The sequence below is a fragment of the Calonectris borealis genome, chromosome 29 (genome assembly GCF_964195595.1).
Source record: "Calonectris borealis chromosome 29, bCalBor7.hap1.2, whole genome shotgun sequence".
Classification (NCBI taxonomy): Eukaryota; Metazoa; Chordata; class Aves; order Procellariiformes; family Procellariidae; genus Calonectris; species Calonectris borealis.
In genome coordinates, this window is record NC_134340.1 from 3,033,625 (window position 1) to 3,105,010 (window position 71,386).

Genomic DNA, 71,386 nt, shown 5'->3' on the forward strand with positions numbered 1-71,386 from the left:
TACGATGACTGAGCAGTTGTTAGTCCCTGCTGTGGAAACTGTTATTGTGAAGAATGTGTTACTCCCATGTTTGTTAATTCAAAACATCATATCTGATCTTCTGAAAGCAGAAATAGGAGATAACAAAGTTACTTTGTTACCGGTTCTATTTAATACTTAAGTATACCCTGAATAGGAAAGGACTCTTCTCCCATAAAGGAAAAAAAAAACGGAAAGCTTTTTTCCCATTTTATGTATCTAGTTAAATCCTCTTTACATGCGGAAGGACGAGTATGAGAAGAGTGCAGAATTGTGCAGGTGATTACAGTGTTGGATATTGAATGCATTTAGTTTGTCCACAGCCTTTTCTCTCATACAAAATTCTATAGCCAACTCTGGTGACTTACTGTGGTCTGCCACAAACGGATAGTTAGGCATTTAATCCACATTCTTCTCCACAGGAGAGTTGGTTAAAACCTTCAGAACTCAAGCCTACTAATGGTTTTGTGAGAAGCGTTTTATTCATTAACCTTGAGGTTGGTGACTTCTTACTGTACTAGACAGTGGAAAGAAGACTAGTCGAAACATCAAGACACAGCCTACTCTACATCTTCAAATGTTACAGTAGTGAAATATCAAAACTGTATAGTTATTTGCTGCATACTAGAAATTTTTTACACTATTGAACATTTATAGCTTCATGCTCTCCATTCCAGACCCTATTCACACATTAATCATATACATCTTTTTATAATTGATTAACACCCCAAAAATGTCCTTAGTTTGGCTAAAAACTATTTTGATTATTCTAATTATTCACAGGTATTAGAACAGCATTACTGGAATCTGAGGAATATACATGCCCAACGTGTCATCAGACAGATGTTTCTCCTGATGTGTTAGTTGCCAACAGTTGCTATGCCAGGTAACATGACGACTTTTATGTAAACTGTTTGTAAGAAAAGTCTATTTGTAAAAAGCTGAAAGAGAAGAAAACATTAATTTACATCTCCTTCAGCAAGGCTAAATTGAATAAGGCTAAATTTACTTTTCAATACATTATCTGTTGTTACAGAAGCTTACAACTCTTTAAAGACAATCTGGCAAATTCAGGTCACACTTTCATTTAACATGATTGCCTCACTTTCAAATTCGGCGTTAACACTGAAGTACTTTAAATACAGATAAACTCTGAGTTACCAGTCATTAATATCAGTGTTTCATGTGATGTGTTCATATATCTCCATAAGACGGTTCAGCAGCAACAGCAGCAGCAGCCACCGCCACCGCCACCAGCACTCACGGCTGTTATACCTCCTGCTTCTCGGGTGACTGCCGCCCAACTTTCTAAATCTTCTTCTCTGTCAATCTGCAGTTTGTTGGACGAGAAGGTATGTTGTATTTCAACATATGCAGGCTTTGTGCCTGTGCCTCCACCTCCCTGGTATCCTCCACCGCCCCAGGCACTTCCTCTTCCACCGCGGGTACCACCACCACAGTTTCCTCCTCAGTTTCCACCTGGTCAGCCTCCATCTGCTGGATGCACTGTCCTCCCTCCAGGATATCCCTCAGCTCCTGCAGACATGTCATCAGCTTGGGTACCAACAGCAGTACCAACGGCTCATTCAAATACCATCCCAACGACACAAGAGCCTCCTTTATAGAATCACAGAATCATAGAATCATTTATGTTGGAAAAGACCCTTCAGATTGTCGAGTCCGACCGAAAACCTAACACGGCAAAGTCCACCACTAAACCATGTCCCTAAGCGCCACATCTACACGTCTTTTAAATACCTCCAGGGATGGCGACTCCACCACTTCCCTGGGCAGCCTGTTCCAATGCTTGAGAACCCTTTCGGTGAAGACATTTTTCCTAATGTCCAATCTAAACCTCCCTTGGCACAACTTGAGGCCATTTCCTCTTGTCCTATCGCTTGTTACCTGGGAAAAGAGACCCACCCCCACCTCACCACAACTTCCTTTCAGGTAGTTGTAGAGAGCAACGAGGTCTCCCCTGAGCCTTCTTTTCTCCAGATTAAACCACCCCAGTTCCCTCAGCCGCTCCTCATCAGACTTGTTCTCCAGACCCTTCCCCAGCTTCATTGCCCTTCTCTGGACACGCTCCAGCACCTCCATGTCCTTCTTGTAGTGAGGGGCCCAAAACTGAACACAGGATTCGAGGTGTGGCCTCACCAGTGCCGAGCACAGGGGCACGGTCACTTTCCTACTGCTGCTGGCCACACCATTTCTGATACAGGCCAGGATGCCGATGGCCTCCCTTATCTAGGAAGGACTTTTACAGAGAACAACGGACACTTATAGAGGAGTAAGTATTTGGCTCAATGAAGTTGAGAGCCAGAGAAATCACAAGAAAAGATCTGCCCCCTAACAGTCAAATTAAGTAGAAACGCCAATAACTGCAAATGTGACTTCCAAGTAACTCAAGTGGGCTAACAGCGAGATGTTCGGATAAGCTTACTGCGCTGACTGAGACCAAAATCTTAATTGGAATGTATAGTTAAATGGGCAGCTTTCTCTCTAGATTTCTTATTTGGGGATTCATAAGCATCAATTATGTATTAATGTAATGGTTTGGTTGTAGTCCAACACTACTTATTAATTCTGATTTGGGGATTTGCTTTAATTAGATAGTACTTTGACAGTGCTGTTTAACTCTGGTTTGATTGAGTTTCTAACGGCTTTAATCTTAGTAATATACTCTGACCTACACCCTGGTGGGCATTCCAGCTCTTCTGACAACAGGATGTGCTGCAATACCGCTTCTGGGGTCAGGCAGCACCCGGAGCTGCAGCGAGGGCTGGGGACTGACAAGCAGAGCGGCACCGGCTGACGAGGCGGCAGACGTCGAGCCAGGTGTGCGGAACGGCTGCCTGGATGGGAAGCTCTGCTGCAGGAGCCTATGCTGACCCAGCCCTCCTCCTGCCGGGGTGGATGCCAGAGGCACAGTGGCACAGAGCTGCTGGCTCCCGCTGGGCTGCAGGCCCCTCACAACAGGGCTTTCGCAGCAGAAAATAAAAAGGTCATGCTGCTAATCTTCTGCACTTGCTGTTCTTTCTCAAACATACGGGCTAAGGCTGTGCAGCCTGCTGGGAGAGCTGATGGAGGATCAGGAGCAGGCAGTGAGCTCTCCCAGCCACAGGAGACGGGGCTCCTGCACACATCAGCTGGTGCTGAGACCGGTGCTCACGTTCATCAGGGGCTCGGCTCAGGCACGCTCGCCCGTGCAGGACCTTACAGGAGGGCTGGCTGGGCTGCACCCGTTTCATGGGGACAGCAGGCAAGCACTCCGAGACTTCGAACAAAAGCCACTTGTCAACATTCAATCTGGAGAAAACCCACAACTGAAAAAACTAACCAGCCTAAAAGGCTGGCTGTTAGGCAGCAGACCCTGGCTATGATTTCCTATAGGAAGCTGAAAACTACTGTTACAGCTTATTTGCTAGTGTTACACAGCCATCTATAAGCGTAAAGTCAGTCCTTTTCTCCTGCTCACCTTCCCCTATTGGATATATGCTACTTTGCTCTTCCTTTTCCTAGCGCTACAGCAGTTGCCACAGGATTTAACCACCTGCTAATCCCGGGCTCGTCCACTGTGCTCACTGCGGGCAGCAGGGATTTCCTCCTGGGAATACTCAGTGTGGCCAACGGCAGCTGCTTGGGGAAGCAGCAGGCAAGAACATGAACCCACCATACGTAACGAACCGTAATGCCCTTTCCTCTACATTTCTGGGCATATGCTCCCTGTGTTCTCACAAAGTTCCTTATTTTAAAGGGCCTGATCAAACAGAGCACACTTCAACATTATATACCTTAGCCCCTAGAGTATATAAGCTTGTTTCTTCTGTACCCTCTTTCTAGTCAGCTTGTGTTCTTAAAGGGTAACATCTAACAAAAGACATCCTGTGGTACAGTAAGAATAGAGAGAGCAATTCTGGGATGGAGGAGGATAAAGAAGAAAGGGTGCTCTACACCTGTTTAGCATGTGTCCTTGAGCACGAGGCACAAGTCCTTTTCTTTTGAAGAAAAAAGATTAAATTTGCCTCAACTCTAATTCAAACTTGCCGCTTACTCTCTAATCAAATAGTATTGCATGGGCAACACAAAGCAGGCTCGACACTTTGCAACGGACGCTGGGGACAGTGCAAGGCGCAGCGGCAGCGGCGGTGGGAAGCAGCGGCACGGGACACACGAGGCCTCCCCCAGGCCAAAGAGACGACGACAGAACACGGGGCAGTCCCCAAGCCACGGGGCCCGGACCGCTGGCTGGACGAGCCAGCAATGGGCGGAGCCAGCAACGGGCGGAGTCAGCAATGGGCGGAGTCAGCAACGGGCGGAGTCAGCAATGGGCGGAGCCAGCAACAGGCGGAGCCAGCAACAGGTGGAGCCAGCAACAGGCGGAGTCAGGAACGGGTGGAGCCAGCAACGGGTGGAGCCAGCAATGGGTGGAGCCAGCAACGGGTGGAGCCAGCAACGGGCGGAGCCAGCAATGGGTGGAGCCAGCAGTGTGCGGAGCCTGCACCCGGCCACATGGGAGAGTTAAGAAGGCCAAAACAATCAACATGGTCGATGCCAACGGTCACGGCAATGTGCAGGCACGCGGCAGTGGGCAGAAAGCTGCGTCCTCGGCTTCCCCAGCGCTCCCAGCGCCCGGCAGAGCCCCTGCAGCTGCACTGCCAGAGCGCCTGTCCCAGCAGGCGCCCGTGTGGTATTGTATGGTATGGTGTGTATTGTATCGTATATGTTGTATGGTATGTATTGTATGGTATGTTTTGTATGGTATGGTAGGCGTTGTATTGATTGTTTTGTATTGTATTGTATGGTACAGTATGAATTGTATGATATGTATTGTATTGTACAGTATGTATTGTATTGTATGTATATTTGTATTGTGTTCTATCATGTATCATAAATGTATTTTGTGTGGTATTGTTTATTGCATTTTCTATTGTATTATATATTTTATTTTGTGTTGTACTGTTTATTGTATTGTATAGTGTATTGTGTGTATTATATGGTATGGTACGTTTGGTGTGGGTATTGTGGGTATTACATTGTTTTGTACTGCATGTATCATAGGGTATTGTGTGTATTGTAGGGTATTGTAGGTATCATGTTTTATATATTGTGGTTTGTATTGTGTTTTCTATTTTGTAATGTGTTTTGTATTGCATTGTATGTATTGTATGGTATGCTACTGTACTGTATGTACTGTGTCTTGGTATTGTTTGTATTGTATTGTATTTTGTATTGTATTGTATTTTGTGTTGTATTTTAGGTATTGTACAGTTTGTACTCAATGTTTTGTATTGTATGTATGGTATGTACGGTATGGTTATGTATGGTATGGTTATGTATGGTATTGTATTTTATATTGTTGGTGTTTGGTATAGTATTTTTTGTGTTGTATTGTTTTGTATTGTGTATTGTTCATTGGGGTTTGGATTGTATTGTTTATTGGTTTTTGGATTGTATGTTGTTTTGTATTGTATGGTTTGGTATGTATGGTATTGTACGTAGTGTATTGTATGGTATTTATTGCATTCTGTATTGTATTGTACATATTGCATGTATGGTATGGTATGCATTGTATGTATTGTATTTTATATTGTGTAGTATGGTACATATGGTATGAATTGTATAGTATTGCATGGTATGGTATTTATTGTATGTGTTGTACATAATATGTTGTATTGTATTTTGTATTGCATTGTATTTCGTATTGTATTATATGTATTGTCTGTAGAATATAGTATGGTATGTAAAGGATGATATGTAATGTATGCTATGTAAAGTATTCTCTAATATATTGTATTGCATTGTTTGTATTTAGTTGTATTCTGTTTTGTCTGTTGTGTGTATTGTGTTGTATTTCATTCTATTTTATCTTGCACTGTATTGTTTGTATTGTATATTTTGTGTTCTATTCTATGATATGGCATTTATTTTATTGTATGTATTGTACTGTAGAGTATGGTATTTATTTTTGGTAAGTATTGTATGTATTATATGGTATGGGTTTTATTGTACTTTATTGTATTTTGTATTGTATGGTATCTGTTGTATGGTATGGTATGGTATTGTATGTTATGGTATTGTATTGTGTTTTGTTTTGTATTGTATTTTGTATTATATGTATTGTATTTAGCGCATGTAATGTATGGTACTGTGTGTATGGTATTTGGTATTTTGTATTTTGTATTGTTTTTATTCCATTGTAATTTATTTTGTATTGTATTTTACGTACTGTATTGTATGGTATTTATCATATTGTATGTATTGTAATGTATTTTGTATTGTAATATTTATGTATTGTATTTTATGGGTGGTATGGCTTGTATTGTACGGCTTGTATTGCATGGCTTGTATTGTACTTCAGTTTGTTTTGTATTGTACTGTGGTGTTGTAGACTATTTTGTAGAAGAATATATACAATATGTATTGTATCCTATTGTGTATTCATTGGTATTAGCGAGACTTGGTGGAATGAGTCTGGGAGTTCTGGGATGGAGGGCTATGGGCTGTATTGTATATATTGCATTTTGTATCGTACTGTATTTTTTGTATTGTAGTCTTTGAATTGCATTGTATAGATCGTATTTTGTACAGTATTTTGTATTGTTTGTATGGAATTGTCGTGGTTTAACCTGGCAGGCAGCCAAATACCACGCAGCCGCTCACTCACTCCCCCCACCCCCAGCGGGACGGGGAGAGAATCGGAAGGGTAAGAGTGAGAAAAACTCGTGGGTTGAGATAAAGACAGTTTAATAGAACTGAAAAAGGGAAAATAATAATGATAATGATAAAACATACAAAATGAGTGACGCACAACGCAATTGCTCACCACCCGCGCTGACCGATAACCAAGTAGCGATCGGTACTTCCTGGATCACGCCTACCCTTCATATACTGAGCATGACGTCACATGGTATGGAATACCCCATTGGCCAGCTGGGCTGGCTGTCCTGATTATGTTCCCTCCCATCTCGTGTACCTAGCTCAGTCAGTAGGCACAGGAGCTGTCCTTGGACTAGGAGGGCACTTAGCAACAACTGAAAACATCCGTGTGTTATCAACATTCTCCTCATACTAAATCCAAAACACAGCACTAGGAAGAAATTTAACCCTATCCCAGCCGAAACCAGGACAGGTAAGCTATTTATTGTATTGTATGTGTAGTGTTGCATTTGTGTTGTATTTTGTATTGTATTGTATTTTGTATTGTATGGTTTGGTATGACTGTATGGTATGGACTGTATGGTATGTATTGTTTCTATGGTATAGTTTGTATTGTATTGCATGTATTGCATGGTTTCTGTGGTATGGTTTGTTGGTATGGTAGAATCATAGAATCATTAAGGTTGGAAAAGACCTCTAAGATCATTGAGTCCAACGATCAACCCAACACCACCATAACCACTAAACCATGTCCCTAAGTGCCACATCTACACGTCTTTTAAATACCTCCAGGGATGGTGACTCCACTTCCCTGGGCAGCCGTTTCCAAGGCCTGACCGCTCTTTCAGTAAAGAAATTTTCCTAATGTCCAATCTAAACCTCCCTTGGCACAACTTGAGGCCATTTCCTCTTGTCCTATCGCTAGTTACTTGGGAGAAGAGACGAACACCCACCTCGCTACAACCTCCTTTCAGGTAGTTGTAGAGCGCGATGAGGTCTCCCCTCAGCCTCCTCTTCTCCAGACTAAACACCCCCAGTTCCCTCAGCCGCTCCCCATCAGACTTGTGCTCCAGGCCCTTCACCAGCTTCGTTGCCCTTCTCTGGACACGCTCCAGCACCTCCATGTCCTTCTTGTCGTGAGGGTTCCAAAACTGAACACAGGATTCGAGGTGCGGCCTCACCAGTGCCGAGTACAGGGGCACGATCACCTCCCTGCTCCTGCTGGCCACACCAGTTCTGATACAGGCCAGGATGCCGTTGGCCTTCTTGGCCACCTGGGCACACTGCCGGCTCGTGTTCAGCAGCTGTCAACCAGCACCCCCAGGTCCTTTTCCTCCGGGCACTTTCCAGCCACTCTTCCCCAAGCCTGCAGCGTTGCCTGGGGTTGTTGTGGCCGAAGTGCAGGACCCGGCACTTGGCCTTGTTGAACCTCATACATTGGCCTCGGTCCATTGATCCAGCCTGTCCAGGTCTCTCTGCAGAGCCCTCCTGCCCTCCAGCAGATCAACACTCCCGCCCAGCTTGGTGTCATCTGCAAACTGACTGAGGGAGCACTCGATCCCCTCATCCAGATCATTGATAAAGATATTGAACCGGACCAGCCTCAGTACTGAGCCCTGGGGAACACCGCTCATGACCGGCCGCCAACTGGATTTAACTCCGTTGACCACAACTCTCTGGGCTCGGCCGTCCAGCCAGTTTTTTACCCAGCGAAGAGTGTACCTGTCTAGGCCGTGAGCCGCCAGCTTCTCTAGGAGAATGCTGTGGGAGACAGCGTCAAAGGCTTTACTGAAATCCAGGTAGACCACATCCACGGGGAGGACAACTGGCCTGGCCGAATGGGGAGCTCTGGCTGGGACTCAGGAAAAAAAGGAGAGTTTATCAGGTGTGGAAGAAGGGGCAGGCAACTCAAGAAGAGTACAGGGATCTCGTAAGGTCATGCAGAGAGAAAATGAGAAAGGCAGAAGCCCAGCTAGAACTCAACCTGGCCACTGTCGTGAGAGACAACAAAAAATGTTTTTACAAATATATTAATGACAAAGAGAGAGCCAAGGAGAATTTCCATGCCTTATTGGATGCGGGGGCAAACATTGCCACCGAGGACGAGGAAAAGGCTGAGGTACTTAACGTCTTCTTTGCCTCAGTCTTTAATAGTCAGAGCAGTTATCCTCAGGGTATTCCCTCTCTCGTCACAGGGAACCGCTACGAACTCAAGAGCTTCAATCAGACAACAGCTCGTAATGGCTTACTTCTGCAAGTAAGAAACTCGTAGAATCTTTTCCTAAGCCACGTATTTACCTACCCCTTGCTTCTTCCTGCTGAAAAAGTGCAGTCCTGCAAAACGTCTTTTATTACAAAAAAGTTTAAAAATCACGGTCGCTAGGAGATGCTTCCAAATGCAAACAGAACCAATGCACCCCCATTTCCCGCAGCAAAACACAACACATTCCTGCCAAGGGCACAGGACAGGAACCCCGCGATGCTGCAGCCGTTCCTCTACAGGTTCAGAGGCTGACCCAGCTTCCCAGTCTCTGCTTCGGGATCAGCAGCCTTGGGCTCCCGGACCACAGCTGCTAAGGAGCAAGACAGCTCGTGGTGAAGGTCCGACAGCTCCTGCCTGGTCTTTGCACAGCAGTCTTGGGCCAGCTGCGTCCGCACAAGGGACACCTGAAAGAGGCAAAAGGCTGAGCTCAGACACGCCCGCACTGTGAGGACCATCCGTAGCTCCACGGTACCGGCTGCCGGGGAAGACGCACCCTCGAACTCCAGCCCTTGCAGACGCTTTGTCCCTGGGGAATGGGAAGGAACAGGTTCCCAGTCACCCCGACTGAACTTAGATTACCAACAATCCAGGCTTCTTTCTGGCGTACCGTTCGCACGTACAACACCGAGACATCGCCCGTATATTGAAGACAGAGGTTCCTACAGGATTTCGTAACCCCACTCTTTTTATCAAAAGAGAGATTTGGGCTACTGACACCTTAGTTCCACATGCTTTTTCCTCAGCAGGAGCACTACTGGCTACACAAGGTAGTGAAGAACCGTCCTGCTATGACCTAGGTGAAAGACTTGTCAGCTAGCGCATGACGAGGGAGCAAACTCTCATTTCTCCTAACGTCAGAGCATTTCACCACTGAGCAGAGCATAATGCGATGAACTAAGCCCAGGGGGGAAATGAGCCCTAAAGGACTGCTGAGGCCTTGCAAAGCCTCAAACTCTCCTCTTTCCTGGCAACACGGGGTTGTGCCTGCGGGGCTTCTTGGTGGGAGGGACCCAGCTGCTCTCACCTTCGGTGAGGTTTGCAGTGCAGAGCAGCCACAGGGGCTCTGGCATGTTGCCCTCTGCCTGCTTTGGAGCGGAGGAGATGCCAGCACTGGGAGCAGCGCTCGGTGCTCTGCCCTTTTGGGGAAAACAGCTCAGGTGAGAGGTCTTCCTCTCTTTTCAGAGTGACGCGTGCTTTGCCAAGGGCTGTGGTGCACACGGGAATGCGATCCCCAACCTCAAGCCAGCAATATGAAAATATTCCTTCTCGGCAAGTGAACTCAAATAACGGAAGCAATTCCTCAAGGAGTTTTATGGCTTATGGAACCTGCTACGTTTGAATCACAATACCGAGGTCTGTCCACATAAAGCCAAGCCAGATGAAAAGCGGGACCCTGATCTGCTAAGCATCTAGAGCAGACGAGGTGCGAAACGCAGGCAGCCAGCTCCAGAAGGGGAATGCGCGGTGCTGAATTAGAAGCCCGTAGTGCACACGGCAAGTAAGACGTCAGAGGGACTTCACGGCAAACAACATGCATAGGCCAGGGAACACCACCACCGAAGAGAGGGACAGATCTGACCTCCTCTCTGAAATCGTAAGGGCATCTTTGTGAAACTGGGCTTGGAAGCCTGAAAAACCCTCCCACGCTTTGGTAGGTAACAGTCCTGGTTCCGGCTGAGATAGACTTAATCTTCTTCCTAGTAGCTGGTACAGTGCTGTGTTTTGGATTTAGCATGAGAATAACGTGATAACACACTGAGGTTTTAGTTGTCGCTAAGCAGTGTTTACACTGAGTCAAGGACTTCTCAGCTTCCCATGCTCTGCCAGCAAGGAGGTGCACCAGAAGCTGGCAGGGAGTATAGCCAGGAAAGCTGACCCAAACTGGCCAAAGGGATATTCCATTCCATATGACGTCATGCTCGGTATTGAAGCTGGGGGGAGTTGGCCGGGGGGCAGCGACGGCTGCTTGGGGACTGGCTGGGTGTCAGTCGGCAGGTGGTAAGCGGTTGCATCACTTGTTTTTTTCCTGGGTTTTGTCCCCCTCTGTCTCCCTCTTGAGACTGTTCTTCTCTCAACCCACAACTTTTCTTACATTTGCTGTTCCGATTCTCTCCCTCATCCCACCGGGGCGGGGGGGAGGGTGAGCGAGCGGCTGTGTGGTGCTTAGTTGCCGACTGGGGCTAAACCACGACAGTAACCCAGAGGTATGAGTGGGAGAAGTGGCCATCTGCTGCTAAGAGCATCTCCCAGGAAGCGGGAGATCAAGTTCCAGTTTGCGCTGTTCCCCAGACGCAGCGGAGTGCCCTAACTAGCCAGCGGAGGACTATTCTTTGAGCAGAGCCCCTTCATTCTCCTGCTGAACTGCTGAAGTAGGTCCACAGTGCAGGCAGACACAACAGTCACAAGGGGAAGGGGGTCCAGTGAGTTATCTGTAGCAACAGAACTTCAGACACGGAGGCTTCCTGGTGAAAACGTCCTTAAGATACAACTTGACGGCTTCAGCAGTATTCTCGGCTCACTTGCCAGAGCTGAGCGTCATGCACTTCACTCACATAAATCCTACGTGCATTTTGCCCTCAACACCTGTGAAGATTCACCTCCTCAGGGAGCCCGGGTGTACCAGACCCATAGAAGTACCCAGAGGAGAAGGCTGGCGACTGCTGCTACTGCCAATACCACTGTCCAAGGATGCAGCAGGGTTCAGGAGCTGGGATGTACATTCTTACGCTGATAAAACAAATGGCCATGGAGCGTTTAGGTCTCTGACTCAGTCCGATATTGGGATCGTGATTGGCACAGAATAGCAACACGAGACTAACGACTGCCGGAAGGCTGTAAGCTCTGGCGCTGCCTCAGGTCCCTGGAGGCGAGGCGAGAGGAGGAGCAGTACCTCCACGGGCCACAGCAATGGCTGTGCGAGATGTTTGACTCTACCAGGGGGTGGAGTGTGACTGTTCACTCAACTCCTGCTCGACTTTGGCCAACCCAGCTCATGCTAAGGCCTGATGTGTGCTGGGAGCAGCGCCGTTAGGTTGAAGCGAGAGCTACTTACCTACCAGGTAGGCAGCACAGGTGGCCAGGAAGAGCTGAGGGGCCATGATGCAGCCATTATCACGTGCAGCTGGCTGTCTCCTGCAGCTATCATCTTTGTCTGGCAGTATTGTCAGAATCTGCTGACTTTTGGGAATGGTATAGACCAGACTTCCAAGCTGGAAGGTGTGAAACAGCAGCTTACCCAAAAAGCCTTTGAAGCAGGTCCAACAGCAGCTGGACCACTGCAGCTTTCGTGCTTCCCAGGGTGATACAGGGGATGCCCGCACCGTCGCAGAGGAGGAAGGATGAGCACTCTCGCTAGAGAACTAATTCTTTTTTTTTTTTTTTTTTTTTGCTTGTAAGTGCATGAATTGAGTATTACGGGTTGTAAGTTATGAAACCTCGTGACTTGAGTGGTGAATTCACGTAATAGACTAGTCTGGGCAAAGGGGACTGAGCCCCGTTTGTCGTGTTTGTTGTATTTCTTCATGAGCTCATGAAAGAAAAGCCTAATTCACAGGGTACGTTGCCCTACAAATTTGAAGTTTTCTCTCCCCGCTTGCAGTCTGTCCCGTTCATGCTGCAAAACAGGGAGAAAAAGATTCACTAATTCCGTCTGTGTATGTTTGGTTTTCGTACTGGATGGGAACCCCTGCTCCAGCGGCAGTCGCGGGCTGAAGTTGGAGCTTTTAGTGGAAAGCCGTAGCTGTTCAGTTGGCTTCCCTGTGCGACGGACCTTTTCTGCTGTCACTGCGGTCCCACCCTTCTTGCCCCCAGAGTCCCCGTACCCCCCCATCCGCCACTCTGGTGTCAGGCACCGGTTCCTCCGCTCCTTCTCTCCCAGACTGTACAGGGAGCGCTTTTTGCCCCCAACGTTCCGGGGCCGTTAACCCGGGCGCGTCCATCGCTTTCTGCTCTGTTCTCCGAGCAGAACTCGCCGGCGCGAACCGCTGCCGGGGACCGTTAACCGCCTCTGCGCAGAACTCGCCGGCGCGAACCGCTGCCGGGCGGCCTCTCCCCCGCGGCAGCACCGCAGCCCGGCGCGGCACCGTCAGCGAGGAGCGAGAAGGGAACCGCTGCCACAGCGCGGCCCCGAGCGAGCCCGGCTCTCCCGCCCCGCGGCCCGGCTGGCTCTCAGGGCGGCGGGCCCGGCTGGCGAGCGGGGCCATGGCGGCGCGGAGCCAGGCCTCCCTGCGGCGCCGGCTGCAGAGCTCGCAGGAGGCGCAGCACCGCCAAGCGGTGCTGGTGCGGAAGCTGCAGGCGAAGGTGAGGAGCGGGGGCGCCCGCCCGGGGGGAGCTGCCCGGGGCCGGGCCGCCGTGGCGGGGCCGGGCTGCCCGGGCCGCCCGCGCCGCGCGGAGAGGGGACCGGGCGGCGGAGATGGCGGGGGGCGAACGCGCGGCCCCAGCGGGGCCCTCCCCGGCGCTGCCGCGGGCGGGACGGCGCCGAGCCCGGAGCTCGGGGGGGGCCCCGGAGCCGCCCTGCTCCGCCCGGCCCGGCCCGGCCCGCCCAGGCGCGCTGGGCGCCGGGCGCTGCCGCTGTCGCCCTGCCGCGCCTCTCGCTGGGTCGTTTCCGTACTCGGAGAAAGAGGCCTGGCGTGCGAACCCTTTCTCCGGCCCCGCTAGCAGGGGGCTGTCCCGCGGCAGGGGTCGAGCCGGCGGGGCCGCTTTTGGGCGGCCCCGGGCGGAGGCGGGCGGCTCTGGCCGGGTTCGCCCGGGCCGCGGGAGCGGCGGCAGCGAGGAGGGTGCCAGAGCCGGGCGGGGGTCGGGGCAGGCCGCGCCCTGCCCGGCCCGGTGCCCGACGGCGGGCGCGGCGCTGCTGTCGGGTCCTCCTGCTTTCTGGCCCGTGCTCGCCTTCTGCAGCTGAACGGAAATCCGCGTTCTGCAGTGGCTGAGCAGGACTGGGGTCGGAACTGGCTTTGCTTGCCGCAGACTGAAAAGCGATTTTGATCCTTTCCCTAACTGCAAGCACCCGCTGGACTTCTAGCCCGCTGGAAATACTGATTTGGGGTACATAGTGGCCATAGGGCAGGCATGGCTGGCTAAGCCCGTCTCATCACTCTGCTCGCCATCGCTGTCTTAGGATGAGCAGGTAGCACTACGTGTAAAAGAAACCCTGTCTCAGTTTCTCTAAAGTTAGATAAAGTGAAGCTTCCCTATGTCGTAACGACTTCTTGTTGACTGTATCAGCAGCACTGTGAAAGGTACTGTGCTTGGGCTGTGAAGACCTGGAGAAAAGCTAATGCGGGAGGAGCCGAGGCTGCCACAAGCTGCATTCGCTCATCTTCATCCTATGTATCCGTCTAGGTACTGCAGTACCGGACCTGGTGTCGAGAGTTGGAGCAGCAACTGGAGGCAGGAGGGGTGAGTGTGCAGGCTGCTATCTAAAGATAGTGTGCGTAGCATTCGTTAGCGCAGACAAAAAGTTCCCCAAAGCAATGACAGAGGAAAAACAAGATTTTGCTACCTGAGGATTGAAGGAAGCACTCTAAGTTTGCCCGTCAGTGTTTCGTCCAGTTGCCATTCTTAGAGCAGCCAGTAGTCCCAGCAATGCCAGTGCAGAAAACCCTATCAAGAAGGATTTTAATTTTGTGAAAGAGTGCAATAGCTGGAGTAACATTTGTCCTCGGTCTGAGGAGAGGGTGTACTGCCTGTGACACTGTACGGCTGTCTCTGAAAAAGAATGGGTTGAAACATAGCATTTGGCGTTCAACGTAGAGAGCTGGCTCTGTGCTTTTCTTTCTGCTTCACGGCCAAAGTAACCCTAGGAAACGAAGGGTAGGAGACTAGTCCCAGGCTTCAAGTCGAAGTGAGCGCTCACGGTCGTGAGCTGAGGATACCTAGCTGGGAGAGTGCAGGAGTGGGAGACTGAGGAGAGCTACTCACACTGAGTAACACCCTTCCCCTCCCTTCCTCCCTGTAGTCATGACACTGTTATGTGGCCTGGAAGAAGCCACGAGCTCCTGCGATACCAAGCAAATGGAAGGGAAAGCGATGGATGCGAACAGTAGTGGAGGGAACACAAGAATTTGACTAAACATTTCCTTTCTTCTTAAGGGATCCCTTCCAGGCAGGTGGGAAGCCACAGAAGACCACAGCCTGAAGAAAGCGCTGCTTCAGTTGGAAGAGGAGCATCAAAGGTAAAAGGAAGAAGCGTTACCTCATCCTTGGTGTTCTGGACGCTCATGGAAGTGAGGGAAAACCTGTCAGTGCTGCCTGGTCTCCCCAAGGGAAGCAGTTGGGCAAGCCGTTTTGAAAGGAGAAAGGTCCACAGTTGTTCTGTGGTGCAGTAATAGCGTTGGGTGCTGAATGGCTCCGTTTGGAGCGGGGGGTTGCCGCGGGTGACCTCCAAAGGTCCCTTTCCAGCCTAAATTACTCTATGATTCAGTAGGTGAGCTACTCAGCAGAGCCCGGTTTTAGGTTGAGAATCAAGCCCTGACGTCCTGAACATTTCATGGCGCAGGAGTTTCCCTGTGTGTTTTTACCTGAATAGCATATCCTGTGCTTGTGTCGGAGTCTTCCCGTAGAGCACTTGGCACCACAGGCGTCTTCTGCCAGATTTCTTTCTCTGCTTTCCTTTTTGCCTCTGCCCACGAGATAAATTGTGTGTGGTGTAAAAGGCATCTGCGTGCTGCGTTTCGTATGTTGCAAGCTAAGGTGGGAGAAGCACAACTCCCGTTTCGATCCAGAAACTGAGTTTTGTGCTTGTTCGCAGGGCAGCAGTTCTTGACATTCTGTTCATGAAATGTTTCCTGGGTGGGATATTAGTCTGTGGCCCCAAAGTCATTAAGCTGCAGTGCTTGACCTTCCAGTTTTCAGCTGAAAGTTTCATATAAAGCTGTTTCCCCTATGTATATGGTGCTGTCTTCGTGGTGTGCAGTTTACTGGATCAACAGGGTGGGGTCTTTGCTACAGGTCTTACACAGCGTATATAGGACAAGGACAGGGAGAGGCTTGACAAGAAGGTGAGGGCAGTGGTGGGTACAACATTGCAAGGGAAAAGGCCATGGAAACTTGGAGAGAGGTGTGGAGGAAGAGGCTATCAGGACAACGATAGAGAAAGGCGATGCATGCGGTGACCAGACAGCATGGAGGGGAGGCAAGACGTTAACTGTGGGCATCATCAAAGTTGAAGAGGAAGGGGGGACCGAAATCGTAGGTGGAAATTGAAGGCTCAGAGCAAGGAGAAGCAAGTGAGTTTGCCATAACAGAGAGATCTTAATCCTAGGAAGCACTTTTACTACCTCTCAGTTTGACAAGAAGGTCAGTGTTGAAGGAGTTGGAAAATCACGGGGATGCTGCTTGTGAATAGCAGTTGTTCGGTGACCTCATTGCTGTTTCTCCCTTTCCAAGGTGTGAGAAGCTGGCAGAAGTGACCACTCTCCTGCAGGAGCACCTAGATAAAGCGAATGAGGTTAATGTAGCCCTCAAAGAAGATGTTGGAAAACTGACGGCGGATTGGACGAGGGCCCGGGAGGAGCTGGAATTGAAGGAGAGAGAATGGCGCAATGAACGTGAGGTAAGGATAGGCTACGGGCATGTCAGACGTGATGCCAGAGTGAAATGAGAATGCATTTTATTTCTGGCACAGAGAACTTGCTGTGTGAAAGTTGTGGCGACGTTGAGGATGTATTGGTGTTGACTAGCGGAAGACGGGGGTGTGAGGTGGAGGAGTGTCAGCAAATTGTGGTGACGGGAGATGCCCGCCTGCTGTGACCATGCTGCTCGGTCTTACAGGCAAATGCTTGCTGTTGCTGGGCACTGTAGGGCAGTCACGCATGAACGCTCGTCTTTTTAATAGTTCCTAAATCTCCACTGTCTACAAGCAGTGGAGAGCGGAGAGGTCTGCGTGTTTTCAGATTCAGAGTGGCCAACAGAAGAACAAGACAGGCCTCCCTTACCAATAGCCTGTTGTAAGCAAATCTGACGCTGGTCTTGGAGGGGCTTGCTTTGGTCTTCCTCCACCTCTGCAAGGCGAGATGATGAATCCTGATCAGTTTGCTCTGCTGGTACCCACTCCTGCAGGAGAAGCGTGGATGTTCCCTTCCTGGAAGTCAGGTGGCAGGTCTACTGAGGATGCTTATGTGGTGCTATTCAGTCCTCGATGCCCCTGTTGGAACTGCTATTAAAGGAGATCTGGTGATGATGGTCGTACTCTCTCCTACCCGAAAGACCTGTACAGTGACAGGGAAGGCTGAGTTGGCATTTCTTTTTGTCTTTGCATGTTTAGCTTTATGACAGCTACTCAAGGGGTGAACATAACCGCCTACTCAGCCTATGGCGTCAGGTGGTAACCTTCCGCCGTCATTTCCTGGAAATGAAGACTGCCACTGACCGGTGAGTAGAAGTTGAGGCTAGATGTCTTGCAGAAAAAATGTAGCTTCCCTTCACACCTGCTTTTTGAGCCTTGATGTTACTTTACTTGCGGCTAAAGATATGATTTCTCCTTCGGTAGTCTGAAGCAATGCCATTAAGCATGCTTGAGGCTATTTTCGGAATCATTTTGTTTGATGCTGGTTTTCAGATAAAACTGAGGGGCTTGGGCTATAAGCAATGCAGAGGCCCCGAACAGATGAACTTGACTGTGTTGATTTTGGGGCATATTAACACAGACACAGGCATATGTGGACACACTGGAAGAGACTCACCAAAGCTATGCATGCAGCATGTAGAGCGGTCCCTTTTATAGAGTGATTAAAATCTGCCTTAAATCTCACTGGCTTTCTTTTCCCACTGCTCCTGATGGAAAGATCATTCATGAATACATAGGGTTTTTCCCCTTCTCATTTCCAGCTTACATTTATTCTGGTCAGTTTGCATCCGCTTATTCCTGTACCAACATTGTTGAGAGAAAGAATAGCTTCTCTACCATCTTACTGCATTTATCCAGTTTATTTTGCTTAGTTTGATTAGTACTCCTTTTTGTGATTGTTTGCTTGTTCTTGCGCGCTCTGAAGTTCCTTTCTCACAGTTGCCTTCTGTGAAACAAAAATAGTGTAGCCGTAATGGTACATTCTTCCGGTGTCAGCGTGCGGTTCCAAACTCTGGGTTACCGTCAGCCATTTACCTTATTGTGCAGAGGATGCCTGACCTACTGGTTAATTCTTGAAGCCTTCTGGCTGTGCCATACATTTCTTCTTATCTCTGAGGAGAAGATCGACTCATTCCTCGACCGTCAAATAGACCCATGGCTCAACTATCCAGATGTGTCCTGATCCCAAAGTGCCAGACGAATGATTCGCCCCCAACGAAGATGTCGTCTTTCCTGCCAGCTTTTACTGTTGCGCAATTACGTGCTTCAGAGGTGAGTCAGCGGATAAAGATGGTGGTGTGAACATTCTCTCTTTCTTTATTCTTCTCCAGAGATTTGTCAGAGCTGAAGGCAGAGCAAATGAGGCTTTCTGGGTCTATACTTGTAAACTGCTCCCACCTAAACTCTGGCATACAGCTCTGGGAGTCCGTCACTCTGGGTAGACCCGTCCTAGAAGATCAGGCACAGCAGCAAGCGGAACAGGAAATAAGCCAGAAGACTTGGGAAGCGATGTGCTTACAAGTCAAGGGGGACCTGGAGAAGAAGGAGCTTCAGGACAGGTAAATGTGTTTTAACCTTTGCCGTTACCAACGTTATCTTTTGTGGCTGCTTCTTGGATTCATAGATGGGCTGTGTTCACGTTTAAAACACGCCCATTCTGTACAGCCTTGTTTCTGTCCCTAGTCAATCTATTGCCTTCAACAGAATGGATAGGAAAAAACGTCTGACTGACAGAAGCTCTTCTGAGTAAGACAAGACTGGAAAAGAGATTGCATATTACAATGGTTTTGCCGCTAACTGATTGTTGGTGAGAAATTGAGACCGGCATAAAGAGAGCTCTGTCTCTCGTACAGCCCTTTTGCTACCCAGGGCTGTGCTAAGGGAGTTGGGAGGAATTTGCACAGGACCATCATAAGCAATGTAGCACCTCTGTACTGACATTTCCTTGCAAGACTGAGCGCAGAAGGCCTTTGGGGCAAGAAGTGCCATTTTGCAACATTACTCATATTACCCTGAATCATCCTGCAATCCTATGATTATTGGATTGGAAATTCATAGACATCTCCCCGAATAGATTGCAAGCTCTTTCATCAATTCACTGCTGAAGGCAAAAGTAATTGTGGGAATAGTAATCTGGACTTTAAAAGTCTGTCTTAGCCAAAGAACAACTTTGGAAAGCCTTATATCCAACGTATGAAAGGGGAGAGAGAGAACTGACAGGCAGGAAGCTGTTAGCTACCTGAAAGGAGGTTGTAGCGAGGTGGATGTCGGTCTCTTCTGCCAAGTAACAAGCGATAGGACGAGAGGAAACGGCCTCAAGTTGCGCCAGGGGAGGTTTAGATTGGACATTAGGAAACATTTCTTCACCGAAAGGGTTCTCAAGCATTGGAACGGGCTGCCCAGGGAAGTGGTTGAGTCGCCGTCCCTGGAGGTATTTAAAAGACGTGTAGACGTGGTGCTTAGGGACATGGTTTAGTGGTGGACGTGGCAGTGTTAGGGTAACGGTTGGACTCGATGATCTTCAAGGTCTTTTCCAACCTAAGTGATTCTGTGATTCTATGATTCTATACTCTTGGTTTTGGAAATGAGGCTGTTCTTACATTAAAAACCTGTTTGTCTTTCCCCTTCTCATAGACTGAAGGACTTAGCTGCACTTGAAGGAGAACATTCATTATTACAGAGTGAGTTGGTAGTCGCAAGAGAGACACCGGAGGATTCGCACCTTCAGAGGGATCTGGTGAAGCAAGAGAAACATGAGCTTACGAGGGCACTGGAAAAGGTACGGTCACCTTATTCCTAGGCAGCACTTGTGGGAGAGGGAGTTGTCATAGCAAGACCACCACAGATGCTGTTCCTGGCAGTAGAAGACAGGGACGATGTTGTTCTCCTTCTTGGAAAATGGTGATCAGACCACACAGGCTCTTTGGTGTAGTTAGTCCCCACTAACTTCGGTGCTTATTGGGAACACCGAAGTGGGAGTATGGCAGAGACACAAAAGGGGATGTGGAGTTGCTGCTTAAAGTCGGGGATTTTCCTGTCTTTGTTTTCACGTTGTTCTTTTGTCTCTTCAGGCAGAGCAGTCGGTGGCAGAGTTGACAGGGGCTCTGGAAAAGCGGAGTGCTGAAGTAGCTGACCTACATGTTGCAACAGCGAAGATGAGCGGTATTAATGAAGCCCTTGCGTTGGATAAGGCGCAACTGCAGAAACTCGTGTTGCAGGTGAGCAGAGTCGCCAAAGATCTTGCCGGGTGTTCGTCTCCAGCTGCTGCTTCTTTTCAGACCTCTTGCCTTCCGACAGTATGACTGTCTGAATATGGAAACGTTCCTTTTTCTGTCCAAGCCAAAGCTTCTCCATAGTAAATCTTACTGTCTTTTATTCCCTCTGTGCTTCTGTGATCGTAGCTGGAGCAAGAGAATGACGTTCTGTCAGGTAAAGTGGGCGAGATGGAGAGAGCAAAGATCTCTGACCAGGAGAAGCTGAACTTGTGTGAAAGAAGAAACGAAGAGCTCTGCGCAGAGAAAGCCCACCTGGAGCAGCTGCTGAAGAAAGCAGAGGAGCAACAGGAAGGGCTGCAGGTAGAGCTGAGGATACTGGCAGAGGAGAAGGCAGAAACCCAAGAGAAACTCAATCAGGCGAGACCAAAAACCTGGGCTTTTGGCTGCTTGGCTCAGTGAAGCCGTATCTGTTGGATGCTGCAGTCAAGGTTTTGTCAAGGAGACACTTGGTAGTGCTGGAGGTCAGAAGGCTTTGTTTACTTCTTTTTGGAAATGCGTTGATACTTGCAGAGGTGTTCTGCAATTCTTTGAGTTGTCCTCTGCTTCTGCACGTTCCTTTAATCCACCTGTCTGCGCTGGCCTCCTTTTTGGCTTTTGATAAGCTGCAGAGAGATGATTTGTCTTGCCCATGAATCTGAGTGAGGCCACTACTCTCACATGTGGCAAAAGGAGCAAACAGCGTAGCTCTCCACCCTTTTTCTGAGGCAAGACAAACGGGGCTGCGTGTTTCAATTTATGCTTTTTCATGTGAAGTCTGCAACTTTCAAAACTCCATTTGTTCGAGCCTAGAGAGCGGGACAAAGCTGCAAGTCGATGTCTGCTGTCTGGTACTGCTAAGAATGGGCATGACATCTTGAAATTGTTGAAACTGTATTTGAAGACATACATGCAGCTTTGAATTGCTAGAGCCTCTGCAGGCTTTGAGGAAGAAGATGAGAAGCAGGTGATCACGCAAGACTGTTTACTCTGGACTGACTGATTTTGGTACAGTGGAAAAAGAGCTTGGGAGAATCATATCACTGGAGGAGACTAGGCAGTTTGCCATCATTCAAGTGTCAGTTTCATAACGTACAATCTGGGGTGTTACGGGATAACTTTGAGAGGAGAATTGTTTGTTTCTGATGGTCTGTTCTCTGTTAGACAGCCTTAGTTTTGGAGTACGTGGTATGTTTGGCAAATAGCCGGCAGAGGTGTTACACTGAAGGAAAAAAAGCTAAAAAATGCCGGTTAACCTTCAAGCTTGAATACCAGCAAGGTATATTAGACAACTTCTTTGTGTAAGACAAGTAAACAGTATTGTTGACATGAACTACTGTACAAATAGAGTCTACCATCTCTTTGGCCGCACCAGACAGGCTTTCATAAATCCCTAAAGGACACTGCTCACCACAGGGGCTGTTGCCCTGCCAAGCATCACCTCCTTGCATCCAACTGCTTTACGCGCTAAAGTAGGTGACACTTTGATCCTTTTTTTTTCCTAGAAGGAGAAACCATGTGTATTTCCACTTTCTTCAGCGAGCAAAGTTGCTTTTGCGCAAACTTTCCTGAAAATTTCCAGCACTGGAATAGATTCTGATAGAATTTTAGTTTGCAGGGTGGCAGTTCCGGAAAGTGCAGTACTTCTGCATGAGAACACGTAGTCTGGGGTATGTACGTTTGTCCTGAAGGAGCTGTCTGGTCCCAGGCTACCCAGCAGGGCCTTACACATCACTTCCAAGTTAACAGTCCCAGTGCCTTTTGGCAGCCCAGTGCGGTACAGAGCAGGTGCTCTTAAACTTTCAGCCCAGAAAGTGCAGGGGCTTTTTCTCCTCCAGGAGATTCAGCAGTGGCACTGGCTGGCTCTGGACAGAACTCCAGAGAAAGGACTCTGACTGTATTTTGTCCCACTTTCAGGTTTACCGCCAGCAAGAGTCAGCTAGCAGTGGTCTGGAGCAGTTGCGCCAGGAGTCCTCTCGCCAAGGGCGTGCACTGGCCAAGGTGTCCGAAGAGAAGGAATTGCTGGTGCGTGAGAAGGCTGCCCTAGAGGTGCGACTGGCAGCCACGGAGCGGAACAGACAAGGCCTTTCGGAGCAGCTGGCAGAGGCCAGGTAAAGGCAGGGAGGAGACCCTAGGCAATTATAAAGGTGGTAATCATTGCACGGGGGTTTATTGCATCCTCTCCGCTTTTCAGATGCTTTCACTGTCCGCCGACAGGAAACGGAATAATCTCGAGCAAAAAAAACCCAACACCATAGCATGATTTGAATGTTATTTTTCTGACAGCGAAAGCTAACAAAGCTCTCCTGAGCCTTGGGCTCACGTTTATGCCCCCTTGCACATTCCTGTGTGAAGTCCAAAGCAAGCCAATATAATTCCTCAGTATCTGGTACCTTGCCTCTGCATTGAGTAATACTTAAACCACGCAGATGTTTACGGAAACCTGAAGCTTCTCTCTGGTTTTGGTTTCTTGTTCTGTGCGTTTGAAGATAGGTCTTTCCTTAGCAAGTAGTTTGACATGGGATCTTCAGAATTCAAGGCTATTACATTCGGACATTGTGAGTAGGACACTGCCATTTAGGGTGAAGCTAGAGGCTCGTGCTGAAAATCTTGAGGGCCTTCTGTCTCTAAGCTAACTCTTGTTACCTATGGTGCAGGACCTAGGGTTGGTTACACAAGCAGCAGGGAAACCTCTTTTGAATTCTCGCCAGTCTTCGGGAGTTCTTGCCCCTCACTGATGTCTGGGTCCTTACTCCTTACCACTGTGCTGTTTAGAGACAGACGTCATGGAGAAGTTACACAGGGAAGGAACAAGATTCTGTCCTTCTGTTGTATCAGGTTTCTAAGATCAAATGCGACAAGTTTGCGTTTCCAAAAAAAAAAAAAACCACCCCCAAAACAACCCAAGGTATCGAGATGTTTGCCCTCCTCTTCGGTGTTTTTTAGAAGACTCCTGAACTTGCAGAGCTGTACAAATGATGTTTGTCATGCTTCTTGACTTTTACGCTTTACCACTCCAGAGTACGTTGTTAGCGAGGCTGATGAACACCCTTTTGACTCAGCCTGTTTCTTGAGAGCTGCTGCTTCTTCTGAGCTCCAGCTTCTCTTATTCGATCCAGCTGAATTATGTTTTGTCAATTATTGGGCTGTAGCAACTATTCTTGCCAGGTGTTGTTCTCAAGAGCCTTTTGTTGTCACAGTTTTGGACTCTATCTTTTCTGTTCTGTTTTAGAGGCTGACTTTGGCTTATCCTTAAAATGGAGCATAGTTACTTTGGACTGCCAGAGATTGGCGTAATCAGAAATATGTGCTTGTTCTCCTTCTTGAAGACACATCCTCCATTGTCCATCAAAGTTGGGGCGCTCAGGCGCCCCTGTACCCTGAAGGATGCTGTCCTGATTGCTTCCCTGTACTAGTGAGGCAGGGCTGTGTATTGTAGGAACCTGGCACACAGGACGCTGCGTTAGATCAGGGAGGTAACTTCAGCTCCTGGTTCCAAAATCCCGTGTGTCATACGCAGCCGTCGGTTGAAGTCTGTGGATGTAACGGTTTGCCTCTGCAGTACTACAACTTCCATTTTAAGGAGCGACGAGTCATTTGGGCTACTGCCTACTTCGTTAGCAATGCTTAAAGAAAAGTAGCAAGTTTTTCTCTTGAACTTCCAACAGTTTAAACTGAAGGATACCCGTCTCTCCTTTCAGGTAGTCCTTGTTCAGGTAAAATCTAGTTCAGATTTCTTCCAAATGCTGCTACGAGCATGAGGTTTTATTGTATCATCTGATGTATTTCTTTAGTCCCTTTTAAATATAGGGAGTCTGGAGAATTACCTACACTAGGAACAGCATTAAAAAGTCACGAGTCAGCCAGGGAAATGCTCCTATTCTGTGCCCCTGCAGACAACTTGGAAGTGCTGATGAGATGAGGGCTGTGAGCAGAGGCTGGGCTTTTGCTTGCTGGCACAGACCTTGTGGGCACGGCTACCCGTGTGTCATAGATCAGAGAACGGCAATTTAAGAGTTGGCTGTTGAGATCAAATTCGGCCGGGCTTTCTGCGTTACGCTAGGTCGTAAGTAAAGCCTGGGCATCCCCTCGGAGGGGCCTGCATTGCTATTTTAAATGGCAGAGGTATGCTTTCTGTATACAAGTTTCCACGCAACCCATTTTCCGTACTCACGGGTAGGGATCTTGAACGACTTCTCACTGCAGTAACTCCCTGTGGGTGTCAGGAGCAAGAAACTCATTTCTCCCCGTATTTGCAACTCGTAGGTCAGTGAAGGAGACCCTGGAATCCAGCCTGTTTGAGGCGCAGCAGCACTTATCTCAGCTGGAGATCGCCAGGAGTCAGCTCGAAATCCAACTTCACGCAGCCACGCAGGCCAAGGAGGTGATACGAGGTGAGAGCCTCGTGTGCTTTGTTTCTGGTGATCCCCCTGCCTAGGGAAGGTGGTATAAAAAGAGCTCTCTGTCCGCAGTGCTTCTGAGGAGTGAAGGAGCTGGAGACAGATCCCTCCTGCACTGAAATTGAAATGGCTTAAGGTCAGTGAAGTCAGAAGCCCTGTTGGTGTAGGCACTGAATCTTGCCGTTTGTGTGTTTGCAGGGGAAGTGAAGTGCCTTCAACGTGAGCTGGAAGCAGAGAGATCTCTAATGAGGCGGGAACGGGAAAACATGGCACAAGAGCTCTTGCAGGCAGAGCGGCAGTACGACAGCACCCTCAGGCTTCGGCAAACTGATCACGAGGTGGAAATAAACAAGCTCCTGCAAGACCTGGTAGGAAACAATGTGCTTTTGAATTCTTCAAGCAAGGTTTGTGGGCTGGCTTTAGAAGAGTAACAGCCTGAGAAAGGTGTGAAGTGGCAGCAATCATCTGTCATAGGCCACACGTGGCTAGGTCGGGCAGCAGAGCCAGTGGCTCGTACTTGAAGGCACGTGAAGACCCACAGGACTATGTTGGGACGGTAACTGCAGCCACAGATTCAGGGACGCGTTCAGCAGAAGGTTGGGCGGTCCCCACCCAAAGCATGGCAGCAAAGGGGTAGGATCTTACCAGGCTCCTGTCTACCATGAAGTAGACTCCTTACATTGCTGCCAGCTGCAGTCACGGGAACTTTGTTCCTTCCTTTCTGTCCTCTCACGGTTGACGGAGGTATTTGGGCTTAAAGCATACGGAACAGGCCCCTTGTTCCTGGTACTTCAGTTCGTGGCCTGTCTTGTGACTAGCGCATCGGGGTGCTGGCCCCTTTCTCACCCTGCAGTCCGTCTGCATCTTTTCGTTGATGAGAACGGAGTTGAGCTTTGAAAATAGAGACTCTGAGAACAGAGAGAAATCCCGAGGAGGGAGGTGCTAGGAGGCAGGCTGCCATCAGAGAGGGGAAGGTAACATCTCCTTTGAAGTTCCTTGACAGGACGTGATTTACGGAGGGCTCGAAGACACTACTGTGCACTGTTGAGGTGGGGGTTTGTGGGAGGGATGACGCTTCACATTTTCTTGAGGAGCTTGGCTGGGACTCCATCCTGACGTCTTTTCCTCCCCTCATCAGGCAAGCGAGCGGGAAGGGCACCGTTCAGAGCTACAGGAGATGCTGGAGCAATGGGAAAAGGAGAAGGCAGAGACAGAAAGGGAGCACGAGGAGACGCTCTTTGATATGAAGCAGAAAGTTGCCACCATGCAAGCTCAGCAAGAAGAGGAACGAACTAGAGTCGAAAATGCCAAGCAAGAGGTAAAGACTGTGAAAGGAGAATTTGTGTGGTTTTTTTACTCTTCTGGGCTCCTTATTGGCAGTGCTTCTCTGGACACTGTCCGTCTGGGTAGAAGTGTCTCTTGGATGCCCCTTTGTAAGCGTGAGAGGTGCTTTAGCAACGACGAGAGCTTTGTGCCATGAGGGAGAGGGCCTCTAAATCGAGAGGCTACCAGAGCGTAGGTTTTAAGAAAGGCAGGGAGCGCGTTGCAGGCCTGAAGAGAACATGAACACCATAACCGTGTCTCACAATGAGTGAGCTCGCAAAGGAAGCCGCCTGCACAGCAAGGAGAGAGCTGGCTGGTTATCGGGCTGCTAACTAGGTGCGAAAGTCGCTATTGAAAGACAAACAGGACACAGCAGAAGACGAGGGATGCCCTCAGCGGCAAGGCGAGACACTTGAGAAATGCCACACGTTTTCCTGATGGATGACTACGAGCTTGTTGAAGATTCAATCACGGGTGGACCCTGTTTGTACTGCCAGTCTCACTTAGGAATCTGTGCCTCCAAGCGGGCAGATAATGACCTAGGAGACCAGCAGCACAGTGCTTTGAGAACGTGTGAGCCCGTCGGTCTTTGAGTCTTACCTCTCAAATTTTGTATGGGAAGTTTAAATCCGTCTTCTCTCTATTTCTGTGCAGGTCCTGCTAGAAAAGGAGCGTGAGAGGGACGCTTTATTAGAGGCGCTACTCCAAACTCAGGGAGAGCTAAGAGAAGCCCGCCAGCAGCTAGAGCAGCTCAGGCAGGAGGTGGAAGAGCAGCGAGAGACTGGGCAGGTAAGCCTGACTGGTAGGGTAGGTTGAAGGAACAGGCCGTTGGCAATGGGACGTAAGCTGAGAGAGAGGCTGAGGGCGCCAGGTGACAGAGTGCAGGGCAGTAACGAGGAAATAAAACATAAGTGCTGCGCCTGAGGAGGCAAGGACTACAGCAGGCACTGAAAGCACGGAGCCTGGTAAGCTCCAGAGATCAGCAACGGGAAGGAAGGGTTACAAGGGAAGCCGAGCTGGGTAGAAAAGCAGAAAGAAGTGGCTGAATGAATGTGCTTTTGAGACAGAAAGAGGAAAAAGCTGGGCCCGATGGCAGCTCCCAGTAGCTTGCTCTCCCTTTGTGTTTACAGAACGTCAGAGAAAAGCTGCAAGGAGAGCTGCAGGAAACTCGCAGTAAGATCAAGGCAGTGGAGGAGCGGCACCAAACCATCAAAGAGGAAATGAATATCCTTCTTCAGCAGAGGGATGCTCTACAAAAACAGGTGACTGAAACAGCAGTAGCTACTGCAGTCACCAGACAGGTGGTCTCTCCCCTTCTTGCCTTTCCATCGCAGAGCAGCAGGCTGATGGGGTAATGCCTCTGACTGCCATCATGCTGTGGTCTCCATCTCAGCTGGTCTGAAGGAGACTTACCGGCCAGCTGAATCTCAGCTCCTCCCTGGACAGATGGGCTAGTCCTTTTGCCTGTTTGCCAGTAATCATCAGAATGGATTTCTGCTGGTCCTGTTTTTTTAAGGTGGTTTTTCAGATGAACGTGGTGACCCACCTAGATTTTTAAACAAGTCGGCTGTATCCGTTTGAATCTGGTACTCTCATGATAGGGTGAAATTCAAAGTTGTCCTTTCCCTTTCCTCACAGTACATGATATGGCTGACAGTGACAAGCTGTAGTCTCTGACTGCTTTGTTGTGTTTTACTTGAGGTGGAAGAGTTGACATCCCAGCTAGCAGCCTCCGAAGAGTGCCTAAAGAAGGAGGCTATGACTCTGCATCAAGAGGTGGCGTCTCTGGAAAGGAAACTCGAGAGCACTGAGAAGCAAAGAAAGGAGGTCCTGGTGAGGCTGTCAGATGCCGTAAAGGGCCATTTCTTACACATTTTTTGGCCTTCTGTTAATCCTTCTAAGGAGCAACTTTTTCCAGTGGAGAGCTGATTTTGGGCGGTCTTGTACAGGTTCAGTCCAAATCTGAGAAGATACAGAGTACGCAAATGCTGACCAAGTTTCCCTCATTTTCCCCTTCCTTCCACTCAGCATTCCTTGTTTCCCAGACTTTTGCCATGTAGCTGAATTAGCAGGGTCATCACCTTGGGTAAGAGAAGACAGGCCAGAAAGGAGGGATAGTTAAGATGACCTGTATCACAAACTATGTGGAGAGACCACTCAGCACCACAGGAGCAGAAGAGTGTTATTTATAGCAGTGGTTGTTTTTTGGTTTAACTTTTCCAATTGCATTCTTCTGATTGAGCAGGAAAAGATGCCGTAGTCATATAAAACTCAGTTCCGATTCAGGGTGTTTATTTTCCTCAATTCTGAAAATTGTGGCGGAAAAGGACCTGGGGGTATTGGTCGACAGCCGGCTGAACATGAGCCGGCAGTGTGCCCAGGTGGCCAAGGCGGCCAACGGCATCCTGGCCTGTATCAGAAACAGCGTGGCCAGCAGGAGCAGGGAATTGGTCGTGGCCCTGTGCTCGGCACTGGTGAGGCCGCACCTCGAATCCTGTGTTCGGTTTTGGGCCCCTCACTACAAGACAGACACGGAGGTGCTGGAGCACGTCCAGAGAAGGGCAATGAAGCTGGGGAAGGGTCTGGAGAACAAGTCTGATGGGGAGCGAACTGGGGTTGTTTAGTCTGGAGAAAAGGAGGCTTGCTACAACTCCCTGAAAGGAGGTTGTAGCGAGGTGGGTGTCGGTCTCTTCTCCCAAGTAACAAGCGATAGGACGAGAGGAAACGGCCTCAAGTTGCACCAGGGGAGGTTTAGATTGGATATTAGGAAACATTTCTTCACCGAAAGGGTTCTCAAGCATTGGAACGGGCTGCCCAGGGAAGTGGTTGAGTCGCCGTCCCTGGAGGGATTTAAAAGACGTGTAGACGTGGTGCTTAGGGACATGGTTTAGTGGTGGACGTGGCAGTGTTAGGGTAACGGTTGGACTCGATGATCTTCAAGGTCTTTTCCCACCTAAACGAGTCTACGATTCCATGATTTCTGCCCTCGAAGCTTTAGTCAAAGTAATTTTCAAACTTATCTCTATTTACATTGCATGGTTTGGGCAATTATTTGTGTCCACTTCCATATTTAGATTTCTAAATATCTGGATCTGGAAAAAGGGGTGAGAAGACAAAGTTTGCCAGTCACAGAAAGCTGTTCCACATTGCCCATCTGAGAGCAGACAGTGGGGAAAAAATAGAGCCATGTGAGAAACAAAAGTGCTGATCCAGATAAATATGTATGGCTGCGAGGGGAAAACTCGTCCTGATTTCAAACACAGAATGACAGACTGCGATCTGACCATTACTCCTTCAAGAGGGGACAGTGGGGTTCTAGAAGATGGTACCATGAAAACTCTACACAGAAGAGGTCCAAAAAAAAAAGACCCCCCAAAATCGGGAAATCAAATGTTGGGGTTGTTCTCTCTTCCCTTTCTTCCCTAATGGAGAGAACATCATCAAGCCACTGCCTAAATCGTGCCTAGTCTGGACTGTAAATCCTGGCTGCAGTTCTGGCGGCTCCTCCCCAAAAGAACACACTAGAGCTAGAAGAGGTTCAGAGAAGGGCAAAGAGGAAGATGGGACTGGCTGAGTAAGCTGGGAAAGACGCAACCTAAAGGGTGGCACAGGAAGGGTCTACAACATCCCGAGAGGCAGGGAGAGAGGGGGCAGCCCTTGACTGCCACTGAAGCCGGAGTTCAAATCTGGTACGACAAGCAAACCTATATGGATGGAATTATTGAATCTTTTTCTCACTGTTTTGCAGCATGAACGGGACAGACTGCAAGCAGTTAAAGAAAAACTGGTATGGGAGGTAAAACTTCTTCAGGAATCAGTCACAGCCTCTGAAACCCGAGCAAATACAGCCACAGATGTGACTCACTGCCTTGAACAAGAACTTCAAACGATGTTGTCCATCTTAAAAATGAAAAACGAGGAAGTGGAAATGCAGTGGGAGAAAATCCAGATGCTCCAGAAAGAGGCAGCACAGGGAAAAGCTTTGCAGGAGACTCTCACTCATATGACTGCCATCCTGTCAGAGAGGGAGGGAGAAATGAAGTTGTACCAGGAGCAGGTGAGAATGCTGGAAAAGCAGAAAGAAATGCATAAAACTACTCTCGCTCACGTTATTAAGGACATAACAGAGAAAAACGAGAAGATGGAAGCCCAGCAAGAACAGATACGGGACCTGGAGAAGCAGCAAGAAAAACAAAGGCTTGCTGTAAGCAAAATGAGCAGAGACCTGCAAGAGAGAGACCGGGAGATCAGATCCCAGCAAGAACAGATACGGGACCTGGAGAAGCAGCGAGAAATGCAGAGGGCTGCTGTGAGCAAGGTGAGCAAAGAGCTGGAGGAGAGAGACCAGGAGATCAAATCGCAGGAGGGGAAAAGAATGATTCTAGAACAACACGGTGCATCACAAGCGAGAAATCTGCAGGTGGATCTTGATCATATGAAAGGCAACTTGAAGGAGAAAAACTTAGAGCTTGTGCCTCTGACTCAGCAGATCCAAGAACTGGAAATGGAGAGAGCGCAGGTGCAATCTCTGCACGCGAGCCTTGAACTCCTGAGGGCAGTTCTTAAGGACAGAGAGAGCGAGTGTGATTCTCCAAGGGATCCGTTAAGACTCTGGCAGCAGTACAAGGAACAGCAAGAGGGGTACCTGCAAGAGCTTCATGGTAAAGTAGAGAAGATGACACTTTCTTTATCTGAAAAAGATCAAGAGCTTGAGTCACAACAAAAGCAAATCCAGGAAGCTGAAGAAGTCATGGAAATGCAGTTAAGGGCTGTCCGTGACCAGCTGGAGCAGACCTTAGAAACCTTAAAAGAGAAGGACAGACTCGTAGACATCCAAAAGCAACAAACAAGGAGCTATGAGGAGAAAACAGGAGAACAGATGAATGTCGTACGCAGAGACTTGGAATACACTGCGGCAATACTGAAAGAGAAGAATTTTGTGATTGAATCTCAGAAGGAGCTGATTGAGACCTTCCAAAACCAAGAACAAGACTCTGAACAGCAGAAGGAAATTCTGCAGCGTCTTCAAGTGGCACTAGAGGAAAAAGAGCAAGAAATTTTATCCCTTAGAAAGCGATGTGAGGCATGCGAGGAGAAGGAGGAAAAGCATGAAGCTGAGCAAACAAATCCTCAAGCAACCAAACTGACTCTGAAAGAAAGAGAAGAAAAGATAGGGCTTCTGGAGGAGGCTATCTCTAAGCTTCAACAGCAAAAGGAGGAGGCAGCGATGCAGACTAAAGCTATACTGCAAAAACTAGAATACGCTGAATCTTCCCTAGAAGCTAGAGATCGAGAGATAGCGTCTTTGCAAGAGCATGTCCAGGACCTTCGAGAGCAGAAGGAGTTAGAAGGCAAGCAGGATCTAGACAAAATGAGCCAAATATGGAAGGAGAACCGTTTGGAGTTCCTCAAGCAGACAGAGCAAATGAACGCGTTGCGGCTTCGTGGCGAAAGCACGAAAGCAGCACTAGCAGCATGCCAGAAGACGGTGACTCTGCTTGAGGAAGTGGTGAGGAAGAGAGACGAAGACAACGAAACTCTCATGCAAAAAGTCCAGCGCCAAGAAGAAGAACTGAAGACCTTGCAGAATCTCCAGTTTAGGCAAACGGAGGAGAACGAAGAGGTTAGACATCCCAGAGAGCAAGAGAAGCTCCTGGAAGAAGCCTTGCGTGAGAGGGAACGAGAGACCAAGGCTCAAGGTGAGCAAAAAGAAGAGGAAGTGAGAGCTCTTCGGGAAGATCTCCAGCACGTTCAGCTGACTCTGACAAAGAAGGATGAGGAGATCAAGTACCAGAGAGAGAGAGTCGGGTATTTAGAGGAGACTCTGACAGGGAGAGAACAAGAGCTTAGGAGGCTGAGTAAACTCCTGAAACAATTAACATCAGCTTTGCGATGGAAAGATGACGAGGAGACCCTAAAGAAACAGATCCAGAAACTCCAAAAATGGGAGGAAGAGGAAGCAGAGAAGAGGAGAGTTCTCCAGGAGAGAGACCGTTCCTTGCAAAGGCAGAAGGAGCTAACCCAACAACTGGAAGATGAGCGGAAAGCAAAGGGGGAAGAATTGGAGTGTGTGGTTGCTGTTTTGAAGCAGACTGAAAGCAGAGAAGTCAAATGGAAAGAGAAAGCACAAGCACTGACTCTTGCCCTTACCAAGAGTGAAATGGCCAATGGGACTTTGAGGGAAGAAGTAGCCGTCCTGCAGAGCATGGTTTCAGAGAGGGACACGGACCGGTTTCATCATCAGGTAGGCGGTGTGCTTGATCATCAGTCCACTAAAATGTCTATAAAGGATTCTAATGACTGTATATTCCCATAAATACGTGACCTGCTTGGCCAAAGAAACTATGATTGCAGCCAGCAGGCTTGCCTGTCTGTGTAGCTCCGGCCAGAGACCATTCACCGGCTAGAATGTTTTCTGTCAAGCCCAGAGCTACTGAAAGAACTACGGAGCTTGTTGTTAATTTTAACTCAAGCCCAAAAGTTGGGGATGGGTAATTGGTTCTCTCCTATCCAGGCAAGCTTAGCCAACATGTCGTGGTTAGGATTTGGCATGGAAAGGAAAGGGCACAGCTGACCAAACTAATGTACCAAACTCTGCAGAATTTTGTAACGATGGCTGAACGGCAGCTACACTGATGGTGCTTTCAGCGATTTAGATTTCTGAGGTACAGGTTTTCCAGTGTATTAAAAATAACGGAATTCGTACCATTGCCTGATCAGGCTTCATTGTGCCGCAGTCCAAAAAGCATGAAGGCAAATTTGTGTGCATTTCTCCAAGGTGACCTGGAGGAGGGCCCTGGGAAGAGAGTGTGTTGCTTTGGCCTGTGGACCAGGAGGAGAAGAAGGGACTTAGCACTGTCCGTTCCTGAGTCCGGTCACTCTCCCCGACTGGTTGATTCTGGCCCTTCTAACCTTTATGCGGCACCAGCTCACGTCATCTCCTCTCTGAATACCCAGCAGGCTGTTGCAGAGGGGGAGCAGCTATCATGGCTCTCGGAGAAGAGAATCCTGTCGCAGCGGCTGGAATGTCTGCAGCGAGCAGTTGCAAGGCAGGAACTTGAGAAGACTGAGCTGAAGCAACTCAACGCTGAGCTCAGGAGGACTCTTGAGCAGGTGAAACAGGCTTTCACTGCCTCTGCAAAGCCTCACGGTCCTCTGGAACACAACACGTTTCCACAGAGAGCACTTTGGAGTCCTCTGCTTGTTTCCTTCCCTCTCCCGCTTTTCCCTGTGGACACACACTTTCGTATTTTCTCTCTCTTCTGGCAGCCCATTGCCTTCACAAGTGCACATTCACTCCGGTGCCACCCTTCTTGCCCCCGTGTCCCCACAGACACACATTTGACACTCTTGTGTCAGGAGCTGTTTCCTCTTGCTCTTTCTCTTCCACGGTCTACTTCGAGTGTTTCTTGCCCCCGACGTTCTCTGGTGCCCTCAACAGTCTCTGAACAGAAATCTCCTTGCCATGATGTCCAGAGGTCCTTTTGCTCCTTGGTCGGCGGCAGGTTTCTGTGACCCTTTCTCCTGTCCAACGTGCAGGTGGAACGTGAACGGAGGAGTCTGAAGAGATGTTGTAGGGGTCCGTCGCTGGCAGATGCAGGCGGATTTTCTCTCTCTGACCAGCACAAGATGCCTGCTTCTAGACAGGTGAGAACAGAACCTTACTCGGTGGGAGGAGGGTCTGGCCATAGAGAGGAACAATGGCAGCAGCCCCCCAGCGTAGACCTAATAGAAGTCGGATACAGACCGTGGCCCTGGCCAAACTGGAGACGAAAAAGAAACCCTTGTGTTTTCTTCACAGGAGGAGTCTCACGCGCGCTGCAGTCGTCGATTAGCTGAGTTGCAGAACCAGGTGAGGAGTAGGAAAGCTCTCATCAAAAGCTGCTGTGGCTGTGCTGACGGGCACAACTTTGCACGATGCTAGAGCCCGAGTTTTGTTTGGCTGTCAGGAAGCGAGTACACCAGGCAGTGGAAATACCCCGTCAGACACATCTGTTGGCCATGGCCAAACAGCATCATTCACCTCGGTCTAGTCTCCGACTTGCCTAAAGGTCAGGCATGGTGGGAGAGGGATTGGAGGAAATTCAGAAAACTGGAACTCGCCGGAAAGTAGAGAATATTCTAGGGATGTTCCCCTTGAGTCTTACTCGTCTTGTTGACCCTTCCTATTCTCCCTTGGCTCAATTAACAGTGGAGCTTGCATCATATTAGAGCTCCAGGGATGTGAGGCAGCGCCAGAGCTTACAGCCTTCCGGCAGTCGTTAGTCTCGTGTTGCTATTCTGTGCTAATCGCGATCCCAATATCGGACTGAGTCAGAGACCTAAACGCTCCATGGCCATTTGTTTTATCAGCGTAAGAATGTACATCCCAGCTCCTGAACCCTGCTGCATCCTTGGACAGTGGTATTGGCAGTAGCAGCAGTCGCCAGCCTTCTCCTCTGGGTACTTCTATGGGTCTGGTACACCCGGGCTCCCTGAGGAGGTGAATCTTCACAGGTGTTGAGGGCAAAATGCACGTAGGATTTATGTGAGTGAAGTGCATGACGCTCAGCTCTGGCAAGTGAGCCGAGAATACTGCTGAAGCCGTCAAGTTGTATCTTAAGGACGTTTTCACCAGGAAGCCTCCGTGTCTGAAGTCCCTCTGACGTCTTACTTGCCGTGTGCACTACGGGCTTCTAATTCAGCACCGCGCATTCCCCTTCTGGAGCTGGCTGCCTGCGTTTCGCACCTAGTCTGCTCTAGATGCTTAGCAGATCAGGGTCCCGCTTTCCATCAGGTTTGGCTTTACGTGGACAGACCTCGGTATTGTGATTCAAACGTAGCAGGTTCCATAAGCCATAAAACTCCTTGAGGAATTGCTTCCGTTATTTGAGTTCACTTGCCGAGAAGGAATATTTTCATATTGCTGGCTTGAGGTTGGGGATCGCATTCCCGTGTGCACCACAGCCCTTGGCAAAGCACGCGTCACTCTGAAAAGAGAGGAAGACCTCTCACCTGAGCTGTTTTCCCCAAAAGGGCAGAGCACCGAGCGCTGCTCCCAGTGCTGGCATCTCCTCCGCTCCAAAGCAGGCAGAGGGCAACATGCCAGAGCCCCTGTGGCTGCTCTGCACTGCAGACCTCACTGGAGGTGAGAGCAGCTGGGTCCCTCCACCAAGAAGCCCCGCAGGCACAACCCCGTGTTGCCAGGAAAGAGGAGAGTTTGAGGCTTTGCAAGGCCTCAGCAGTCCTTTAGGGCTCATTTGCCCCCTGGGCTTAGTTCATCGCATTATGCTCTGCTCAGTGGTGAAATGCTCTGACGTTAGGAGAAATGAGAGTTTGCTCCCTCGTCATGCGCTAGCTGACAAGTCTTTCACCTAGGTCATAGCAGGATGGTTCTTCACTACCTTGTGTAGCCAGTAGTGCTCCTGCTGAGGAAAAAGCATGTGGAACTAAGGTGTCAGTAGCCCAAATCTCTCTTTTGATAAAAAGAGTGGGGTTACGAAATCCTGTAGGAACCTCTGTCTTCAATATACGGGCGATGTCTCGGTGTTGTACGTGCGAACGGTACGCCAGAAAGAAGCCTGGATTGTTGGTAATCTAAGTTCAGTCGGGGTGACTCTGGGAACCTGTTCCTTCCCGTTCCCCAGGGACAAAGCGTCTGCAAGGGCTGGAGTTCGAGGGTGCGTCTTCCCCGGCAGCCGGTACCGTGGAGCTACGGATGGTCCTCACAGCGCGGGCGTGTCTGAGCTCAGCCTTTTGCCTCTTTCAGGTGTCCCTTGTGCGGACGCAGCTGGCCCAAGACTGCTGTGCAAAGACCAGGCAGGAGCTGTCGGACCTTCACCATGAGCTGTCTTGCTCCTTAGCAGCTGTGGTCCGGGAGCCCAAGGCTGCTGTTCCCGAAGCAGAGACTGGGAAGCTGGGTCAGCCTCTGAACCTGTAGAGGAACGGCTGCAGCATCGCGTGTCGCCTTCATACGGCGTGGCGACCTGGTTCAGGAACGGCACGGCGACCCCCCTCCCCGGGGCGCTCGGGCCATCGACTCGCAGACACCAATGTGGTGGACGGCAAATGGCGTTTATTGGTAGATAACACGGTGTTATATACCTTGGGTCTACGACGTCATTTCCGCCTGCTTACTTCACACCTAAATGCTACTGGCTATTAGGGGAGGGGGTCCTATCTTTCCGTACAGCGCGATATCTTCCGGCCGCCTGATCCTAACTACCCACGTTTCCCCCCTCCCTATGCATAATGAAACTAGCTAAATGTAAAAATCTTAAAAAGATATATATCATAATCTTGGGTAAAAAACGTTGAAATATATACTATAAACTTGAATAGAAAATATAAGGCACGCTAATACAAGGCATAACTAGGGTGTAACAGGGAATAACAGGGCAATTAGAGGTAGAACTAGAGGTAGGTAAAAAATTCTAAGCAAGAATATTCTTAGAGCAATTGCCGGCGTTCTATCATCATGATGTTAACTTGTTCTAGCCGGCTCTTGGCAAACGACACGAGCTTATTCAATATACAGGGTCCGAAGATCAATGCTATTATGATTGTTACTACTGGCCCTACCAGGGTAGATATCAGGGTGGCAAGCCACGGTGAATGGTTAAACCATGATGCGAACCAATTTTGCTGCGCCTCTCGTTCCCTTTTTCGTTTTTCCAGTCCTTCTCGCAATTTGGCCGTGGTGTCTCTCACTATTCCAGTGTGGTCGGCATATACACAGCATTCTTCTCTCAGCGCAGCGCATACTCCTCCTTGTTGTAAGAACACTAGGTCTAACCCTCTCCGATTTTGTAGCACTACTTCAGATAGTGATCTAATTGAGCTTTCTAACGCACTTATTGATTGTTCGATTCTAGCTAAGTCCTCATCTACTGCCATTCTCAAGGCACTGAATTCTTTATTTTGTTGCACTAAGGATGCTACTCCTGTACCCACTCCCGTGCCTGCTATGATCATTAGAGTGGCTACTGTTAGTGCTGTAAAGAGTTCCCGTTTTGACAGATGGTGTGCTGGGGTAATCTGCGAGTCATAGACAAAGTCTTCGGAATGGTAAAAGATTTTAGGGATTATAGCTACCTGGATACAATATTCCGAGGATTCATCAAATTTGTCCAAGGACAAACAGGGTGTAACTCCCATAATAGAACAAACCCACTTGGTATTGTCGGCCGGTATTAACCACTTTGCAGGAGTTTTATCCTGTGTCTCATTAACACATAGTTGTTTTTTGTGGTTTGGGACTTTACCCACGCACACGCCGCTTCCTACTACTTCTGCTAATGTAATCCCTTGTTTTTCTATGTCCCATGTGCACTGGGCTGGATTTGAACCATTTACTCGCATGGGCTTGTTATTTACTCCTACAGCCTCGTAAAAGGGTGGCCGTATTCCGTAACACAACCAACAATGCTCCGTAAGATTGGGGTTAGTTTTGTTCAGCAGCTGATAGCTAGCTTGCATCATTTTCCAGAGAGAATGTCGGTCAGAAATTACGGCGGTCTGTGCAGTAAGTCTGGTGGTGTGTACAATATGTTCGGTACTACTTACAGTACTATGTGGCAATGGTGCAGGTATTGTCGGGTCAGGTATTTTTGGGTGAGGAACCGGGTTAGGCTTAATTACTCGGTTGGGGCCTGCTGGCAGTGGATCTTTCGGAACAATCTCCTTTTTTATGAGGACCCTGATTCTAGATACCTTACTCCCCACATTTTCCCAAGAAGCCAAGCGTCTTCTCGGGGGTTGGTAACATTTAGAAAGAGGAATGAGCAATCTCCCTTTTTTTGTGATGTCGCTCGTCCTGGCCCTTGTGATGGGGCACGCCCCCATTTTGCACGTCCTGACGCTGCTCGCGGTGGAGAACACTTATGCGGACCCCACTGGACTTTTAGGTATTTATCCTTACCGTCACCCGGTATCCAAGTAGGGGCTATGGTCTCACATCCCCAATGACCGCAAAAATATTGATCAGGGTAGTTACAATAACTTTTCCCAGGATTAGAGCTGGGGCACATATAAAATCCTGAGTATTCCCAGCATGGGTTTATTGGGACAAGCTGACACAGAATGGTAGTGAAGCTCGGTGCACTTGATGTAATCTGAGTAGCGATAACGTGCTGATCTTCAACTCGAATGAGGGACCATTTAAATGGACGATGAGGATGGTGTTCTGATGCTGCTTGTCCTATAGTGATGAGCCCTACAATGAAGATTATACATTGTGGGTGTAAACATTGTAGCCTCTGCTTATGGGGGTTGTGTCGCCGTTGTCCGGATTCTGCTGGTGCGGAACTCTCAGGTGTGGGCAGGACGTTTGCTGATTTGTCGTCTTCTCCTGCTACCGGAGCATTCGGATTACGAGGGCGTCCGATAATCCGGTTCTGTGGAGAAAAACTCACAATTTTTATTAGTTTTATTCTGGAGGTCTGGTTTGATGGACTTAAGCGGACACCACTTAACTGTTCCATCTCTTTTGACCGCGGCATACCCTCGCCCTGTAAGGACTAGCCTCCACCCTTGTTCCCATTCTCCTAGCTCATTTCTGACTATGACCAACGGGCCTTCTTCTAGCGCCCGAGTGGCCCAATGTTTTTGGGTGGGGCTATTTTTCTCTTCCCCCCTAGGAAATTGATTTAGTGCTAAAAGAGCAGTTGCTAACAGGCGTGCTTGGTCTCCCGGGGGAATGGCGCTGGTGAAACCTTCTGTTTTTGCCAGCACCTCTAATTTAGACTTTAGAGTGTGATTCGCTCGTTCGACTATGGCCTGTCCTGTGCTATTATACGGAATGCCGTGTGTCAGGGTAATACCCCATTTCAAAGCAAATGCCTGAACTGATTTGGAGACAAAATTCGGACCGTTGTCTGTTTTGATCTGATTAGGAATGCCAAGCCACGCCATAACCGTTAACCAATGTTGGATGGTTGCTTTGGAGTTGGTTCTAAGGTGTTGTGTGGCTACGATCATTCCGCTATATGTATCTACAGTTACTGCTAGCCACGCTCGGGGTTTTAGCAACTGACAGAGCGTGAAATCTGTTTGCCACAATTCGGAGGCTTTGAGACCTCTGGGGTTGACTCCACTGGACCACAGTGGTGTTTTCTGACAGTGGGGACATGTGGCTACTACATGTTTTGCGTCAGTGACCGAGATTCCGCATCTCTTCGCTAGCGCTTTAGCTCCGATGTGGAGGGACTCGTGTAGCTGACGGGCGTTCCTTAGCGTCCACAACCCTTTCGCTGCGGCGTCTGCTTTGTCGTTACCGGTTTGGAAAAACCCTTTGATTGGGTCGTGGCTGTTAACGTGGATGACCGATATGGTGCCCTTTCGAGAAAAAAGTGCTTCTTCCAGCATCAGGGCTGTTGTGGATGTTGACACGCCGGGCCCCGCCATGGCCAAGCAAAGTTTGGCCACGAACATCGAATCGGTCACGATATTGAGATGTTCCTCTGGGAATAGTCCACACGTCAGCACTACGGCCATCGCTTCTAGCTGCTGGGCTGAAAGCGCACAGTCGGTCATTTTAATGCAGTGCCATTTTTCTCCAGATTGCCATACTGCTGCTGCGGTTGAGGTTGTTGAGGATGCGTCTGTAAAGACCGTTGGTCCCTGTTGGGGCCGGTCCATGATCTTCTGTGGGAGGTCGATGTCGACAATGGCTAGCATTTGAGTCCAGGGGGGCTTTGTAGCATACCGGACTTCTCTGCCAAACCCAACAAGAGCTATAGCTAGATACTCTGACATCGCTACTGATTGCTTTGGGAGCTGTTTGCGGAAGGGTAGGTATATCTTGGCGGGTTTGATGCCTAGGTGTCTTAGGGCGAGTTTTCTGCCTTTCATGATGAGATTACAAAGGCACTCGACTCCTGGAGAGAATGCACGTGATGGTTTTCCCAGGACTATCCATTGTATTGGTCGAGCCTTTTCAGGGGGCCCCTGGGCTAGTGCTCCTACTCCCCCGCCCTCCCTGAAATGTACATACAGATCAAGCGGTACACCTGGGTTCCACCTGGCGAGCATGCTCGACGATACCTGTTGGTCGATAAAGTCGAGAGAGTTCATTGCGTCCATCGTCAGAGTTTTTTGTTCCCAGGGGTTTTTTCCTTTCAGAAGATCGTATGGGGGGGCCATGATTTCAGGAGGGATCAGGACAATGTTACGGAGCCACTGCAAGGATCCCACCAATTGCTGCATATCATGGAGTGTTTTGATGTTCCGACAGATTTTTATTTGGGGGGGGGTTACGTAAGAACTGGTGATCCCCACCCCCAGGAAAGTTACACATGGTCCCCTTTTAACTTTCGCGCCTGCAATTTCGAACCCGTTCGTTTTTAAAGTTTCCGAAACCGCTGTTACTAGCTGGTTCACCTGATTTTCTGTCGGTGCGGCGATTAGAATATCATCCATGTATTGAATGATAGTCGCAGTTGGATCATTGTGCCGAACCGGTGCTACTGCGCGGTCCACTATAATTTGGCAGATAGTAGGCGAGTTGATCATTCCTTGAGGCAGCACTTTCCACTGGAAACGTAGGTTGGGGCGTGAGCTGTTTGGGAACACTACAGAAAAAGCAAACCGCTCTTTGTCCTCCTTATGCAGTGGTATTGAAAAGAAACAGTCTTTAATATCAAGGACGGCACACGGTTGTCCTTCTGGTATCATAGAGTTCATGGGCAGCAGCGTTTGGACGGGACCCATTGGTTGAATTTTCTTGTTTACTTCGCGCAGGTCATGGAGGAGACGAAACCCCTCGCCAGTTCGTTTGGGTATTACAAAAACTGGGGTGTTCCATGGGCTAGTGGAAGGCTCTATATGACCTCGCTGTAACTCGCGGTCGACTAGCTTAAGAAGAGCGTCCATTCGAGGCTTTGACAGGGGCCACTGCTCGACCCACACTGGGTCGGACGATTTCCACGTCAGTTTAATAGGTGGAAGTGGGTGTGCGGCAGTGGCCCTCACAATAAATTTGTCACCCTGGCTTTCAAAAGGGCTAGAGCGTCCCTTCCCAGCAGGGGTGGGACTCCTGACATAACATATGGGAAGAGGGTAATGGTTTTCTCCGGCCCTTTTTCAGTGTGAAGCGTGATTGCTGTTAGTTGAGCACTTTTCCGAGCCCGGGTTAACCCCCCGACTCCACCCACCATGGGGGCATTTTCTAATTTCCAATGCGGGGGCCAGTTTGTCTCGGGAATAACTGTAACATCTGCTCCGGTGTCAATCAAAAAGGGGACACTAATGGTGGTGTCATCTAGGGTATTATAGAGGGAACAGATGCCCCACACTACTGGCGGGCTATCGCATTTTACTGCCAGGGCCACCCTGGGGTCTCACCCCCAGGAGATGGTTGTTGCTGCCCTTGAGGTGGGGACTGGTTCGGATGGATCGTCGGTTGAGCCATAAAGTTGGTCGTGTCTCGAGGGGGCAGCGGGTTCGGGGGTGTTGTGCCCCATCCGGGGTTGGCATAACTGGGCCGCATTATGTCCCAAGTGGGAGAGGGCTGTGCGCGGCCCGAGTGCCCTCTCCCCTTCCCATTTCCCTGCTTTTTAGATCTGCAGTCTTTGGCGAAATGCCCTTTCTTTCCACAGGCCCAACACGGTCCTCTCGGTCGATTTTGGCGTGGGGGGAGCGCTGTGGGCAGGTTCCCCAACCGAGGGCAGTTTGCCGCCACGTGGCCCACCTGACCACAATTAAAACATGCCATCACATTAGCTATCGCAGTGCGAACAGCTACCTGAATTGGGGCTAAGTGCTCTTCCTTTGCGACATGCTTGATCATGTCTGCGATACTTGACCCCACTGGCAGTGATCGTAGGATCTCTTTGGTTGCCGAATTACACTGCTGACGTAAGCAATCTGCAACAACCGGGCCTTTCGCCTCCGCGGGCAGGGTCGAGGAGTCGACCGCTGCCTGAAGGCGATCCACAAACTGCGTAAAGCTCTCGCTTTCATTTTGCTTAATTGTGGACCACGGCGACGGCTTGGCAATAACTCTAGAAGCGGTGCGAATAGCTTCTCTAGCCGCGCGGGTAGTTGTCATAATTTCATGGGCCCGCAGGCCCTGGGCCTGCGCCTGGGGGTAATCATGGTGGGGTCTGTACCCATCAGCCGCTGCAGGCTGGAACCGTGTAGCGGGTGATCCGCCCCGGCCACTTGGGCTAATTGTCTCGCACAGTTGTCCTCCCATTCTTGTTTAAAAACGATCATCCCTGCCCCATCAAAAATCAATCTACAAGTTTGTTTTATATCGAACGGGAGCATATCGTCTCCCCTAAAGACGCCATCTATGAGGGTGGAGACCATGGCAGAATTAAGGCCTTTATCTGCAATCGACTTAACGATCGCTTGTATATCTTTAGGGTTTACTGGCGAGTAAACCCTCTGCCCCCCATCCGTCACTCGGACCGGGAACGCTAGCCTGGCTGATGGAACCCACTCGGCACACGCAGTCTTTATTTTCCTCCAGTCGGTGAGGGGGAGGTTTTTGTTTTTATTTTGGATGAAAGTGTTTTGGCTTTTGACTGTGTGTACTCCCATTTCCTCCTCCTCTGAGCTTGGATCGGTCACGAGCCACTCGTCCCAGCTAGTGTCTGATCCGGAGCCGGAACTCGACTGACCGGCTGCTTCCGGTTTCTGATACCTTTTTGTCGGGCTCCAGCCCCGCCCGCTTCTCCTGCGGGCGAGCCATTCCCTCCCTCTTGGCCCGCCCCTCCTTGCTGGTTCGCCCCGCCCTTTGCTCGGGGGGGAGCCTGCCCTCTGAGGGCATTCTTTCAGATGGTCGCTCTGATTGGCTTTCCGCCCTTCGCTCACGCTCCCCTCCTCCTCCTGGCCACTCCCGCCGCCTTTCTTCTTCTCGTTCTCCTCCCCTTTTTGTTCATGTGCGCTTGTTAATGCTAGCGCCTCCTCCCAGTTCCCGCCGCGGGCACCTTCGGCCCGCCCATCCCCTTTGTGCTCGGCGCCATCTTGGGGCGTATAGGGCGGTGGTTTAGCCCGGGCTTCCTCAGACTCCATCCTTTTCGTAACGCCCCTGGCTTCCTCAGCCAGCCCTCCCCAGAAGGATTTAGCTCTCTCTTGCGCCTCCGTAAGCGGGTCAGGGTTCGGGGATTGAGGGGACATGGCGCCCTCTTTCAGATCTTTAGGCTCGGCAGAATCATCACCATCTAAGGGGTGCAAAGTCTGCGTGGCTGCCCCGACTCCCAATTTCGGGATGGCCAGCAAACAGTTCTTTGCCGCCCTCCAAGTCTCCTGTTCTTGTATTGCCTTCTGCAGAGCCTGTACGACTTTCCCCCACGACTTAAGGGTTTTCCCACAACCCGAGGACATCGTCTCCTCGGCTAACGCTTTAGTACATTTATCCCACACTTCAGGGTGAAGGATATCGACCGGCTGGTCAATGGTCCCAATGTGTAAAAGCCTCGCAACGGCGAGGGTAAAATCTTTGGGCCTACAATCAATACCCCACTGCTTATGTATTTGCGATACGACCTTCACAAGAGCTTCCATCCTCCTTGTTGGTCCGGGAGCGTCCTCCCCGCCGGGCTGGTCCTGCCGCTCCGGCCACCGTTCACCCGATTCCAGGTGGGCTTTCCCGGGTTTCGGCACCACTTGTCGCCTTCGTGAGGCGAAGCGACCTGGTTCAGGAACGGCACGGCGACCCCCCTCCCCGGGGCGCTCGGGCCATCGACTCGCAGACACCAATGTGGTGGACGGCAAATGGCGTTTATTGGTAGATAACACGGTGTTATATACCTTGGGTTTACGACGTCATTTCCGCCTGCTTACTTCACACCTAAATGCTACTGGCTATTAGGGGAGGGGGTCCTATCTTTCCATACAGCGCGATATCTTCCGGCCGCCTGATCCTAACTACCCACATCGCGGGCTTCCTGTCCTGTGCCCTTGGCAGGAATGTGTTGTGTTTTGCTGCGGGAAATGGGGGTGCATTGGTTCTGTTTGCATTTGGAAGCATCTCCTAGCGACCGTGATTTTTAAACTTTTTTGTAATAAAAGACGTTTTGCAGGACTGCACTTTTTCAGCAGGAAGAAGCAAGGGGTAGGTGAATACGTGGCTTAGGAAAAGATTCTACGAGTTTCTTACTTGCAGAAGTAAGCCATTACGAGCTGTTGTCTGATTGAAGCTCTTGAGTTCGTAGCGGTTCCCTGTGACAAGAGAGGGAAATGGAGGTGTTACCAAAAGGAGGGGGTGAAGAGTACACGCCAGGGATGGCGTGGGGCAAGAGAGCGGGGTTTCCTTCCTTGCTTGCACGCTTCAGCACAAAAAGCGCTGGTGCTCTCCCGAGATGACTTGCTTTCAGCTTTGCTGCTGAGGGACAGCTCCTTGTTCTCCAAAGGGCATTAGTAACAAACTCCCGACCTTTCAAAGACGGAGGCAGTGGATGGGCCGGGGAGGATGCCAAACCGAGTGAGAAGCGGTCTCCAGCAGCAGCTTCGCCTTGGTACCAAGCCCTTTCCAGCCAACAGATGTCGGCATCGTCAGCGTCTCCCGGGTGTCCTTCGGAGGCCCGGGGGCCGTTGGCAGGGAGGGTCAGAAGAGGGCGAGGCGGCAGCGAGGACCTCCCCGCCGGGAGGAGACGGGGAGCCCCAGCCCGTGCCCGCCAGCCCCCTCGGCCAGCTTCGAGCCGCGCCGCCCGGCGGGGCCGGGGGCGGGGGCGGTGCCGGGGCGGGGGCGGTGCCGGGGCGGTGCCGGGTCTGGGGCGGTACCGAGACGGTGCCGGGGCGGTTCCGGGGCTGACGCGGGGGCGGTGCCGGGGCTGACGCGGGGGCGGGGCCGGGGGCGGGCCGGGTCTGGGGCGGGGCCGGGGGCGGTGCCGGGGCGGGGGCGGGTCTCGGGAGGGACCGAGGCGGTGCCAGGGCGGGGGCGGTGCCGGGGCGGTGCCGGGTCTGGGGCGGTACCGAGGCGGTGCCGGGGCGGGGGCGGTGCCGGTGCCGGGGGCGGTGCCGGGGCGGGGGCGGTGCCGGGGCGGGGGCTGTGCCGGGGCGGTGCCGGGGCGGGGGCTGTGCCGGGGCGGTGCCGGGGGCGGTGCCGGGGCGGGGGCGGTGCCGGGGCCGGGGACGGTGCCGGGGGCGGGGGCCGGGGCGGTGCCGGGGCGGGGGCGGTGCCGGGGCGGGGGCGGTGCCGGGGCGGTGCCGGGTCTGCGGCGGTGCCGGGGCAGGGGGCGGTGCCGGGGCGGGAGCGGTGCCGGGGGCGGTGCCGGGGCGGGGGCGGTGCCGGGGCGGGACCGGTGCCGGGGGCGGTGCCGGGGCAGGGGGCGGTGCCGGGGGCGGTGCCGGGGCAGGGGGCGGTGCCGGGGCGGGGGCGGTGCCGGGTCTGGGGCGGTGCCGGGGGAGGGGCAGGGGCGGTGCCGGAAGGCGGGCTCGGGGCCGGGCCGCGCGGCGCCAGGGACTCGCAGCGGCGGCTGAAGCGGCTCGATGCCTTCCCCAAGACCCTCGAAGACTTTCGGGTCAAGACGTGCGGGGGCGCGCCGGGTGAGCGGGCGGGGTGAGGGCGGCCGGGGGCTGGGCGCCGGCGGGCGGGCCCGGGCCGCGCCGTGGGGCGGCGGCCGGCCGGGGGGACCTTGCGGGCCGGCGCTCGGCGGCCGGAGGCAGCGGCTCGGGGCGGTGGCGGGCGGGCTGAGGCGGGGCCGCGGCGAGGCGGGGCCGCGGCCGGCGGGGCTGACGGCGGTTCTGGTCTCCGCGGCAGTGAGCGCTGTCAGCGGGCTCACGGCGGTGCTGCTTTTCTTCTCGCAGCTGCAGCACCGCCTCGCCAGGGAGGCGAGTGGCGGCGGCGGCGGCGGCGGCGGCGGCGGCGGCGGCGGGGCCCGGCCCCCGGTGCTGCCTCCTGCCCGCGCTGCCCCGGCGGAGAGGCGGCCCTGCGGCCCGGGGCGGCCTGCCGTGCCCCCGCCGAGCCGCCGCCGCCTCCTCCGGGCTGCCCAGGCAGCAGCTGCACCCGCCGCAGGTCTGCCTGGGGGATTTTCTCTCCCCCCGCTGGTCGCCTTGGCGGCGGGAGCGGGCTGCCCTCCCCCGAAAGCCGCTCGGCGCAAGGGCTGGCTGTGGCCTCCCGTGAGGCTGTGGCAGCAGAGCGTCTCCACATCTGCTCTCGCCGCCTGGGAGCAGGCGATGCAAAGGAAAGAGAGCGAGCGGGACCCCCCGTCCCCACCCCGAATGCCAGGAGTCCCGAATATCTGTCTTTTTCAAAAGTGTTACAAGCGGCAAGCGCTTGGCTGCCGTGGGAGGTGCGGGAGGCAGCAGCTCGGGGGTCTCGCAAATCGCACGTCTCAAAAACCAGCTCCTGAGCCAGAGCGGTGGAGGGAACGAGGCTCTGATTGGCTTCCAGGTGAGACAGGACTCTCTGTTTTTCCTTTGTTCCTAGGGTCACCTGGAATTGTGCGTGGGCAAATCGAGGGGAGATAAACCGAAGATCTAGATGCTCTTTTTCCACCTATGCCTTGTGCTCGTGAGTCAATTTTCGTACTTGCCGAGGGCCCGACAGGCTCAGTGTGCCGGGTGCTTCCGCGCGCTGCGCTGCTGCTCGGGCCACGGACAGGGAGGAATTGGTGATCCCTTGTGGGTAGGCGGTGATTCCAGCCAGGCCCGCTGGGCCCTTAAACCAGCGCTTCCAGTCAGGCAGTATTATTTTTCTAGATAATAAACGAGGCTGAGGTATAAACCCACTTACGTTCCTGTGTGGTGGTGTACTTTGTCAGAGAGCTCAGTAATACTGAAGAAGCTGGCACAGAGTTCGCTTGGGACTCCAGATTTGACTGTAGTGTTGTTGTTGTTGACAGAGTTTAGAGTCTCCTTTGGAAGTTACTTGATGAGGCACAACTTTTCCGTGATTTTTGTACCTAAATTCTGACTGTAATGCCACTGCCACGTGATAACCTTCCTGCGAAATTTTTAAAATCAGCACGAGCGTTAGTAATCTGATTACCTTTTAACGGAATTCAAAACAAATTTGCAACGGGAAATTTTGCAAGTCTTCCTGGGTGTTGCCGCTGTGCACGTTATCCGGCTGTCCGCTAATCTTCCCTGCCTCTCGTTCTGTTGTAGTAATTCCTTTGGGCAATGCACTGGCCTCTAGATGCACTGACTTCCTTCTGAGCACCCAAGGTATTATTGGTCTTTGCCTTCCTCACGTTTAAAAGGGCGTGGGAAGGCCAGAGAGACTGGAAGGCTCTCCTGTTTTGTGCAGAGCAGCTGTCAGTCTTAGAAGAGACTTGCTGTCGCCAGCCTGTAGCCAGCAAGTGCATCATGGTGCTTCGATACCAGGACGAGCCCACAGACCTTCTCCATCTTCTTTGGGAAAAGGGATCACAAGGAAGCGTGCTGACGTTGGAGGGGGCAGAGGTAGGAGGCAGCTTTCAACCCCTTGTAAGCTTTACTCCTGAACTCCTGAAAACGGTTACGGGCTTTGAGGGGTTTGGTTTGGGATTTTTGCCTTAAGTGTATTTACCTTTCAGGGTAACGCTTTCTGTGGCAGTTGGAAACAGTCCTCCTGGTACGCCAAACCAAACCCCGTGTTTGGAAGGGTCATTCAGGGCGCTGCGGCGTGCGTTTTATTCCCTATACGTCACTTGGCCCCAACCATACACATTCTTCCAGTTTGGCACATTCTTATCCCCCCTCGCTGAAAGTCTTTTCACCAGTTGAATGCTTCCTCAGCCTGCCACAGGCCATAACAAATGTGTGTTTATAGACCACTTTCCTTGCTTGCTGGTTTCAGATTGGAGCATCGATGCCATGGACGGAGCAGGAGAGCAGCAGCTGGATGTAGAGCACAATCTGTTTAAACAACGTTTGGATACAGCTGGCCATCGTGTGACTCCAGAGGCCGAGAGACACGGTAAGGTGCTCTTCTGCCTTTCTGGGATGGCTGCTCTCGTAGTCTTTGCGTCACTGTGTGCCTGTTTTGAGATGCCCGGGAACAAGTGACAGCTGAAGAGCATTTAAACACCATAAACTCTTGAAGAGTTTATAGCACGCAAATGTATTAAACTGGCGGATCAGACCAACTCCTATTACACTCGCTACTTTTGCGAGGCAAAGCTTTGCCTGGTCCCTCTGAAATTGCGACAAGGACTCATGGATGCATTTCAGGAACAAAGCTGCTGAGTTAATGGTCTTTTACGACTAGAAATCAAGCAGCTGCTCTGCCAAAACTTGACTTTGCTTGTTCCTTGAACTCACAGCGGGCTGACAAATGGGACGACCTGGTTAGAGGAAAGAGCCTCTGCCCAGGCAGGGCTCCAGTGACGCGACCCGTAAGCCTGAACTTGCACCTTACTACCTTTACTTTGCGTGTGTTAATGCATACCTGATAAATATGTTTTAGTTGAGTTTTTAAAAGAGTTGGATTACTAAATCTGCCTGTTTCTATTCCTCCTTTCCTCTGTTTTTCGGGCAAGACCGTCAACGCTGGAGGGAGGGTTAATGGCAAACTTCCTTCATTACTTTTCGACTTCTGGATAACATCTTGGTCACTGGAAAAAACATGTTTTGCTGGGCCAAAGAAAAAGTTGAAGGCTGGAATCACGAATCCCTCAAGATGGAAACTTCTCTGGGGAAGGACACAACCTGACAGATGGGACAGACCAAGTTACTTCAGAGACGAAAATAGCGAAGGGTAGTCCAGAACCTATGGACTATCACGGATCCGTTCTTACAGGAATTTGCAGGTAGGAGGAATGAGAAGCACCAAATGACACCCGTTGTCTGTGTGAGCGATAACTGCCTGGTCTTTGCCCCCCTCAGCATGCAAAGCCTGCAGCAGAAGTCAGAAGGCAAAGCCGTAACCAGGTTTTATTCCAAGACAGCTCACGTAACGAGGAAACAATTTACACAGCTCCCCTCTGGACACCACATAACCCCAGAGAAGATTCCGTTTGCTGAGATACAATCTTTGGGCTGCTGCAAAGGTAGTGCAATTTGCACTGCCCTTAAACAGGCGTGTAGACAAACTAGACAACCTAACTCTGCACGTTCTTAACAACTTCCAAAGGCATACCAAAAGCACAACAGTTCTCATCATTCTCTGAACATGTGCCCAGGAGGATTTCATTGCACAGACCTTCACAGGCATTTTGAAAAGAAAAAAACCTGCATGCAACACAACTGTTATTAATTCAAGTGCTAAGAAGATACGAAAAGGTGTAAAGGCTACCGAATGTCCTCTGACTCTGCCCCATAACAGCTCTCGCAGCGACTGGCAGCCAAAGAATTTGGATCCAGCACTTTGTCGTCTTCTTTCCCCAGCTCTAAGACAAGAGAGGATTCAAAGTGATGAGGCACATCTAGAAACGCTACCTTGTACTCTGCTTTTGTTCTACGCACCAGTGACTGTTCTACACACGAACGCAACGATTTCGTGTCGGAAGCTGCGCATCCTGCACCCAAAGCCCACCTGAAACGGTACGCATAGAGCCTGTTGAGGTGTGAAGTAAGGCCAAGAAGCAGAGGAGCATTTGCCATCTCAAGAACACCCTCCACAGAAAGAACTGGCTATCTGCAAGCCTTGCTGGAGCACTGATCAGATGTCACTTGCCTAAAGGCTTTGTTAAAACGTTGTCTAAAGTAGACCCAGTCAGTAAATTGCGACTGGTACAGGACCTGTTGCACAAACAAAATTTTAAATAGCAGTCAACCACAGTCAACAGTGCATAACGCATAATCCCGTCCCAACACGGTTATATATGGCTGTGAAACAAGATCGGAGTGGGAGTCTCCGAGTGGAAGATTGACACCCAGTCCTCCAGGATGACAATGCTGACACGGCACACAGGTTAATCACTGCTCGCTAGAAATCTCCAGGGAATTTCCACCTTCTTCGTGACTGAACAGTTCTGCCAATGTCTGTGCCACGCGCGTGCTGAGTGTGCAGCCGCAGTACGGCTGGGGCACGAACTCTTGGAGGTTTATGTTCTTATGTGCAGAAGGCTGAAGAGGGACTTGTAACAGAGGAGATGAGAGCTGGTGACAGCTGAAACCCGCCAAAGGGCAGGAGATGCCTACAGAAAACTCAAACAGGACTTTTGTTTTGTCAGGAACCAAAACAAGTATCAAAGGTCTGCAAATTTGGGGGTTAGGAATAAGTGAGCCAAGGAATTTTGTGCCTACAATTTTCAAAACCGTTGGCTCTTATAATAGGAGGACCCCTTAAAATCAGGCTGTTTCAACTCGCAAATCCCGAAGGACAGGACCAAGTCTCCTGGGTTACAAAAGCCCTCAAGGGCTCACTATCTAGGCGCTGCTGCACTACCCTCTATCAGCCTTGAAGAGGTGGCTCTTTGGATAACTAGTGCTGGGGAGGGTGATAAGGTACATAGTCAGACACTGCTGAGGGGATAAAACGTTATCAGGCCCTTGTTTGGTGAGATGGGGAGGTAGAACAGGCGGACGGAAGTGAGTATTAAAGATGTCTGTATTTTGTATTAGCCACAGAAAGAAGAGATTTTAATTAGAAAGTATGAAATATGCATAAAAATCAATCATTAACCTTACTTCCTTAAGCAAACACTTTATGGTAGTTACGATCAAGCAAATAAAACCTTACCCATTATTAAACAACTGTGCGAGACTTTCCAAAGCTTACAACATTCACAGTAGTTAAAAGTGCACTTAAGAGTTCGTTGTTTAAAAAGCGGTATGGCTTTTCATCTTGTAATTACACTAAAAGATAGCGTCGGGAAGAATACAGCTTAGTAATTGCTACGCTTTGTCAAAGCCATGATTCCCACCATTTGAACAAGTACACCTGTACAACACACGGAGTCTTTCAAGGTCCAGCAACCAGGAACAGCTTTTTAAATGTAATCAGCAGCTGCCTGTTGAGTTGTCTCAGAGACAGCATCCAGAGGTGACGCACACAGTTTAGATACTATAAAGCAACTGCAGTACGTAAAACTCCGCATGCAGGGTTTCTTGCTGTTAACACGGTCCTCAACTTGCATGCAGATACGATAGGTGAAATTGGAAAACTCTGTCCACGTTAAAAGGAAGGAAACGGTAAGAACCACCAGTAAAGAGTTCAGTCACTTATTGCCTTTCAGTGGAAATGAGTAAGACGACAGCCAAGCACAGAATGCAACTATCCTGGAAATCGTGAAGCTATTAACTCTTTTAATGTAACTACGATTAGGAAAAGCCTCCAGCTACTACTCCATAAAAGCTGGGTATGCTTTACTAAATTTAAGGTCAATACTGCTACAGTTGCCATTTAAATAACTGACTGAACGTCAGTGTTACTAACAGAACCTGATAATCACAGGGTTTAATGAAGACGGGTGGATACTTCTGATCTAACTTGCAACACGGGTGATGGAAACTGAACTAGCCGTGTGCTTTTTCCAGACAGCAGAAGAAATTGCTTGTTGCGTGCAACGCATCTGATCTCTTTTAGAACGCCCCTTCTAGGCGAGACGGTTTGCTCCCTACACATTTCTCTTCCTCTCCACTCACTGTATAAGGAGTCAGAGCAAGGGGTTCAGGCGGAGATTGGCAATGCAAGTAAGGCAGGAGGCCAGGTGTTAACAGAGAATGAGATAAGAAAAGCTGGCTTTGTCCCCAGACATTAAATCTGTAATGCCACAACCTCTGAATACAGAAAGGCTGCTAAGTGACACAACAGTAAGAACACTATCACCACATTCCCGTGACAACGGGAGAAACTCTCGTACCTACCGATTGTTCAGCTCTTGGCTTAGCTTAGCCTTTCAACTTCAAGAACAGAAAAGTTAAATCCGAGTGATACAAATCAACAAATTCAGTCCACGCTCATACGTAGAACTACACTATCTCCCAGAAAAGGTAATAAGGAGCTCGTGTTTTGGAGAGGAAAAGTCAGGACAGTATTACTGTTAGATTGCAACGCTTTGCCAGAATCGTTTCTGGTTTGTATCGAAGCACAACGATGAGTCATAACGTGTCAAAAACGTAGAGGAGAGGTTTGTGTAGCCAAGGACCACTTACTACAACTTGTAACCGATACATTTGGGGGCTCATCCGAGATGGTCTTGGTTCTCGAATTCTGACTTGATCTAGGAGAGGGTACCCCCACCGTTTTGGTGGCTCCTGATCGGATCGGGTCGGGACTAACGCCATCCTGAACCTGAATAGAGGCAAGCAAAGAATCTGGATTTGATTTTTTTATGAGCTCGCTCCCTTGCCGGCTGCAGCAGTGTGTTTTGCCCGTAATTCTGCGCGCGAAGATCCGAACGGGGATACCGTTCGGTTAGATCCCGAACGAAGACGACGGAGTCGTAAGTGTTGTGCATACGTCCGTTGTGCATTCGATCCCGGACACCGTTCGGTTGGGTGGGTATTCGGTTGCCTGTGTGTGTAAGAGTGTGAGTGACTGAGTGTAAGAGTGTGACTGAGACGGAACATAGTTCCGAAGCGAGTGCGGAGGTCTTCTAACCGCGGTTCAATCTCCCGCGAGGGACTTGGCCAGTGAAGGACCGAAGCGATTGGGGCGACTGGAGTGGTTGTACCGTTCGGTTCGATCCCGAACGAAGATAGAAATCGTGGGTGGGTGATAGGTCCTAAACCCCCTGCAAGACACTCTTACTAGGCAACCAAGGGCTGTAGGAATTGCCACAGTAAAATTCCTAGATGGGTCAGATAAAATCGAGGACCCAGGACCAGAAGAAAGGGAGCAAATTACCAGATATACCTCCGGAGAGTCCATTAGGAATAATGATTAAAAATTGGAATGAAAGGGGCCCCAGAAAAGGAAAAAATAAATCAAAATTAGTTCAATATTGTATGATAGAATGGCCAAAAGAACCTTTCAGACCGTATGTCTCTTGGTCTGTTTTTGGATCCTTTGACGACTGGGTTTGCCAAGTTTTAAATGAATATGTTAATTCAAAGGAACCTTTTAGACAGGAAGAAAGCGATTATGCGGAGTTATGGATCAGGACTTCACGTCCTTTTCCAGCCTCAATATTTACATTAAAAACAGATGAAAAAATTAAGGAGGAGGAAAAAAGCGAAAAAGAAAAAGAAAAAGATGATAAATGGGAGTCACTGGATAATTTACCTCCTCCGTACCGTAACAATCTAGCTTCGGCTCCCCCTCCGGTGGCTGCGCTACCTTTTTCACAGTCACCGCAGCCCCTGCCTCCAACATTAACAGCACCAGAATTAGATCAACCTCCTGCGGCATGTACGAGAAGTAAAACTGCCATATCAGAGGGGACTCCCCTATATCCCTTACGAGAAGTACCCCTCGGAGGTAATCAAGGAGGCATCGGGTTTGTGGCAGTCCCACTAAATACCACAGATGTGAGAAATTTTAAAAAGGAAATGGGTAATTTATTAGATGATCCCTTAGGAGTAGCAGAAAAACTGGACCAATTCCTAGGCCCTAATACTTATACCTGGGAAGAAATACAGTCCATTTTAGGGATTTTATTTACTGCTGAGGAAAGGGGAATGATAAGGCAAGTTGGAATGAGGATCTGGGAAAGACAGAATCAGGCAGGACCGCCGGGAGACCAGAAATGGCCAGGCGTGGATCCCCACCGGGACCATCAACAACCTCAAGGAAGGCAGAATATGAGAGATTTGAGAACATTAATCATACAGGGAATAAGAGAAGCGGTTCCCAGAGGACAAAATATTAATAAAGCATTTAATGAACAACAAGGAAAAGATGAATCTCTGACAGAATGGTTGGAGACATTAAGAAAAAGTTTACAAATGTATTCCGGAATAGATCCGAATACTGTGGCTGGAACCGCACTCCTTAAAACACAATTTGTGGCTAAATCTTGGGGGGACATAAGAAGGAAATTAGAAAAGTTGGAAGACTGGCAAGAGAGGGGATTAGCAGAGTTGCTTAGAGAGGCACAGAAAGTTTACGTTAGAAGAGATGAGGAAAAACAGAAGGCAAAAGCTAAGACTCTTATAGCAGCAGTAAAAGAAAGTCAGAAAAATAAGACCCCGTCTGAAGAGAAGGGAGAAAACGGAATAGAAGAAACAACACCCAGGGGGCAGCTTTATCGGAAAAGATTTACAGTCCCTGTCTGTTACTACTGTGATAAGAGGGGACATGTTCAGAAGAATTGCCGCAAGCAAAAACAAGATGAGAAAATATTAAAGGAGGAATAGAGGTGTCAGGGGCTATATCTTCTGGGGACTTCAACATCAACAGAGCCCTTGGTAAAATTATTAATAGGTCCCCATAAGGAGGAAGTTTCATTTTTAGTGGACACGGGGGCTGAGAAATCCACCATACAAAAACTTCCAAAAGGAATAGAAAAAGGGAAAAGTTATATATCAGTAGTAGGGGCAAAAGGAGAGCCTTTTAAAGTGCCCATTTTAAAAGATGTAGAAGTAGAAACAGAAAAGAAGATTTGTCTTAATGATTTACTTTTGCTCCCTGAAGCAGAGTATAATTTATTAGGAAGGGATTTGATTTTGAAGTTAAACTTGAGTATTCAGAGTCAAGGGGACAAATTGCAGATTAAGTTATACACTTTAACACAAAAAGATGAAGAAGCCATTAACCCCTCAGTGTGGTATAAGGAGGGGGAAACTGGAAAGATAGAAATGGACCCCATAAACGTTCAAATACTAGACCCGAATTGTCCAATTAGAGTCAAACAATACCCTATACCAATGGAGGGTCGAAAAGGATTAAAACCTGTAGTTGACAGACTTTTGAAAAGAGGGACTCTAGAACCATGTATGTCACCTCATAATACACCCATCCTCCCCGTAAAGAAATCGGATGGGTCATACAGGATGGTACAGGATCTAAGAGCTGTAAATCAGCGAACAATCACTAAATTCCCTGTGGTGGCAAATCCTTATACCTTACTGAGTCATAGATCTCCTAAACATACTTGGTATAGTGTAATAGATTTAAAGGATGCTTTCTGGGCCTGCTCTCTGGATGAAGGATCCAGAGATTATTTTGCTTTTGAATGGGAGGACCCCGAAACGGGACGAAAACAACAATTAAGATGGACTGTGCTACCGCAGGGGTTTACAGAGTCACCAAATCTATTTGGACAGACTTCAGAAAAAATCTTACAAGATTTCATATTACCCAAGGAGGTAAAATTATTACAATATGTGGATGATTTATTAATAGCAGGAGACACTGAAGAAGGAACCCAAGAAGCCACTATTAAATTATTAAATTTTCTGGGAGAAAAAGGACTAAAGGTGTCCCGATCAAAGTTACAGTTCGTAGAACAAGAAGTAAAATACTTAGGACACTGGCTAAGTAAAGGGAAAAAGAAGCTAGATCCTGACAGAATATCTGGAATACTATCCTTAAGACCCCCACAAACTAAAAAGGAGATTCGGCAATTATTGGGATTGTTGGGATATTGTAGACCATGGCTTGAAAGCTACAGTGAAAAGGTAAAATTTCTATATGAAAAATTAACTAATAACCAACTTAAGTGGTTCATAGAAGACGATCAGAAATTTGAGGAAATAAAAAAGGCATTAATCCAAGCACCTGTATTGAACCTCCCAGATCTAGAAAAACCTTTCTATCTCTTTGTGAATACATCAAACCAGACAGCATATGGAGTTCTTAGAAAATCGGGATATGCAATAATTAATAAGGACTTAGAACTTGTGGAATCAGGACCTCTGAGTCCATCATGGTCAGCTCAGGCTTGTGAGCTGTATGCCCTATGTAGGGCCCTGGAATTATTAAAAGGAAAAAGCGGGACTATATTTACGGATTCTAAATATGCGTATGGGGTGGTCCACACTTTTGGAAAAATTTGGGAAGAAAGAGGTTTGATTAATACTCAAGGGAGGAATCTAATACATCAAGAATTAATAGTAAAAATTTTAAAGGTATTAAGAGAACCAAAGGAGATAGCAGTGGTACATGTAAAGGGACACCAAAAGGGATTAGATTACCGAACCAGAGGAAATAATTTAGCAGATAAAGAAGCTCAGGGAGCAGCCCTGAGGATTCAGGTCGCTAAAATTAATGTAGTCCGAACAGAAGACGACACCAGCAAAGAAGAACAGGAGGAAGGGGAAAAGAAGTTTACCCCCGAGGAGTTAACAAAATTGGAGAAAATAAGGGCTAAATTAGAACAAGGAAAATGGACACTGCCCGATGGGCGAGAAATGTTGCCAAAAGCCTACGCCAGGCAAATATTGAAACGTTTACATGCACAAACACATTGGGGTACAAAGGCGTTAAGTGATCATTTCCTTAAACAATTTGGCTGTATTGGAATTTTTGAAATAGCAAAGCAAATTACACAAGGCTGTTTAACTTGTCAGAAGATAAATAAAAAGGTGTTTTGACAAGCGGCCATGGGAGGAAGAAAAACCGCTTATAGGCCTTTCGAAAAAGTACAAGTTGATTTCACTGAATTGCCCAAGGTGGGGAGGATAAAATATTTATTGGTAATAGTAGATCATTTAACACAATGGGTAGAAGCATACCCTGTAGCACGAGCTACGCACAAATGGTGGCAAAAATTCTATTAGAACATCTGATACCTAGATATGGGATAATCCAGTATATTGACTCTGATCAGGGCACACACTTTACCTCAAAAATAGTAAAATTATTATGTCAATCATTAGGTATTCAATGGAAATACCACACTCTGTGGCACCCACAAAGTTCGGGGAAAGTAGAAAGAATGAATCAAACAATGAAACAACAATTGGCTAAATTAATGATTGAGACACAAATGCCCTGGACTAAATGCTTACCATTGGCACTTTTAAACATAAGAACATAAGAACTAAGCCACATAGTGAGACTGGATTATCACCATATGAAATGTTATATGGCATGTCTTATTCTCAAGGGATGCCTCTGGGGAACAATGTAATTGAGGATCATAGTGTCCAAAAATATAGAATTACCATTGGGAAAAGATTAAAAGAGCTAAGAGAAATCGGGATGATGGCTCAGACACCACCTTTAGAATTTGCAATTCATCAGTTACAACCGGGGGATAAGGTTTTAATAAAGACATGGAAAGAAGAAAATTTATCTCCCCTCTGGGAAGGACCTTTTCTTGTTTTATTAACTACGGAAACTGCTGTGAGAACTGCTGAAAAAGGATGGACACGTGTCGCGAGTAAAAGGTCCAGTGAAGGAGTGGACAGTCACCTCTGAACCCGGAGAAACTATCCATCAGAAGGACTTGAAAAGGCGTGAATTAGAGAATATAAGCTACGTTGCTGTGGGAATTTTATTGTGACTACTCCTGTAGAATTGGGGAACGGAGAGACTCCTGAATGGATACCCATTAAGGGAGACAATTTATTAATAACAGGGATCAGTTAAGCATTACCCCTTAGGGATAACAATAGGCTATCCACAGTATACACCAGATTTTTGGGACATAGCATACAAATTGGAAGAGGCCACCCTTTAAGATTAAAGAAGAGGGCAAGACCGGATAGGGAACCGCTGTTGCGGCTTGAAAAGGTCTGCCAAGGGCTGCAACTCCTTCGGGCTGTGACCGCCGATCACTATGGCCCTTACCGGACCTCCTCTAATCCTACTTGGGGTGAGTTCCTTGACCCTGACTACGGCAAACAACTGCAGTCAGTGTGTGGTGACTACTAGAAGGGGACGGGTAAGTTCCCAGACCTTGGTGTATCACACTTTCTATGACTGTAAGGGCCAGAAAACAGGAATCTGCATTTATAACCAAACCCAGTATGCTCTATGCAGAGAAGGTAACAGGACCATATGCTATGATCCAAATGAACTCCCTTATCAATATTGGGTGGAAATGAAGACAAATTCAGGACAAGTAAGGTTATAGCCAATTTGAGTACATCGGTCATGAAATGGAAACAGGAGTGAAATATGAAATTCCCACAGTTGCTAAAAATCTATTTGTAAAATTTAATCTTAGTAATTGTTGTTTAGAAATTGATGAAGAGGGAAAAGCTGTAAATGAGCTTGTAAAAGAAATGAAGAAAATTGCACATGTCCCAGTTCAAACTTGGAATGGAATCAATCTAGGAGGATTTTGGAGAGATTTTATGAGTGGTGATTGGCTTACCAAAATCGGGATAGTTGTATTGGGAATATGTGGGGGATTGTTAATAATTCCATGTTTGATACCTTGTTTTACTAGATTGATCCACTCGATTATACAAGGAATGCAAATATCTGCAGTATCTATTGATCCCAAACCAGGGAAAACTCATTCCCTTATGATAATAAAAACAAAAGATGATCCAAAGTTAATACCAATTCGGCAAGCGTTGACTCGATTGGAAGCGAAAACAGGAATCAATACTATAAAAAAGAAGATGGGGGATTGTGAAATATGTTCATCTGATTCGTGTGATGAAGTGTGACCTTCTGTACTACATACCCTTGTATGACCACAAGCCTAAGTCTAGCAGCGTGGTTAATGTATATAGTATGTATATAGTTCCTGCTTCTTGCAAAAGCCACTTAGTGAACATTCTGGTATAGTAAATGAATTTACTATACTTTTTAGAGAAGGGGGGATTGATAGAGGGAACTAACACTTAAGGGTTAATAACAGAGCCATTGTCTAGCCTAAGCCATAAATTAACTAACAATTCCTGACTGAGATTTTACCATGGTACATCCTCCCACTTGATAAGAGCGGACAGGCCTTGAGCTGGCTCCTTAGGCCTCCTATGTAACAGCTGTAACGAGATAGTGTCCTATGTAAATCACTAACAATAAACAACTGTGAAGGGATAAGTGTTAAAGGACAAGATAACCCGATGCCCCGTTACATTCCAAGAGTCGAAGAAATTAAATGACCATATATAGACAAAGGAAGCCCAGAGTTCAACTAATGGACACAGTGAAGAAGACTATGAACGACCACCGGAGAGGAAAAAGACCCTAACCCTAATTTTACTGCGCATGCTTGGACTATGTAAATGACTTTTGGAACTCATTTTAATACGAAGCGGGGACAGGTCATGCATATGTATAGGCATATTACAAAATTATATGAATATGTAATGTTTTACTGTATATATTTATAATGAGTGCCGCGTTACGGTGTGTGTCCTGGTGGAGCGGAGACTCCCGGCACACCCAGCGCTGTTTGCTTGCCTCTATTCATTTAATAAATGAATGTTGGGGCAATTATTATTCATTTAATAAATCTTACACTGTGATCTATAGCTGGATAGCTGTTGTAATGTGAACAAAACTTTAATTTTTAATCATTTAAAGTTTTTCTTTTAACTTTAAAATGTGTGTATATTTTGATACTATCCTGTAAAGAGTAGCTGCCAGTTTGGGAAGATAGAAGGGGAGGACCTTATCAGCCTCAAAGTAATGTTGCAGTATTACTCATCTTCAAGACACAAAGAAGCAGCACTTCAGAAGCTGTCTACCGGTTTTCATACGTTTTGTTAATTTTGCGTTGGAAACTAACACAATTTTCACAGAAGAATTTAACTGGCTGTAAGTTATGGACATTTCAGGGCGGTGTGCAACAGCCAAGTGTTTCTGGAACATGGACAATTGCATGGCTATTTTTGAATTTCTAGTCATTATAGCTATAGATCCATTCTTTGAATGCTGCACAATTTCATAAATTGTAGTATATATACAGCGGACAATACAATGTAATTTGTTTGATCGCAGACTGTGTAAATTGTGGAAATGTACCTGATTGTTTACAGGAAAATACGTGTGGCGTATTAGCAGATGTGACCTTCTGAAACTGTTGTAATGCCATGTTTTGCTATGGAACTGCTTGCCTTTTTTGCTCAACAATGTGTAACTTTGTCTGGGAAAGCACTAGGGATTGCACTTTGTGAAAAGGCGTAGTGCTAGCCAGTTAAATTACTAGTGTTTAGAGTTACGAAGATTAGAGAAGGCAGGGCCTAATGCAGAGGAGCTAGTTCTTTCTTCCGAAAACAAAGGCTGGCATTCATTTCCCAAAAAGAGAAATCTCTTCTCACTGGTAACTTCTTCCCTCTCTCACTGCAGAAATTAAATTGTGTACATTTGGCAAAAAAAAAAAAAACAAAACTTTGGAAGGTGGCCACTAAAAGAAATCGGTCTCCATTAGTGCTGTCCCTAAACGTGTCCTTGGTTCTGTAAAATCCTGTGAAGTTTTACTCTAAAATGTGAAAAACTGTCCAAGTGGTGTACACATTTAAGCTTTTGAGAAAATTTAACTATTTCAGAACATAACATGAAGCAGCTCAAAACTGTTCCTTACTCTAACCTCTGTAGAGCAGACTGGCTTAGCATGGAGGCAATGTGTTGTAAAAAGTTTTCTGTTTTATTATGCATTAAATGCCATAGTTGAATTTTGGTCTATTCCTAGTAATGTTTTGGATTGTGTTTTGTTTTGGTTTTGGATGTGTTTTGTAAGCCGCTTGGGTTCAAACAAATTAGTCAAGTATCTGTAAAGTTCTCTGTAAATGTTAATGGAAATGATTTCATAGATGTCGATGTGGGTTATGTTACAGCTGAGAAAAAACAGTGTATATGAAACAACCATTTAATAAAATGCTGAAACAAGTTGGTTGCTTTTGTGAATGAATGCATCTAAAACCAAAACCATGAGTGGTTGATCTGAATGATAGGTGCTTGAGGGTCCAAATCATTTACAGTCACTCCCTTAGACCCTGCTTGTATCTGGACTAGTGTGTAATAAAAACACTTGAACAAATACTACTTCAAAAAAAAATCAGCTGGCTTCAAGAATTTGAAGATCCAGTTTTGCATAAGGTTTATACCACAATTTCTATGTTAAAAGGACACAGTCAAGTGGAAAAAACTGCAGGTTTTGCTTACTGTAGTTAAATCACTTAAAATGAAGATGTTAGTAGGGGGGAACATGTGGAGCCCAAGGTTTTGCGTGCACAAGAATGCCCTTTTCAAGTAGGTTACAGGCACATAAAACACCAAGTAATGGCATAAGGACTCCCCAGAACATCTTTTGGACAACTCTATTTTATATAAGCAGCTGTTTTCATGCAACCTCAGCTGGCGTTGTGCTGCTCTTTACAGGGTTGGGTGAGTGGTGTTCTCTTTGGCAGTGTGGGCTTAAATGTGTTTCTAATGTATGTGTCAAATAATTACCTGTTAAACAGACTGCCAATCTGGCTGAAGCCAATGCTTCCGAAGAAGATAAAATAAAGGCTATGGCGATACAGTCTTGCCAGGAATATGATCCAATCAAGTAAGTGTTGATAATGTCAAATCTGTTCTTTGAAGATTATGGAAAAATTGTAGAGAAGTTTGTTTTAACGAGAGAGACACGTGCATACCTTTTTCTTTTTTTCCTAAAAAACTTTTAGTTACATGAAGAAACCCTGGGGTCCACCTCCACCATCATATGCTTGCTTTCGTTGCAGAAAACCTGGCCACCACGTAAAGAACTGCCCAACAAAAGGGGTAAGACTGTGGGGGACTTCTGGTGTTACTTAGCTTTTCATTTTTTTACCTTGGCAGTTACATAACAAATCCATGAATACTCATATTAAGAATTGTTTCTCTTGGGGTGAAAGACAGAGGTTATTTGGCAATGTTGCAAAGCCCTTCAAAATTCAAGGGAAACCTAGAATTATAAACGTAAAATTTTCTTTTTTCTAGGTCAGAAACATTAAATATGTCCATAGATCTTTCTCTGTGAACTTTCATCCATATTTTTAAGTATTTCAATATTACTGGAAATTTTTCTGGTTTTAATTCTTTTTAATGAAGTTCACAGTTTTTAGTGTTTTGTATAAAAACAAGATGTTTCTGTTGACCCCATCTATTGAACATTTGCATGTTTTAATTACACAACTTGAGTATTCATGCCATTTAACGCTAGTCACTGAATGTACATGCACGAGGTATGGATTCAACCTTCATATATAGATGGTGCATATAAGTTTCCCCAGTGACTGATTCAAAGCACCGAATTAAGCTCTCGCTTTGAACTGCGCTTTGGAGGAGGAGGGGGTTTGTGTCTCTTCTCTGAATGGATGGGGAGCTAAGGGATATTTCACCCTTAAGGAACCTGAACTTAAGCCAAAGAATGTGGAATGAGTTCAAAACACTGCTCAAGCCTTTGGAACATCCTGGCTATATTCATTTAGGAAACTAAGTATTTTAGTCGAGCATCCCTTATGCTAGGTAAAAGGAGAGGATTAAAGGCTTTTGCTGCTTAAAATAATCATTGAAATGTCATTTTAAGTGTGGGTCTTAAGATGAGATATGTCTGCATTTCTTTTCTTAACAGGACAAAAATTTTGAGTCTGTTCCCAGAATCTAAAAGAGCACAGGAATTCCAAGGAGTTTCATGATGGAGGTGAAAGACCCCAATACAAAGGGTGCTATGCTGACAAACACTGGAAAATACGCAATACCAACTATTAATGCATAAGTATGGAATTCATTGGACTGACCAAAAAGTGAGCAAGAGACACCATGCGTGCATGTCTGAGTGGCTATGCAACCAAGTTGGCCAGCATCTGTACTTACGGGGCAGGAAGCACTGTCATTGTGCTTAACCACAGAATCTGTGATACTTTTGAATATTAAAATAGGGTGGTCCTACTGTTCATGCCCCTGGAAGTTGGTTAAACCTGTGCTATGCTAAGAGTCTGTATTTCTGCAAAACATTTCAGTAGTGTTTACAGTGGAGTCCTTTTCTCTGAAAGCTCATTTTGCTTTTGGTTTATGTTTCAAAGGCTTCTTGCAAAATTTAACAAGTAGCTGTTGGACTGACATTTCCTTCCCTTCTGACTTTTATCAAATCCCATCCCAGACTGAAGTTTTCCTGTTGCTATAAACTAAGAAAATACTACTGTGTGCTGACACGAGTGGCTGTTTTAAAATGCACTTGGTAGCACTTCTGTTTTTCTGTCATGGATCTCCTTTTGTAGAAGCTGTAACATAGATTTCTTCCATGTATAAAATGTAATTGCTCGGAGGCTAACTTCATCCTGAGCCTGCAATTTACATTTGCCCTCTGGCAAAGGAGAGGTGGGATTCATTCCACCTGATTTCTAGCTGTCAAAAAGTTATTTTTCTAGCCTGAGGTAATTTCTTAGTTGATCCAAAGAATGGGGGAGTGCTGCAGAAGGAAAATTGTTTCCCCCCTCCCTCTTCTAGTGTTGTGGCTATAGAAAAGTAGTTTAAACTAAATGCGTACGTTTTAAATGGCTAGTGTGGAGTGAGAATAATTCCATCTATTGTCTTCCTTTGATAAAATCCAAAGCTTGGAGAAATTTTCCTTTACCCATCTTTAACTTTTTTCTTTTTCCTTCCCCTCCAGGGAAGCTTATGTGAGAGGAAAGAAGGAAAAGCCTCCCTTTTCACCCGAGGAGCCCGAGTCCTCCTCCTCCTCCTCCTCAGATGATCCTCTTCCAGATGAGTTGTTATGTCTCATTTGTAGATACGATGACTGAGCAGTTGTTAGTCCCTGCTGTGGAAACTGTTATTGTGAAGAATGTGTTACTCCCATGTTTGTTAATTCAAAACATCATATCTGATCTTCTGAAAGCAGAAATAGGAGATAACAAAGTTACTTTGTTACCGGTTCTATTTAATACTTAAGTATACCCTGAATAGGAAAGGACTCTTCTCCCATAAAGGAAAAAAAAAACGGAAAGCTTTTTTCCCATTTTATGTATCTAGTTAAATCCTCTTTACATGCGGAAGGACGAGTATGAGAAGAGTGCAGAATTGTGCAGGTGATTACAGTGTTGGATATTGAATGCATTTAGTTTGTCCACAGCCTTTTCTCTCATACAAAATTCTATAGCCAACTCTGGTGACTTACTGTGGTCTGCCACAAACGGATAGTTAGGCATTTAATCCACATTCTTCTCCACAGGAGAGTTGGTTAAAACCTTCAGAACTCAAGCCTACTAATGGTTTTGTGAGAAGCGTTTTATTCATTAACCTTGAGGTTGGTGACTTCTTACTGTACTAGACAGTGGAAAGAAGACTAGTCGAAACATCAAGACACAGCCTACTCTACATCTTCAAATGTTACAGTAGTGAAATATCAAAACTGTATAGTTATTTGCTGCATACTAGAAATTTTTTACACTATTGAACATTTATAGCTTCATGCTCTCCATTCCAGACCCTATTCACACATTAATCATATACATCTTTTTATAATTGATTAACACCCCAAAAATGTCCTTAGTTTGGCTAAAAACTATTTTGATTATTCTAATTATTCACAGGTATTAGAACAGCATTACTGGAATCTGAGGAATATACATGCCCAACGTGTCATCAGACAGATGTTTCTCCTGATGTGTTAGTTGCCAACAGTTGCTATGCCAGGTAACATGACGACTTTTATGTAAACTGTTTGTAAGAAAAGTCTATTTGTAAAAAGCTGAAAGAGAAGAAAACATTAATTTACATCTCCTTCAGCAAGGCTAAATTGAATAAGGCTAAATTTACTTTTCAATACATTATCTGTTGTTACAGAAGCTTACAACTCTTTAAAGACAATCTGGCAAATTCAGGTCACACTTTCATTTAACATGATTGCCTCACTTTCAAATTCGGCGTTAACACTGAAGTACTTTAAATACAGATAAACTCTGAGTTACCAGTCATTAATATCAGTGTTTCATGTGATGTGTTCATATATCTCCATAAGAAGGTTCAGCAGCAACAGCAGCAGCAGCCACCGCCACCGCCACCAGCACTCACGGCTGTTATACCTCCTGCTTCTCGGGTGACTGCCGCCCAACTTTCTAAATCTTCTTCTCTGTCAATCTGCAGTTTGTTGGACGAGAAGGTATGTTGTATTTCAACATATGCAGGCTTTGTGCCTGTGCCTCCACCTCCCTGGTATCCTCCACCGCCCCAGGCACTTCCTCTTCCACCGCGGGTACCACCACCACAGTTTCCTCCTCAGTTTCCACCTGGTCAGCCTCCATCTGCTGGATGCACTGTCCTCCCTCCAGGATATCCCTCAGCTCCTGCAGACATGTCATCAGCTTGGGTACCAACAGCAGTACCAACGGCTCATTCAAATACCATCCCAACGACACAAGAGCCTCCTTTATAGAATCACAGAATCATAGAATCATTTATGTTGGAAAAGACCCTTCAGATTGTCGAGTCCGACCGAAAATCTAACACGGCAAAGTCCACCACTAAACCATGTCCCTAAGCGCCACATCTACACGTCTTTTAAATACCTCCAGGGATGGCGACTCCACCACTTCCCTGGGCAGCCTGTTCCAATGCTTGAGAACCCTTTCGGTGAAGACATTTTTCCTAATGTCCAATCTAAACCTCCCTTGGCACAACTTGAGGCCATTTCCTCTTGTCCTATCGCTTGTTACCTGGGAAAAGAGACCCACCCCCACCTCACCACAACTTCCTTTCAGGTAGTTGTGGAGAGCAACGAGGTCTCCCCTGAGCCTTCTTTTCTCCAGATTAAACCACCCCAGTTCCCTCAGCCGCTCCTCATCAGACTTGTTCTCCAGACCCTTCCCCAGCTTCATTGCCCTTCTCTGGACACGCTCCAGCACCTCCATGTCCTTCTTGTAGTGAGGGGCCCAAAACTGAACACAGGATTCGAGGTGCGGCCTCACCAGTGCCGAGCACAGGGGCACGGTCACTTTCCTACTGCTGCTGGCCACACCATTTCTGATACAGGCCAGGATGCCGATGGCCTCCCTTATCTAGGAAGGACTTTTACAGAGAACAACGGACACTTATAGAGGAGTAAGTATTTGGCTCAATGAAGTTGAGAGCCAGAGAAATCACAAGAAAAGATCTGCCCCCTAACAGTCAAATTAAGTAGAAACGCCAATAACTGCAAATGTGACTTCCAAGTAACTCAAGTGGGCTAACAGCGAGATGTTCAGATAAGCTTACTGCGCTGACTGAGACCAAAATCTTAATTGGAATGTATAGTTAAATGGGCAGCTTTCTCTCTAGATTTCTTATTTGGGGATTCATAAGCATCAATTATGTATTAATGTAATGGTTTGGTTGTAGTCCAACACTACTTATTAATTCTGATTTGGGGATTTGCTTTAATTAGATAGTACTTTGACAGTGCTGTTTAACTCTGGTTTGATTGAGTTTCTAACGGCTTTAATCTTAGTAATATACTCTGACCTACACCCTGGTGGGCATTCCAGCTCTTCTGACAACAGGATGTGCTGCAATACCGCTTCTGGGGTCAGGCAGCACCCGGAGCTGCAGCGAGGGCTGGGGACTGACAAGCAGAGCGGCACCGGCTGACGAGGCGGCAGACGTCGAGCCAGGTGTGCGGAACGGCTGCCTGGATGGGAAGCTCTGCTGCAGGAGCCTATGCTGACCCAGCCCTCCTCCTGCCGGGGTGGATGCCAGAGGCACAGTGGCACAGAGCTGCTGGCTCCCGCTGGGCTGCAGGCCCCTCACAACAGGGCTTTCGCAGCAGAAAATAAAAAGGTCATGCTGCTAATCTTCTGCACTTGCTGTTCTTTCTCAAACATACGGGCTAAGGCTGTGCAGCCTGCTGGGAGAGCTGATGGAGGATCAGGAGCAGGCAGTGAGCTCTCCCAGCCACAGGAGACGGGGCTCCTGCACACATCAGCTGGTGCTGAGACCGGTGCTCACGTTCATCAGGGGCTCGGCTCAGGCACGCTCGCCCGTGCAGGACCTTACAGGAGGGCTGGCTGGGCTGCACCCGTTTCATGGGGACAGCAGGCAAGCACTCCGAGACTTCGAACAAAAGCCACTTGTCAACATTCAATCTGGAGAAAACCCACAACTGAAAAAACTAACCAGCCTAAAAGGCTGGCTGTTAGGCAGCAGACCCTGGCTATGATTTCCTATAGGAAGCTGAAAACTACTGTTACAGCTTATTTGCTAGTGTTACACAGCCATCTATAAGCGTAAAGTCAGTCCTTTTCTCCTGCTCACCTTCCCCTATTGGATATATGCTACTTTGCTCTTCCTTTTCCTAGCGCTACAGCAGTTGCCACAGGATTTAACCACCTGCTAATCCCGGGCTCGTCCACTGTGCTCACTGCGGGCAGCAGGGATTTCCTCCTGGGAATACTCAGTGTGGCCAACGGCAGCTGCTTGGGGAAGCAGCAGGCAAGAACATGAACCCACCATACGTAACGAACCGTAATGCCCTTTCCTCTACATTTCTGGGCATATGCTCCCTGTGTTCTCACAAAGTTCCTTATTTTAAAGGGCCTGATCAAACAGAGCACACTTCAACATTATATACCTTAGCCCCTAGAGTATATAAGCTTGTTTCTTCTGTACCCTCTTTCTAGTCAGCTTGTGTTCTTAAAGGGTAACATCTAACAAAAGACATCCTGTGGTACAGTAAGAATAGAGAGAGCAATTCTGGGATGGAGGAGGATAAAGAAGAAAGGGTGCTCTACACCTGTTTAGCATGTGTCCTTGAGCACGAGGCACAAGTCCTTTTCTTTTGAAGAAAAAAGATTAAATTTGCCTCAACTCTAATTCAAACTTGCCGCTTACTCTCTAATCAAATAGTATTGCATGGGCAACACAAAGCAGGCTCGACACTTTGCAACGGACGCTGGGGACAGTGCAAGGCGCAGCGGCAGCGGCGGTGGGAAGCAGCGGCACGGGACACACGAGGCCTCCCCCAGGCCAAAGAGACGACGACAGAACACGGGGCAGTCCCCAAGCCACGGGGCCCGGACCGCTGGCTGGACGAGCCAGCAATGGGCGGAGCCAGCAACGGGCGGAGTCAGCAATGGGCGGAGTCAGCAACGGGCGGAGTCAGCAATGGGCGGAGCCAGCAACAGGCGGAGCCAGCAACAGGTGGAGCCAGCAACAGGCGGAGTCAGGAACGGGTGGAGCCAGCAACGGGTGGAGCCAGCAATGGGTGGAGCCAGCAACGGGTGGAGCCAGCAACGGGCGGAGCCAGCAATGGGTGGAGCCAGCAGTGTGCGGAGCCTGCACCCGGCCACATGGGAGAGTTAAGAAGGCCAAAACAATCAACATGGTCGATGCCAACGGTCACGGCAATGTGCAGGCACGCGGCAGTGGGCAGAAAGCTGCGTCCTCGGCTTCCCCAGCGCTCCCAGCGCCCGGCAGAGCCCCTGCAGCTGCACTGCCAGAGCGCCTGTCCCAGCAGGCGCCCGTGTGGTATTGTATGGTATGGTGTGTATTGTATCGTATATGTTGTATGGTATGTATTGTATGGTATGTTTTGTATGGTATGGTAGGCGTTGTATTGATTGTTTTGTATTGTATTGTATGGTACAGTATGAATTGTATGATATGTATTGTATTGTACAGTATGTATTGTATTGTATGTATATTTGTATTGTGTTCTATCATGTATCATAAATGTATTTTGTGTGGTATTGTTTATTGCATTTTCTATTGTATTATATATTTTATTTTGTGTTGTACTGTTTATTGTATTGTATAGTGTATTGTGTGTATTATATGGTATGGTACGTTTGGTGTGGGTATTGTGGGTATTACATTGTTTTGTACTGCATGTATCATAGGGTATTGTGTGTATTGTAGGGTATTGTAGGTATCATGTTTTATATATTGTGGTTTGTATTGTGTTTTCTATTTTGTAATGTGTTTTGTATTGCATTGTATGTATTGTATGGTATGCTACTGTACTGTATGTACTGTGTCTTGGTATTGTTTGTATTGTATTGTATTTTGTATTGTATTGTATTTTGTGTTGTATTTTAGGTATTGTACAGTTTGTACTCAATGTTTTGTATTGTATGTATGGTATGTACGGTATGGTTATGTATGGTATGGTTATGTATGGTATTGTATTTTATATTGTTGGTGTTTGGTATAGTATTTTTTGTGTTGTATTGTTTTGTATTGTGTATTGTTCATTGGGGTTTGGATTGTATTGTTTATTGGTTTTTGGATTGTATGTTGTTTTGTATTGTATGGTTTGGTATGTATGGTATTGTACGTAGTGTATTGTATGGTATTTATTGCATTCTGTATTGTATTGTACATATTGCATGTATGGTATGGTATGCATTGTATGTATTGTATTTTATATTGTGTAGTATGGTACATATGGTATGAATTGTATAGTATTGCATGGTATGGTATTTATTGTATGTGTTGTACATAATATGTTGTATTGTATTTTGTATTGCATTGTATTTCGTATTGTATTATATGTATTGTCTGTAGAATATAGTATGGTATGTAAAGGATGATATGTAATGTATGCTATGTAAAGTATTCTCTAATATATTGTATTGCATTGTTTGTATTTAGTTGTATTCTGTTTTGTCTGTTGTGTGTATTGTGTTGTATTTCATTCTATTTTATCTTGCACTGTATTGTTTGTATTGTATATTTTGTGTTCTATTCTATGATATGGCATTTATTTTATTGTATGTATTGTACTGTAGAGTATGGTATTTATTTTTGGTAAGTATTGTATGTATTATATGGTATGGGTTTTATTGTACTTTATTGTATTTTGTATTGTATGGTATCTGTTGTATGGTATGGTATGGTATTGTATGTTATGGTATTGTATTGTGTTTTGTTTTGTATTGTATTTTGTATTACATGTATTGTATTTAGCGCATGTAATGTATGGTACTGTGTGTATGGTATTTGGTATTTTGTATTTTGTATTGTTTTTATTCCATTGTAATTTATTTTGTATTGTATTTTACGTACTGTATTGTATGGTATTTATCATATTGTATGTATTGTAATGTATTTTGTATTGTAATATTTATGTATTGTATTTTATGGGTGGTATGGCTTGTATTGTACGGCTTGTATTGCATGGCTTGTATTGTACTTCAGTTTGTTTTGTATTGTACTGTGGTGTTGTAGACTATTTTGTAGAAGAATATATACAATATGTATTGTATCCTATTGTGTATTCATTGGTATTAGCGAGACTTGGTGGAATGAGTCTGGGAGTTCTGGGATGGAGGGCTATGGGCTGTATTGTATATATTGCATTTTGTATCGTACTGTATTTTTTGTATTGTAGTCTTTGAATTGCATTGTATAGATCGTATTTTGTACAGTATTTTGTATTGTTTGTATGGAATTGTCGTGGTTTAACCTGGCAGGCAGCCAAATACCACGCAGCCGCTCACTCACTCCCCCCACCCCCAGCGGGACGGGGAGAGAATCGGAAGGGTAAGAGTGAGAAAAACTCGTGGGTTGAGATAAAGACAGTTTAATAGAACTGAAAAAGGGAAAATAATAATGATAATGATAAAACATACAAAATGAGTGACGCACAACGCAATTGCTCACCACCCGCGCTGACCGATAACCAAGTAGCGATCGGTACTTCCTGGATCACGCCTACCCTTCATATACTGAGCATGACGTCACATGGTATGGAATACCCCATTGGCCAGCTGGGCTGGCTGTCCTGATTATGTTCCCTCCCATCTCGTGTACCTAGCTCAGTCAGTAGGCACGGGAGCTGTCCTTGGACTAGGAGGGCACTTAGCAACAACTGAAAACATCCGTGTGTTATCAACATTCTCCTCATACTAAATCCAAAACACAGCACTAGGAAGAAATTTAACCCTATCCCAGCCGAAACCAGGACAGGTAAGCTATTTATTGTATTGTATGTGTAGTGTTGCATTTGTGTTGTATTTTGTATTGTATTGTATTTTGTATTGTATGGTTTGGTATGACTGTATGGTATGGACTGTATGGTATGTATTGTTTCTATGGTATAGTTTGTATTGTATTGCATGTATTGCATGGTTTCTATGGTATGGTTTGTTGGTATGGTAGAATCATAGAATCATTAAGGTTGGAAAAGACCTCTAAGATCATTGAGTCCAACGATCAACCCAACACCACCATAACCACTAAACCATGTCCCTAAGTGCCACATCTACACGTCTTTTAAATACCTCCAGGGATGGTGACTCCACTTCCCTGGGCAGCCGTTTCCAAGGCCTGACCGCTCTTTCAGTAAAGAAATTTTCCTAATGTCCAATCTAAACCTCCCTTGGCGCAACTTGAGGCCATTTCCTCTTGTCCTATCGCTAGTTACTTGGGAGAAGAGACGAACACCCACCTCGCTACAACCTCCTTTCAGGTAGCTGTAGAGCGCGATGAGGTCTCCCCTCAGCCTCCTCTTCTCCAGACTAAACACCCCCAGTTCCCTCAGCCGCTCCCCATCAGACTTGTGCTCCAGGCCCTTCACCAGCTTCGTTGCCCTTCTCTGGACACGCTCCAGCACCTCCATGTCCTTCTTGTCGTGAGGGTTCCAAAACTGAACACAGGATTCGAGGTGCGGCCTCACCAGTGCCGAGTACAGGGGCACGATCACCTCCCTGCTCCTGCTGGCCACACCAGTTCTGATACAGGCCAGGATGCCGTTGGCCTTCTTGGCCACCTGGGCACACTGCCGGCTCGTGTTCAGCAGCTGTCAACCAGCACCCCCAGGTCCTTTTCCTCCGGGCACTTTCCAGCCACTCTTCCCCAAGCCTGCAGCGTTGCCTGGGGTTG

At 47.9% G+C, this 71,386-nt stretch overlaps 1 protein-coding gene across 1 annotated transcript; it reads left to right on the forward strand.

Annotated features, from left to right (window-relative positions):
• Positions 1–16,041: 16,041 nt before the first annotated feature.
• On the forward strand, positions 16,042–35,955 carry LOC142094075 (uncharacterized). The gene is made up of 19 exons (XM_075175912.1): positions 16,042–16,046; positions 16,325–16,490; positions 17,202–17,308; positions 18,335–18,562; positions 19,638–19,782; positions 20,075–20,221; positions 20,405–20,635; positions 22,004–22,365; positions 24,521–24,648; positions 24,853–25,022; positions 25,793–25,972; positions 26,632–26,766; positions 27,108–27,161; positions 27,679–27,828; positions 29,726–32,221; positions 32,935–33,090; positions 33,517–33,624; positions 33,779–33,829; positions 35,726–35,955. Exons 1-19 carry the CDS (start codon positions 16,042–16,044, stop codon positions 35,894–35,896), a joined length of 5,190 nt encoding a protein of 1,729 aa, XP_075032013.1. The 3' UTR covers positions 35,897–35,955.
• Positions 35,956–71,386: the final 35,431 nt, after the last annotated feature.

What these genes read in the sequence shown, in the direction of transcription:
- LOC142094075 (XM_075175912.1), top strand. An exon ending in CCCAAGAGAAACTCAATCAG is followed by an intron (nt 20,636 to 22,003) that starts GCGAGACCAAAA and finishes CCAAGTTAACAG; the next exon opens with TCCCAGTGCCTTTTGGCAGC. An exon ending in CGGACCGGTTTCATCATCAG is followed by an intron (nt 32,222 to 32,934) that starts GTAGGCGGTGTG and finishes CTGAATACCCAG; the next exon opens with CAGGCTGTTGCAGAGGGGGA.